This window comes from Triticum urartu, chromosome 3, assembly GCF_003073215.2.
Source record: "Triticum urartu cultivar G1812 chromosome 3, Tu2.1, whole genome shotgun sequence".
In the NCBI taxonomy this organism is placed as follows: domain Eukaryota; kingdom Viridiplantae; phylum Streptophyta; class Magnoliopsida; order Poales; family Poaceae; genus Triticum; species Triticum urartu.
This window is the reverse complement of record NC_053024.1, coordinates 254,064,775-254,136,863: the sequence shown is the minus strand read 5'-3', so window position 1 is coordinate 254,136,863 and position 72,089 is coordinate 254,064,775.

Here is a 72,089-nt window from a genome sequence, read left to right as displayed (position 1 = left end):
CGGAGGAGGCGGGACATCATCCCACATGATGCGCGTGGTGATGGCGCATTGCCGAAGCGTGTGCGTGGACGGCCTTGCGCCATTGTGGTGCTTCCAGGGAGCATCGAGCATCTCCTCGAAACTCATGGCGGGTTGTCGTTGTTTTGCCGGTATGCCGACGCTTGGCGGCCGGGTCGGTCGCGGGCGCCTGCTCAGCGGCCGTGACGAGCCGGTTGTCGTAGCGTTCCAGTTGGTCGGCCTTGCGCTTGTTGTTCTGATGGTTGTGCTGCTGCCGGCTTCCTTCGCCAGCCGACTTCGGAGGGGGAACCGGCCTCGCTTTGCCAGCTTCATCCAGTGCCACTTGGATCTTCATGGAGGAGTCTGCATTGGCGTACTTGTCTGCCGTCACCATGAGCACGGCCATGGTGACCGGCTCAGAGCGTAAGAGCTCCTGCTTGAGGAGGGTGCCATCCCGGCACACGTTGACGAAGTACTGGATTGCTTGGACTTTGTGCACGCTCTCACAACTGCTTCGGAGCTTGGTCCAGCGTGCACGTACTCGTGGCCGGTTTCCGTCGGTCCCTGCACGCACATGGCGAGCTGGCTGGGACGACCAGGTCGTTTGTAGGTACCGGTGAAGTTGCGCACGAAAGCTTGCTTGAAGTCGCCCCACGCATTGATCTGCCCACCGGCAGGCTGTTCAACCACATGCGGGCCGATCCCTGGAGCATGAGCGGCGCGTAGCGCACGGCAAGGCAGTGATTCCCACGGGCGATGCCTATGGCGGTGGCGTAGTCAGTGAGCCAGTCTTCCGGATTCACGGTGCCATTGTACTTGGGGGTGTTGCAGAGGAGCATGAACCCTTTGGTAAAGGTATCGTCCCGGATGCGTTTACCGAAACACGCCGGGACGATAGGACCGCTCTCCTCCAGCTCCTAGGAGAGGGCGAGCCGGTCGAGGCGGTGGCGGGCGTCGGTGTCGTCGATGGCGCGGGGGCCCACCTGGCCGGCGACCGTGCCGCGGGCGGCCGGGTCGACTGTAGTTAGACGCCGGCCGAGTTGGAGAGGGGGATCAAGCCGGCGTCGTTCTTCCAAGGCCGGCTCGTCACCCAAGGCGCCGGCAGTCGTTGGGGCGGGGTTGCGCCGGGTCCGGGTGCGACCGGAGTGTGCCTCGCCGGGTGGCGAAGACGCCGTGTTCTGATGATCGCTGGGTTCATGTCGCGGAGGGAGTCAGATCCCGCCGGCTTGGAGAGTTGGTTGAGGCAGTCCTGCTGTGCGTTGGCCGCGTCGAGGAGGTCGTTCACCCGCTTGAGGCGATCCTTCAGCTCCTCGCCTGCGAGCTGATCCAGGCCGACCGCAGCCGCCTGGGCAGCGCGCATGTTCTTCACGGGATTCTTGTAGACGGGCGGGAAGGCGCCGAAGGAGCATCCTGTCACGCCGCCCTGGGCCCGCAGGTCGGTAACCCAGCTTGGCTCAGGCGCGTCCGGCGTGAAGCCGTAGGCAGCGTTGCGCTCCAGCTGAGCGGAGTCCAGGCGACGCTGCATTGCGGCAAGCATCTCGGTGAGGTCCAGCAGGCGCTGGCGGTCCTCCTCGAGCCGGGTCCGGGCCTCGGCAATGTTGGAGGCGTCGATGTCGGTGCCAATGGGGACGTGAAGTCTCTGCGTCGTGGCGTGCAGCGGGTTGGGTGAGTCGGACCGCTCCGCTGCGGCCTTGGCTTCAGCGGCCTTCCTCGCCGCGCTGGACGAGGAAGAGGCACCGGCACCGATGTCGGTGACGAAGACCTCCACGCAGAGGTCCATTGCCCCGGCAGGAACGTTGCCGCCGAGGGAAAGGGGAGTCAGAAAAGTCAAGTACCTCCCTGGGGTACTCGTCGGCCACAGGCACATCGGAGATGAGCAGCGTGACAAAGGAGGCGGCGAGTGCGTCGATGAGGTCGTCCGCCAGCGTGCCAGGCTCGTCGGAGTCGGAGAGGAGCCCTGTCTGAAGCATGGTCCCGGCCAGGACCTCGAGCTTCCTCATAGTGGGTGCGAACTGTCGTGGTGGGTCCACGGTAGATGCCAAGAGATGTATAAAGAGAGGAGGAGGCTCGAGGGCACTGGTGGGCTCCAGAGGCGAGGTCCACATGAGCGAGCGTGGGACGCAAGACATACCCAGGTTGGGGGCTCTCCGGAGAGATAATACCCCTAGTCCTGCCGAGTGTGGTTTATGTGTGATAGTACAGAGTTGCTCCTTGAGCTGTATCGGGGAGGAAGGAAGGCAGGCCAAGGCCTAGGCTGCTCCCTCTCCGTGTGTGAGTGTTCTAGTGATCGGATCTCTTCACCCCCGTGCATGGAGGCTTCCTGGGGGGTTTTATAGGTCAACCACCAAGGGTACAATGGTAATGTTACAAGGTCATGGGGCTGGGTTGTCATTGTCCGGGAAGCCGATGCTGGGACTGGCCGGGTGACAGGGCTCGCCGGGTTCTCTGGGCGTGGGACCCATCGGGTGTAGGGGCACGGTTTGACGTCTTGTCGATCATCAGGGAGTGACCGGGTCGAGTCTGCTACAGTGGCGCTCCCTCAGGTTGCCGCTTGCTGGCGTCAGCAGTGACGACGGGCGCACTGTAGCCACGCCGGCCCTGGTCAGCGGGTAGGTGAGGCACTATTGCCACGCCTCGACTGACCAGAGGAATGGGAGGGGCACTGTTGCCTTGCTCATCTCTTGATTGAAGACTCGTCCCATCGTATGGCCAGGATGGGATGGGAGCTGACCCGTGGCCGGGTTGGAGAACACGCTAAGGGGAAGCTGGCTTGTTGAAGACATCTTGGTGCGTCGGGTTCGACTGCCTTGCACCGGCCGTCGGGGCCGGGTTGAGGAATTTGGCCGGGACGAGCGACCCGGCCAGGAATGAGACGGCTTGAGGGGCATTGCTGGCCCCGTTGTTTTTGAAAAGGATCTGGGTTCCGTTGCCTGCCCGGGGTTCATCCTCCCGACAACTGGGCATCCCTAATACATTTGCCTTACTCTCGTGCAATGACAAGTGAATAAACACTCATCTTGAGAATAACACATCTAGCATGGAAAATATTAGCCAACCCTCATCGGTCCATGAGCGAAACGAACACACAAAAGAGAAGTTTATTTTGAAAATTAGAGATGGCACATACAAATTTTCCAAGAACGGCAAAAGAATACTACATATAGGTAGATATAGTTGTTGGGGAACGCAGTATTTCAAAAAATTTCCTACGATCACGCAAGATCTATCTAGGACATGCATAGCAACAAGAGGGGAGAGTGTGTCCACATACCGCCGTAGACCGAAAGCGGAAGCGTTTAGTAACGCGGTTGATGTAGTCGAACGTCTTCGTGATCCAACCGATCCAAGCACCGAACATACGGCACCTCCGTGTTCAGCACACGTTCAGCTCGATGATGTCCCTCGATCTCTTGATCCAGTTGAGGATGAGGGAGAGTTCCTTCAGCACGTAGCGTGATGACAGTGATGATGAAGTTACTGGCGCAGGGCTTCGCCTAAGCACTACGGCGATATGACCGAGGTGTGTAACTATGGAGGGGGCACCACACACGGCTAAGAGAAGACTTGGTGTGCCTTTGGGGTCCCCCCTCCCACGTATATAAAGGGGGAGGAGAGGTGGCCGGCCCTAGGGGTGCGCCATGGGGGGAGTCCTACTTGGACTCCCGGTCCAAGTAGGATTCGGTCCCCCCTTTCCTATTCCAAGTAGGAGAAGTAGGGAAGGAGGAAGAGGAGAGAAGGAAGGAGGGGGGTGCCGCCCCCTCCCCTTGTCCAATTCGGACTGAGCAAGGGGGGCGCGCGGCACCTCCTGGCTAACCCTCTCTCTTCTCCACTAAGGCCCATGGTGGCCCATTAACCTCCAGGGGGGTTCCGGTAACCCCCGGTACTCCGAAACTTATCCGAAACGACCAGAACCATTCTAGTGTCCGAATGTAGCCTTCCAATATATGAATCTTTATGTCTCGACCATTTCAACACCCCTCGTCATGTCCGCGATATCATCCAAGACTCCGAACAAACTTTGGTTCATCAAAACACGAAACTCATAATACAAATCATCATCGAACGTTAAGCGTGCGGACCCTATGAGTTCAAGACCTATGTAGACATGACCGAGACATATCTCCGGTCAATAACCAATAGCGGAACCTGAATGCTCATATTGGCTCCTACATATTCTACGAAGATCTTTATCGGTCAAACCGCATAACAACATACGTTGTTCCTTTTGTCATCGATATGTTACTTTCCCGAGATTCGGTCGTAGGTATCATCATACCTAGTTCAATCTAGTCACCGGTAAGTCTCTTTACTCGTTATGTAATGCATCATCCTGTTACTAACTCATTAGTCACATTGCTTGCAAGGCTCATAGTGATGTGCATTAATGAGAGGGCCCAGAGATACCTCTCCGATACACGGAGTAACAAATCCTAATCTCGATCTATGCCAACTCAACAAACACCATCGGAGACACCTGTAGAGCATCTTTATAATCACCCAGTTATGTTGTGACGTTTGATAGCACACAAGGTGTTCCTCCGGTATTCAGGAGTTGCATAATCTCATAGTCTAAGGAACATGTATAAGTCATGAAGAAAGCAATAGCAGAAAAACTAAACAATCATTATGCTAAGCTAACGGGTGGGTCTTGTCCATCACATCATTCTCTAATGATGTGATCCCGTTCATCAAATGACAACACATGTCTATGGTCAGGAAACTTAACCATCTTTGATTAACGAGCTAGTCAAGTAGAGGCATACTAGGGACACTCTGTTTGTCTATGTATTCACACATGTACTCAGTTTCCGGTTAATACAATTCTAGCATGAATAATAAACATTTATCATGATATAAGGAAATATAAATAACAACTTTATTATTATCTCTAGGGTATATTTCCTCCAGTCTCCCACTTGCAATAGAGTCAATAATCTAGATTACGTAGTAATGATTCTAACACCCATGGAGTCTTGGTGCTGATCATGTGTTGCTCGTGAGAGTGACTTAGTCAACGGGTCTACAACATTCAGATCCGTATGTATCTTGCAAATCACTATGTCTCCCTCCTTGACTTGATCGCGGATGAAATTGAAGCATCTCTTGATGTGCTTGGTTCTCTTGTGAAATCTGGATTCCTTTGCCAAGGCAATTGCACCAGTATTATCAAAAAATATTTTCATTGGACCCGATGCACTAGGTATTACAGCTAGATCGGATATGAACTCCTTCATCCAGACTCCTTCATTTGCTGCTTCCGAGGCAGCTATGTACTTTGCTTCACACGTAGATCCCGCCACGATGCTCTACTTGGAACTGAACCAACTGAGAGCTCCACCATTCAATATAAATACGTATCTGGTTTGCGACTTAGAGTCATCTGGATCAGTGTCAAAGCTTGCATTGACGAAACCGTTTACGACGTGCTCTTTGTCACCTCCATAAACGAGAAACGTATCCTTAGTCCTTTTCAGGTATTTCAGGATGTTCTTGACCGCTGTCCAGTGATCCACTTCTGGGTTACTTTGGTACCTCCCTGCTAAACTAATAGCAAGGCACACATCAGGTCTGGTACACAACATTGCATACAAGATAGAACCTATGGTTGAGCCATAGGGAATGACTTTAATTTTTCTCTCTATCTTCTACAGTGGTCGGGCATTGAGTCTGACTCAACTTCACACCTTGCAACACAGGCAAGAACCCTTTCTTTGACTGATCCATTTTGAACTTCTTCAAAACTTTATCAAGGTATGTGCTTTCTGAAAGTCCAATTAAGCATCTTGATCTATCTCCATAGATCTTGATGCTCAATATATAAGCAGCTTCACTGAGGTTTTTCATTGAACAAAATCTTATTCAAGTATCCTTTTATGCCATTCAAAAATTCAGTATCATTTACGATCAAAAATATGTTGTCCACATATAATATCAGAAATGCTATAGGGCTCCCACTCACTTTCTGGTAAATACAGGCTTCTCCAAAAGTCTGTATAAAACCATATGCTTTGATCACACTATCAAAGCGTATATTCCAACTCTGAGAGGCTTGCACCAGTCCATAAATGGATCGCTGGAGCTTGCACACTTTGTTAGCACCTTTTGGATCGGCAAAACCTTCTGGTTGCATCATATAAAGCTCTTCTTTAAGATATCCATTAAGGAATGCAGTTTTGACATCCATTTGCCAAATTTCATAATCATAAAATGCGGCAATTGCTAACATGATTTGGACAGACCTAAGCATCGCTACGGGTGAGAAGGTCTCATCGTAGCTGTCAGGACCCCGATTCTAAGTCACACCGATCTAGCCTTTAACACCTCATATCACTTTGTGGCCTCACACACGGTATCCCCATGGGTGTCGCCTTACCATGGCCCGGGACCGTTTGCGCCTTTTGTCTCACGTATATGACAGTGTCGCTAGCATCCATATGACAGAGAACCCGGGTCGACATGACTAGTCGTGAACCCAAAGTGACACTAACTTAAGGGGACAGGCATACATGAATCAACATCGAGCATGTCGGTAAGTAGCGTGTGAATCCGGGCTGTAGCAACTGGGCTAACAGGACTACGGGAACCCATGCTGTAGTAGGCTAGCATGACTGCGGATGTCACCGCGTGACATTTCCCCGAAGGGACAGACACAGGAATGAAGTAAATCACATGCCAGCTAGTCTAAGTGTTCCGGAGCAGTAGTGCTGGGCTAGCAGGACTCCGGTGAACTGGGCTGTAGCGGACTACTATGGCTCATGGAAGCACAAGACTACATTTCCCCATAAGAGAGGCTACCAAGGATGAACAACTAGGTTGTCGGATCCCACACATACCAAGCATTTCAATCATACACACAATATGCTCGATATGTGTAAATACAACATGGCATCACAACATAACTCTACGACTCAAGTATTTATTCATTAGGCTCCGAAGAGCCAGATAATACAAACATGGGTCTCATGACCCAACATTCAGAGCATACAAGTCAAAGCACATGCGGAAGCTTAACATGTCTGAGTACAGACTTCTACAAATGAAAAAGGCTGAGAAGCCTGACTATCTACCAGATCCTGCCGAGGGCACAAGATCGTAGCTGAGGTATCAAGCTAAACGTCGAAGTCCACGTGGAACTACTAGCGAGACTGAAGTCTCTTTGCAAAACATAAAGCAAACGTGAGTACAAATGTACCCAGCAAGACTTACATCAGAACTAACTACACATGCATTGGTAGCAACAAAGGGGGTGGTGGAGTTTAACTGCAGCAAGCCAGCTTTGACTCAGTGGCTAACCTGAACTACTACTGCAAATAACTCTTTGAGGTGGCGCACACGAGTCCACATATTCACCATATCAATACACCACTATGGATCCGCTCCCATCTCCCTGCGAGAACGCCATCCATGGCACTCACGCTTATCTTGCGCATTTTAGAGTATCCACTTTCACTTTTCTATGAACGATGCAAGGGGTCCAAGTTTCCATATCCGAGGAATCCGGCTATTCGAATAGATAATGATAACCCTGCAGGGGTGTACTTCTTCACACACGCTCTCGCCACTTACCACCATGTACACATCGTGTATCTCGGCAACCTTCAAGCGGAAGCCGGGCGAGGGAGTCGGCCACGACCTGACTAACCAACAAGTCTTTAGTCTAGGTTTATCGCCTATTCGGATTCCATCCGCAAGGAGATCCGGCTGGGGTGTCGCTCACGGCCCCAAACGATGTGTGCAAGGTTCCCAAGCCCACCATCCGGAGGCCACTTGGTACACCGTGCCACTTTGGCTAGTCTGTCCCAAGCCCACTTGTACCGGGTGCCACTTGGTAGACTACTAACACTACCTACAAACACCAGAAACTAGTTGCAACTCCTGGACAGAGAACAGGTAGATTAATAAGTCGAGAGGGGCACTTAAGAATTCCAATGCGTGGTAGTAAATGTTCATGGATCACAAACACAGAACTCGGTTCCTGAGGACGGCTGCAATGAGACAACCCACCATGTACTCCTACATGGCCTCTCACCACTACCTTTACCAAATTGTGTTCACACACTTAGCTCTCAACAGTAGGACATGTTCACCACATTCCAATTCATCCCCGATGAATCGGACCTGACTCAACTCTAAGAAGTAGCAGGCATGACAAACAAGCATGAATGAGTAGGCACATCAGGGCTCAAACAACTCCTACTCATGCTAGTGGGTTTCATCTATTTACTGTGGCAATGACAGGTCATGCAGAGGAAAGGGGTTCAACTACTGTAGCATGTAACAGTTGAATCGGTGTTGTCCTAATGCAGTAAAAGAGAGCATGAGCGAGAGAGTGGGATTGTATCGGAATGAACAAGGCAGTTTTGCTTGCCTGACACTTCTGAAGAGGAACACAATTCATCGGTGTCATCGTTCTCGTCGTTGGTACACGTCTATCGAGAGGGGACAAACACCGGCAACTAAGAAAGAACACAATCAATGCAATGCCACAATATGATGCATGATCATTACATGGCAATATGATGTGATTTGGACTAATGCAACAGGAAGTCATTTTGGTTCAAGTGGAATTGAAAGCTAGATCAAATTCCAACTCCAAATCTATTATCAAATTTGTCCTAATCATGTTTCATCCTAAATAGTGAGGTTAACTTGCTCAAACATGCATGAAAACAGTACAGATGGATAGATTGGATTTTTCTGATCATTTTTCATATATAATTTATTTCATTTGGAGCTACGGTTGAATTACTATGAATTTTAGAAGTTTTAACTATTTTCTGGCATTTCCTGGATTATTTTTAATCCAGCAAATGATTAACTGCGTCAGCATGACCTCAGTGTGACGTAAGCAAGTCAACAGGGGTCGGTCCAGGTCAAACCTGACACCGTGGCCCACATGTCAGTGAGATAGAGAGTTAACAGGGGGTTATTTAACTTAACCCGTGTTTTAAACAGCAGTGGTCCCACATGTCATACAGTAGGGGTTAATTAACCGAGTGATTAGCACCTAACCTAATGCTCCACGTCAGCTCTAATCAGTGTTTAGCCGCCGGCGTAAATAGGGCACGGCGAGGTCGCTCGTCCGGCCAACTCCGGCGATGGGAGGTCGCGCGGCTGGGTGCGTTGAAACACCCGCAGCAGGGCGCGTACGATGGTGGTGGTGGCTGGAGCTGATGCCAGGCTGTAGCGGCACCGGCGATGAGCTTTTAGGTGGAGATGCTCGGGCTTGGCCGGGGCACGGGGCTGCAGCTTGCTAGCGAGCAGGTTGAGCGGCGCAGGAGCACCAGGGAGCTCCTGGAGCACTACCACGTGCTCGGACGTGAGCAGATCGAGCTTAGGCCACGACGGCGATGAGACACGACAGCGGAAGCTCTCGCGATGGCGGGAATCGAGCTAGCGGACCAAATCCACCACGGGGTATGAGGGGAAAGGGAGATGGGCTCACAGGGAGTCGTATGGAGGTCTCGTCAGGCTCAGGGATGACTACAGACGAGCAATCGGGCGGTGGCATCTCGGCGGAGCAGAGCTCGGAGACGGTGATGGTGGCGTTGATGCGGGGCCTTCGGGCTCGCGTCCTTCGATGGAGAGGTTAATCGGGGCTTGGCGAAGCTTTTGGAAAGCTGGTGGAGGCAAGATGACGATGGTGGCCAGCGCTGATATTTGGAGGGAGGCGACGGGCGCGTTCGGTTCGGGCGAGAGAGAGGGAGCAGAGGAGAGGAGGGCCATGGGGGAGAGTGAGAGGTGTCGGAGGGGTGTGCGTGGTGACGTTACAGGAGGCCAGGGGAAGCGGGCAACCAGGAGGTGGCGCGGCGCGTACGCGCGGTTGGTGGGCACATGCCCTCGTGCCCTCTGGCACGAGGTTGAGGACGACTGGCATATCCAGGTAGGCTGGGCCGGCTAGAGGAGTTGGGCCAGGTAAGTGGGCTGCCATGTAAACTCTCTCTCTCTCTCTCTCTCTTCTATTCTGTTTGTTTCTGTTTTCTATTTTGTTTGATGTTTGGTTTGAGTTTGGTTTTCAAACCAAACCAATTTTTATGCTTCTGAAAATTATTATGTGGACTTAGGAAACTAGTTCAGAGCGACATGCAAACTTTCAAAATTATTGGGCTTATATCTATTTTATAGTAAATATAAACCCAATTCAAATAACTAGTGAATTAATTCAAAGGCCCAAGAATAATTATTTCTGTGATTCCAAAAATATTGGTTTGAGTTTTAGCTCTTGCCAATATTTTCATGGATTAGCAGGAACATTTTGTTGGGCTCATTTGAAAATATTTTAATGTTGATCATTTTTAAAAGATTTCTGAGGCTTGAGAATTTCCCCAATTCAATTTCCTTGAATTTAAGATGATGCATGGATGCATATGCAAATACAAGCAAAGGCCAAAGCTAGGGCTGACTCACCCCCACTAAATAAGAATCTCGTCCCGAGATTCAAGACGTGAGGTAAGATGACAAGAGGGGACACAAAGCTAATAACACGATCTTCATGATCCAACTGCCCTTCTTCGGAGATGTTGATCCGCTACATCATATTGATTATGACATCCTTTCCTTCGAGAACTTCATCCAACATGGCGACAAGAGAGCAAGACAACTCACAAGAATGGATCATCTATCTTAATGAACACAAGATCAACTCACGGAATGAGACGTAGAAACATCCCTCTAGCTGAGACGCAAAACACACATCAGAGAAGATGGATGTGAAACATATGACAAAGGTTCAAATTGGTAGGCAACAATTCGACGCTTAAATAGATGGTGAGGGGGTTTCAAAGTAGCGAGGAGTTAAGTTGCCCATGATACCATAACGGGACACCTGGGGAAGGTGACTCGTAGAATTATTCCCTTAAGTGGAAAAAAGAATTACTTTTGATACAGAGATCATTGAAACTCTCTATACCAGCCTAAGGAAAATCACAATTGATCATTTGAATGAATTCGAAAAATGGCATACTCAGTTTGGAGAGGAAACTAGAGTTATAGGACAACTCGGCAACGGAAGGCATATTCCAATTGATACCGAGGATATAACCCAATGACTGAGCATGCTCTCAAGAACTTGAGCATTTCCGTATTCATCAAGGTTTTACCAACATCCATGCAAGGATCCTGGCAACACATCGTACTACCATGATAAACGGTGATGGAGGATGCAGATGCAAAGGAGGACATCACTTTCTCAGATTTTTCCTTAGCAATGCCAAAGAAGCAAATCTGGATGATCGATCGAGAGACATTTAGCACTCCGCTTATAATGTTCTCCTTGATGTACTAGGTACCATGGTCAATGCTTAAAAGCATCAACATGGCCATCAAGTAAAGGTCGGACTTTGGGAGCACAAAAATCCATAAGGAACACCTTGTGGAATAAGTCATACCAAATCCTCATGGATAAGATGGTCGAATTGCTCGTTCAAGATACTACAATAATAGATCTTCCGGCTAGGTGTGTCGGCCAGAACATCAACCTCGTCAGAACCTACATCATAGATCTTGGAAATGTTCCAGCCATCATATCTGCCTGAGATTCTGATCTGGTTAGAAACAGGATACTTCAGACTCAACATGTGTGAAAAGAAGAGTTGCAACACAAATTGACGAGATGATGTTGCGAGATTCTCGGGAGATGAACTACGATAGCAAGCTCCAAAACATGAGCTGGTTCTGCTACATACCTGTGAACACGCTGTCCAAGACAAGCATGACCACATAGTAGTCTTACAACAAGCACTACCGAGTTCTGGTTGGGAACCATCAGCTTGGTAACCAAGTCTTGTGCATGTCCTAGGATTAGCACAACAACTCCTTTTCCTTGAACAAGTCAATCAGTGGCTTGGTGTGCTAGGGAAATATATGGAGTGGAGGTAATTAATCTACCAAACCATAGAATACTTAGCACATATGCATGACTGATTTGAGATGATTCCAAAGGAAACAAAACAAACATTTCTCAAATTCATGGTGGCAACTTACAACTAATGCACGTGAACTTGGACAAAGTCACTTCTTTCACCAAAACATATACCTCATGAGCGGAACACGAAGGCAATGCTTACAAAGTTTCCAACACTAGCTGGATGTTCAACAAGAATCATGGAGGAGGCAAAATGCTGCTGATGGGCTCAACAACAAGTCATCGAGATTTCCATATAGATGGAATTCCACAATTATGTGAACAAAGTGATACCATTGGTCAGAACAAAAGATATAACGGTGTATGCTCGAGGAAAAATCACGAGTAATACAACATTACAAACATCATTGATTCTGATTTGATTTGAGGATAGCCCACACTCAAATCAAAGTTTTGGCAAGACAATAGATCCAACAACTAATCAGAGGACCAATCGATGAAGATATCACCTTTCCTCCACACACACACACAAACGCAAAGATATCCCTTCAAAATGAACTAAATTCGGCAAAGCTTTTATCTTCCAACTCTCCAAGTTGTTGTTTAGCTTAACCAACTAGTTCAGGGGTATCCAACACGGATTCTTGGAGAAAGAGTGGTTTATTGGTAAACCAACTTGATCATGAACTCACCATATCGGTCAGGGGATGACCTGGTGATACTTCCGTGAAGATATCCGGAAAATCACGAACCACCGATATGACTCTAAGCTCGAGAACAATCTTGCTTTTCAGGGCAAGACGATATGATCGAAAGAGTGAGGAATTGACACAATCCCATCTCATGGATCGAAGAGTGCACCAGAAATAAGGACTAGGTAGCACGATCAATCTTAGGATGATGATTTAATAAACAACACTCTAAGAATGAGAATATTGTCCATTTACTACAAAGCAATGAGTTGCTCAGAGTATTGATTTCACACATCACAATTCACTTGTCGGCATTTCGGTTACAACAACACGGGACCGAGGAATGAATAATGATGGTGAGAAGTATCACTGCGTCAAGAATTCATAAGAGGTGGTGCAATTCCCATGACATTCTTGATATAAAGATGGTAATACCCCAAGGTAGAACAGAACAAAAACTGGATTGGCATTTTGATCTGTGGAATACAACCACTTTGACCCAATCCTGGATATGGATGAGGTACTGGAGTTTGTTTCTCCTAGTCATTCTGGACCAGAACGGCTTGACAGACCACAAGAATAATAGCCATCGATGAACATGATTACACACCTACTCTTGACTATCAATTGATAGATGATGGTCGGAATACAGCTAAAAATGGACAACTCAAGGAGCATATAACATTATGAGTTGTGGATGCATAGATTAGTATGTCGAACTAAGTTCAACAGGTTTCTTCCGGATAACCCATGCGGAGAGATAGAATTGGCAGAGTCACAATATAGAATGAAGAACTCATCAAGAGCACTCTGGTTGTGATCTTTTGGTTCAAAAAGAACTTCTGCCATATTGGCTCATGGTATTGGAAGAACGATATACCACGGACCTCGAGGACTATCACAAGATTACTTATATCTTAAGGGAACTAGCAAATACTAACAACATGAAGTAGGGTCTCGGGTTCAAAACCCAGGAGTAGAGTACCTACTAACTAAATAACATCATGAGATGCTTTCGAGAATGGTGGCCAGAATCATCACACTAGGAACACCAAACATGGCTAGATTACTAACTCTAAGATACCCTAGTGTCATAATAACAACTCCAACATATATGTCGAGGCAATAGAGTACCTCAACTCACCGTTTAGTGTGCTTAATCTGGCCTAAAAGGACATCAGGAACGGGAGGAAGGGATTTGCAGATGCATCAGACTGTTTAGAAACCTGGGATGACTTGGACAACATAACAGCTGTAAATGCTCAAATGATTTGAGACATCCTGAAAAATGGTGGCATAACCACTCAACATCACAATATCAAGGTTCTGAGGCCAGCTATGAACATATGGAAGTAGTAGGAACTGAACTGAGGCTTGAACTCAACAATCCTAGGCAACTACGGTTTAGTAACACGTCATCCTGAGAGATAGAAGAGAAGCCTAGTTCTTAACCCCGTAGAAAAGATAAGATGACTCAGATCAGAAGGTCATGAGGATAAGGAGTAAAAAGAGACTTACGTTCCCATCCACAACCAATTCCCTTATATAACTAAAGCATTTCTAGACACGACTTCGACCAGCTTGGCTTGGTAATCCTATAGGCAGTTAGGCTCTGATACCAAAGCTGTCAGGACCCCGATTCTAAGTCACACCGATCTAGCCTTTAACACCTCATATCACTTTGCGGCCTCACGCACGGTATCCCCACGGGTGTCGCCTTACCATGGCCCGGGACCATTTGCGCCTTTTGGCTCACGTATATGATAGTGTCGCTAGCATCCATATGACAGAGAACCCAGGCCGACATGACTAGTCGTGAACCCAAAGGGCACTAACTTAAGGGGACAAACATACATGAATCAACATCGAGCATGTCGGTCAGCAGCGTGTGAATCCGGGCTGTAGCAACTGGGCTAACAGGACTCCGGGAACCCGGGCTGTAGCAGGCTAGCAGGACTCCGGATGCCACCGCGTGACATTTCCCCGAAGGGACAGACACAGGAACGAAGTGAATCACATGCCGGCCAGTCTAAATGTTCCGGAGCAGCAGTGCTGGGCTAGCAGGACTCCGGTGAACCGGGCTGTAGCGGACTACTATGGCTCATGGAAGCACAAGACTACATTTCCCCATAAGAGAGGCTACCAAGGATGAACAACTAGGTTGTCGGATCCCACACATACCAAGCATTTCAATCATACACACAATATGCTCGATATGTGTAATTACAACATAGCATCACAACATAACTCTATGACTCAAGTATTTATTCATTAGGCTCCGAAGAGCCAGATAATACAAACATGGGTCTCATGACCCAACATTTAGAGCATACAAGTCAAAGCACATGTGGAAGCTTAACATGTCTGAGTATAGACTCTACAAATGAAAAAGGCTGAGAAGCCTGACTATCTACCAGATCTTGCCGAGGGCACAAGATCGTAGCTGAGGTATCAAGCTAAACGTCGAAGTCCACGTGGAACTAATAGCGAGACTGAAGTCTCTCTGCAAAACATAAATTAATCAAACGTGAGTACAAATGTACCCAGCAAGACTTACATCAGAACTAACTACACATGCATTGGTAGCAACAAAGGGGGTGGTGGAGTTTAACTGCAGCAAGCCAGCTTTGACTCAGTGGCTAACTTGAACTACTACTGCAAATAACTCTTTGAGGTGGCGCACACGAGTCCACATATTCACATATCAATACACCACTATGGATCCGCTCCCATCTCCCTACGAGAACGCCATCCATAGCACTCACGCTTATCTTGCGCATTTTAGAGTATCCACTTTCACTTGTCTATGAACGATGTAAGGGGTCCAAGTTTCCATATCCGAGGAATCCGGCTATTCGAATAGATAATGATAACCCTGCAGGGGTGTACTTCTTCACACAAGCTCTCGCCACTTACCACCATGTACACATCGTGTATCTCGGCAACCTTCCAGCGGAAGCCTGGCGAGGGAGTCGTCCACGACCTGACTAACCAACAAGTCTCTAGTCCAGGTTTATCGCCTATTCAGGTTCCATCCACAAGGAGATCCGGCCGGGGTGTCGCTCATGGCCCCAAACGATGTGCACAGGGTTCCCAAGCCCACCATCCGGGTGCCACTTGGTACACCGTGCCACTGTGCCTAGTCTGTCCCAAGCCCACTTGTACCGAGTGCCACTTGGTAGACTACTAACACTACCTACAAACACCAGAAACTAGTTGCAACTCCTGGACAGAGATCAGGTAGATTAATAAGTCAAGAGGGGCACTTAAGCATTCCAATGCGTGGTAGTAACTGTTCATGGATCACAAACACAGAACTCAGTCCCTGAGGTCGGCTGCAATGAGACAACCCACCATGTACTCCTACATGGCCTCTCACCACTACCTTTACCAAATTCTGTTCACACACTTAGCTCTCAACAGTAGGACATGTTCACCACATTCCAATTCATCCCCGATGAATCAGCCTTGACTCAACTCTAAGCAGTAGCAGGCATGACAAACAAGCATGAATGAGTAGGCACATCAGGGCTCAAACAACTCCTACTCATGCTAGTGGGTTTCATCTATTTACTGTGGCAATGACAGGTCATGCAGAGGAAAGGGGTTCAACTACCGTAGCATGTAACAGTTGAATCGGTGTTGTCCTAATGCAGTAAAAGAGAGAAGGAGCGAGAGAGTGGGATTGTATAGGAATGAAGAAGGGGGTTTTGCTTGCCTGACACTTCTGAAGAGGAACACAATTCATCGGTGTCATCGTTCTCGTTGTCGGTACACATCTACTGAGAGGAGACAAACACCGGCAACTGAGAAAGAACACAATCAATGCAATGCCACAATATGATGCATGATCATTACATGGCAATATGCTATGATTTGGACTAATGCCGTTGTATGTGAACATAGAGCTTATCACACCCGATCATCACGTGGTGTCTCAGCACGATGAACTGTAGCAACGGTGCATACTCTGGGAGACACTACTACAAGATGCTACTAATGCAACACTATGATCAGAGAAGCTTCGACGAAATTTTGCACGATGCAATAATCACAAACGATGGTGTAAAAGAACAATAAAATGGTGCAAAACGTTTGCGATGGCGGAGCCATCAAACACGGTTCAGATTTTAGTTGCGTGTGCGATGTAGGGCATACGATTCAGTTCGATGAACTGTTTGCGATTAGATGGAACAAAAGAAAATGGCAGCCAGATGAAGGCGTGTGCGATATACAACATACAGTTCACTCGGATGAACTATTTGTGATGAGGAGGAACAATAGAAACGCCCAGCTAGATAAAGGTGTGTGCGGTTGCGGGCATATGCTTCAGAAGGATTAACTGTTTCCGATTAGGCAACACAACAGAAATGGGTCAGCCAGATCAAAGTGTCTGCGATTGATGGTATACACTTCACACGGATGAACTATTTGCGATTAGCCACACAAAACTGAAACAGTTAGATAGATCAACGTGTGTGCGCTAGATGGGCACACACATTCTAATTAAAAGAAGCATGTGCGATGGTAATAACGAGCGTGAACGGTTGTTGGAACAAGATGTGTGCTGACATTGCCTATTGCAGTGCACCCGATGGTGCAAACGCCACGTACGCGGCCGAGAATGCATACTTGCCCACGTTACGCCTTCCGAGAATAGTGCCGCACTTATAACCGTCAATAAATTTTGAGCCTGCGTCCCGTCACATTCCAAATTGCAAACCAGTTCACATCGATCATAACCTAAATGGTTTCCCACTTAGGAGCGTATTAGTACTCAGTTATAAATACTACTACTCCAAGATGACTACACATTCCTCCTCAACTCCTCATCCACAAAAATAAACAAGTCATTCATCATTGTTCCCTTTCGTCTGCCATGACCAGCGTGAGTTCTGGGTCAGAGATTGCCACCAGGGAGATGCGAGCATGGAAGCAGAAGCACGAGAGATGTACCGCCTCGCCGCGAACGCAGCCGGCATGTCCTGCCACGCGGCCGTAGCAGCACAGTGGTCCTTCCGCAGCGACGAAGCAGCACGAAGGTCTCGCTGCACCGTCGATGTTGTAGACTGGTGTCGGTGTCAGAACCGGCGGATATCAGGTAGGGGGTCCCGAACTGTACGTCTAAGGCGGATGGTAACAGGAGGCGGGGGACACAATGTTTACCCAGGTTTGGGCCCTCTCGATGGAGGTAATACCCTACTTCCTGCTTGATTGATCTTGATGATATGAATATTACAAGAGTTGATCTACCACGAGATCAGAGAGGCTAAACTCTAGAAGCTAGCCCATGATATGATTGTTGTTGTCCTATGGACTAAAACCCTCCGGTTTATATAGACACCTGAGGGGCTAGGGTTACACAGAGTCGGTTACAAGGGAGGAGATCTACATATCCGAATCGCCAAGCTGGCCTTCCACGCAAAGGAGAGTCCCATCCGGACATGGGACGAAGTCTTCAATCTTGTATCTTCATAGTCCAACAGTCCAGCCAAAGTATATAGTCTGGCTGTCCGAGGACCCCCTAATCCAAGACTCCGTCAGTAGCCCCTGAACAAGGCTTCAATGACGACGAGTCCGGCGCGCAGATTGTCTTCGGCATTGCAAGGCGGGTTCTCCTCCAAGTCATGAGTACCTGTCATAGCGAGTTGTGTCCGGCCTCCCATGAATGTTGCACTCCTCGGCTCCTGTGCCTTAATAATGGCTATCTTCCACGTGTCGAGCGAATGCGAGAGGTTGGGGTATTTTTACATTTACCACCCTAACCAGGTATATGAATTGTTTATTTAAACGACCGGGGATCTTCAGATCCAGATCCCACCACCTTCCCACAGTCAGTATCCATCGGAGCGTGCCCGGAAAAATCCATCCCATCATGGCCGGCCACCGTAGCTCCTCCTCTCGCCCCCGTAGCCCTAAGCCAGGTAGTTGGGAGAAGTGTTCTCTTCCCCATAGCCTACTAGTGGAGTTGCAGACCCAGGGGTTTCTCCCTCCTACGTACATGGTCCCCGTCCGAGCCGGATTAGCCACTTATAATGGCGGGGAGCAAGCGGAAAGCTTCCCCAACCCATCCACGGGGGAGCGGGTATGTGAAAGTGCGTTATATCGACTAGAGGGGGGGTGAATAGGCGATTTTTATGAAAGTCTTCAAACGTGAGAGTTGAAGACAAACAGTGAAGATTATGCCTATTACTATGCAGTGAAGTTAGATTACACTAGGCCAGCCATGGTCATGTATTCAATAGAGTGAAAACACAATGACAAACAACTGCAGTGTAATAAGGATCGGGTAGGAAGAAGTTATGAAGCCAAACAGTTCATACATTCACATTATGAAGACAAAAGATAAAGCAAGCATGCAATGGCTTCACAATGAGTAACAGTAAGAAAAGGAAGTGAAGATGAAACCAGTGACTCGTTGAAGACAATGATATGTTGGACCAGTTCCAGTTGCTGTGACAACTGTACGTCTGGTTGGAGCGGCTAGGTATTTAAACCTTAGGACACACAGTCCCGGACACCCAGTCCTGAACACACAGTTCAGGACACCAAGTCCTCACCGTATTCTCCTTGAGCTAAGGTCACTTAGTCCTCGCCCAATCACTCTGGTAAGTCTTCAAGGTAGACTCCCAAACCTTCACAGACTTCGTTCACTGGCAATCCACAATGTCTCTTGGATGCTCTGAACGCGACGCCTAACCGTCTGGAGGATTCACAGTCCTCAAGTGTAATAAGTCTTCAGATCACACAGACACGAAGACTTAAGTGATGCCCAATTTACTCTGGCTTTGGGTGGTTAGGGCTTTTCTCCTCACTAGGAATTTTTCTCTCAAAGGCTTCGAGGTGGGTTGCTCTCAAACGACAAAAGCCGTGCACTGATGTTCCAACGGTCAGATTTCAAACTCTCGTGGAGCAACTTTACTTGGGCTACAAGCAAAGCTGACTTGTCCGGCTCTGGACAAGATTCGCTCTCATTGTCTTCACTCGAAGACATAGGTTTTTTAGGCATCACTTCAGTCATTCTGACTGGTTCTCCTGGACCCCACTTAACAGTACGGTGGTTCCTATGACTCAACACAAAATAAAAAGAACTACGAAAGATCTAAGTCTTCGAGCTCCATAGGCACTTCAATGTGAATATCTTCATATACCACCTTTGTCTTCAATGTCTTCATACATTTTTAGGGGTCATCTCTGGTAGTAAACCGAATCAATGAGGGACTTCTACCTGTGTTTCCTGCAATTCTCACAAACACATTAGTCCCTCAACTAGGTTTGTCGTCAATACTCCAAAACCAACTAGGGGTGGCACTAGATGCACTTACAATCTCCCCCTTTTTGGTGATTGATGACAAACTAGTTGAAGTTTTCAACGGGGAATATAAAGTGTGAAGTTTGTAAAGGATAGGGAATTGTCTTCATAATTTGCAAGGGATCCCCCTGAAGATGTGCATATAAGTTAATTTGCTTTTGGAATGCAAATGCACATGGCAGGTTGTACTTGTGGAGATCCACTTCAGCTTATGATGACAATCCACTATGCATGTGACAGTATATGAAGATAATGACATGCATAATGGAAAATGGACGTCTGCAGAATGAGACAAGTGCGGAATTTATCGTCGCACATGCGGAATTTATCTTCGCAAACAGAGTGGCAAACAAGTAGCAGACGACCATCGAGTTTTAGTGTTTACAACTCAAAGAACCAAATGAAGCAAAATCAAGAGTTGTAAACACGAAGCAAAATATAACAAAGCATAAGGCACCCGCCCATATTGACCCGCTTGAAGACTATAAACATCATATGCTTCTCCCCCTTTTGTCAGTAATGACCAAAAAGGTTTGAAGACATAGAGTTTTCTACGCGTTCCCAGGCGCAGCAGGGTCGGTGGAGTTGTTTGGTGGTGCAGAACTTGGATGTGCTGAAGCAGGTGGTGGTGATGTAGCATCGTCGTCTTCATCAATGATCCTTGTAGTAACCGTGGCAGCAGATGAAGAAAACTCAGAGTCTTCAAGTGATGGTGTGTTGCGCATCACAGCCCTTCTAGGAGGTGTGGTGTCAAACTTGAAACGCTCTGTGAAGCCATCCTCTTCAAGTTCAGCTTCAGTACATATCATTGAGAGCCCTTTCCATGTACGACGGCAGGTTTCGTGTGTAACGAAGGCATTCTTGGTGGCAAGGTTTCGAAGACGATTGACATCCACCAAGAGGCTCCTCATCTGACGTTTTAGCCAGTCGTGATGGCTGTCCTGCTTTTGGTGAAGGGCCACAAGAAGCTCTCGGTCAGTGAGGACACGAGCACGCTTCTTGGGTTTTGGAGCATTTGTGCTGTCTGTGGCTTCAGTAGATGCTGGTGCACGTGTAGTGCCAGCCAACGGATATACCCTGGAGATGGCTTCAACACCTTCAACATTCTGCGTGAAGCTCTGGTGTTCTGCATTCTGAAGACTTATGGGTTGCTTGTCAGGCTCAGGATATATTGCTTCAGCAGAGGTATCCACATCTGGCAGGAAGATCTGATGGTTTCGGGCTGAGGGCTGATACGAGATCGTAGAGTGCAGTTTGATCAGCCTCATCACCCAAGGGGCATAGAACTTCAAGCCAAATAATTCCGAGCCTGACGCTGCAAGTTGGCGTATGAAGAGATCCTGTGCGTTGAAGCATTTGCCATGCAGGATATAGAATATGAGAGTCTTCATTGCACCTTCAACCTTTGCATTTGGAGAGTGCCCCTTAATGGGCCAGAGAGTCCGCCGGATGATGTGATATATGGTCCTGGGCAGGTACTCTAGGTCTTCAACGAAGAACTCAGTATGATAAGGTGCATCATGAGGCAATGGCTTCATCATTGAGAGCATCTGACTCATATTGGGTTCAGGCCTCTGGAATATGCTCTCAATAGCTTCAGAATGTAGTTGACAACCTTCCTCGAAGAATTCGCCTGGAGTGGGAAGGCCGGTGAGCTCAATGATATCAAATGCATTGGCTTCATGATGGACATTGCCAGTCATCCACTCCAGGATCCAAGTCTTCGGATCTCTGTTGTATCCTTTTATATGAAGGATGGCATAGAACTGAAGTAGAAGCTCTTCATTCCAGTGCTCTTCATCAGTCACAAACGGCAGCAGACCCACTTGCCGGAAGCAATCCAAAGCTTCCTCAAGACATGGAAGACCAGCAATGGCTTCAACCTCAAGGCGCTTGTGCGGGAAGATGCGACCTTGGTTGTATAAGATGCATGAATAGTAGCTGCGCTGAGAATAGCTCCAGAACCTATCTGATACAATCCTTTCCCTTGAATAGGGGTTCTTGGAGCTATTGAAAAATGTATTGTCTGCCTTGAAGCTGTTAATATCAAAGGAGCCAGGTGCTGATGCAGGACCTGGGAACCTTGGAAGCCTTGGGACTGGCTTCTGGACATGAGGCCTATGCTCAATGTGATAATCAAACTATGGACCTGCAGCAGACTCAGGAACAGAAGCGTCTGGCTCAGTAGCTTCGCTGTCCGCTGAAGCATTTGGTGGGGCGGGCTCCACATTGGCTTCAGTGTTTGTGGTGGCAGCCGCAACATTTTCTTCCTCCGCTTGTGTAGTTGGAGGGACAACCTCAGGCACGTTCCCCTGGAAAACTGCATCTTGATGGAGCGAGGGAGTGGGTTCTGGTGGTGCTTCTACATTGTCTTCAGATGATGCAGCCGGAATTTCTGCAGTATGGACTTGAGGCCTTGGACCTTTGCGAAGCCTACGGAACGCAGACGACGCTTGTGGGGTTGGAGTGGGCTGGGCCTCAATGTCTTCTTCCTCCTGAGGGCGATCCGCCCATGACTCATCTTGTGCCATTGGCGTCAGAGGACGACCAATACTGATGAGTTCGCCTATTTCAAGCGGAGGAAGGGCTGCATCATCTTGTACATTGTCTTGGTGACCAATGTCTTCAGCAGCTGTGGGGTCGGCTGCTGAAGTATCTTCAGCTTCAGGAGCCTCTGTGGGAGCAGGCTCATGAACTGTCAGTCGTCTTTCTGCATTGGGGTGAATGACAGAAAGGGGTTCAACCATCAAGGGCTCTGTGGGAGCAGCCCTAGATTTCTTGGTCTTGCGCTTCTTTTTGCTGGGGGCAGTAGGAGAGGCTTCAGAGCTCTTCCTTTTTCTGGCTTCAGCCTCTGCAGTTCTTGTCTTCTTTAGCTCTGAAGCTGTTGACCAGCTCTTTGGCTTCGAGCCAGTCGTTGCAGTGGGGAAGACAATTTGAACCGCTTCTTGCCGAGGTGCCTCTGGTTCATTCACAGCAGGCTCCTTCTTCTTCTTTGCGGCCATCTTGGGGTCGATGCCAGGACGCCCAAGTGCCTTGCGCTTTTCAGCCTCGTTGTAGGCTTGAACACATTTTTCTGCCAAATACTTCATCCTTTCACGCGAGCCCTGAGCTTCAGCACGCTTCTTCAGAAAGTTTTCTTTGAGATCATGCAGCATGATTTTGAAGCTCCTCACTTCCTGCACGCTGAGGCTGGCCATGTGCTTCTTGAACTGAGTCTCTTCATGATCAATTTTCTGCTTCAGCTCAACAATGCGCTGAGCAATGGCCAGTTCTGAAGCAATTGCGCCTTGGAAGGCGACACTGAGGCCAACTCGCAGCTGTAGATCATTGAAGCTTATGTCTGGTGAGTCAAACCATTCATCGATGAAGCTGTGGATGATGGCGACATCAAAGAGAGGCAGATTGTTGAAGATTTCAGCTTCTTCCTTGCTTTTGATAAGCTGCTCTAGAGCGTCATCTCCCAGATCTTCATCGCTTGATAGATCAATGGCTTCGCTGCGCAGAATGGTAGCAACAGTGAGCTCTTTGCCTGTTTGTAGCTGGGGCTCCTTTTCCTTCTGGGGCTTGGAGACACAGGATACGTCTTCAGATTGCACACTGACTTCAGGAGGTGCAATTTTCAATGGCTTTGCCCTTGAGATTTTTGAGGCAGGGCCGGCTTTGAAGCTTTTGGTTTCTTTGTCTTCTTTGGCTTCAGCACAGCAGGAGCTTCATCAGACTCAGAGTCAGCTGGAGGGTCATTCACGGCAGTCCCTTGGACTAAGATGTGGGTGATCAGGCCCTCAAGATTGGCAAACGGATCGATGATATTGGGTTCCGCGTCGCGTGTGCCATCTGCCCTTGGTGCGGAGGGACCAGGGTTGAAGTCTAACCCAAATTTCTTCTTGTTTAGCTTCGCTGACTGTTGGGCAAACTGAAAGTTGCGCTTGAAGAGATTGTCGTCACGACACCAGAGAAGTGACGACGAATGTGCATCATCAGGTTGTGGTCCTCGGACCATGCATGGGTAGAAGCCTTGAGCAATGGCTTCATCTCTGGTCCTGGGTACAAGGTTCTTGTATAAGATATCCCCCCATGGCCTCTTGATAGCACTCTTTTCAGCATACTCCTGGGTGACGAAGCGGTATTTGAACCACTGTTCTGCCCAATAGCGTCGAATCCATTGGATTCGGGTCTTGCGCTGCCCATAGCTCTCTTCTGGATCTGTTTTGGACATTTCAGCCAAGTCTTCAGGCAGATCTTTGGAAGTTCTTTCACGTCTCTGTCTGCCCCCCTTCCTTGCTGCTGCTTCTGAAGCCATAAACTTTAACTTGAAAGGCTTCAAAACTTTCAAAGGCTTTCTTTTTCTAGACCAACAGGAACTGGCTTCAGGAGAGTTTATGTGATGCTGTAGGAATTCTGCAAATGAATGCAGACTATGAGAACCGAAAGATTCTCCCACGGACATGTACCTGTGACAGCATTAAGGTGCGAGGGAAGGGTAAGAGGTCATATGCATTCTCAGAAGGTTTTGAAGATTAATCAGTTTAGAAGACATTGACCTCATCGTGCGAAGACATTCACTCATAGATAAGAAGTTGGTTCCAGATTTGTACGAACCCACAGATCAGTAAAAGTGAGGAATCTAACTACTTTATGAAGCACAAGTGAATATACTAGGCATGTCATGAGATGTAGCGAGAGATCTAACTAGTGTGAAGAGAAACTTCTTATGGTAGAAAGTGACAGGACCATGAGATCAAAGGGGCTGTAAAAAGAAGTTTTATTTACCACACTGGAACTACTAGACGGAAGGGAGTTGATGCCGAGCAGTTCAGTCCTCCGTGCCCTAACTTGGCGACGGAAAACACCTACGGCGACGGCGGAGAGGACGATGTCCACGGTCGGCGTGAGGACGGCGTTGGAGAGGTTACGGCAGCGAAGCGCTTCGTCTCCGGCGTTGTCGAGTGCTAGCGGTGGCGCTAGGGTTTGTGCGAGGGTGGAAGAAGGAGATAATGACTGCGGTAAGTGTGAATTTATAAGCTCAGGGGCGGCACTGTGCTATTACACAGGTGCCCCTGGCGGTTCGCATTTGAGGAATGCGTGGCCAGTTAGCGGAAGTTTGGGGTTTGTTCCACGTCCCACGCACGCCTAAATTGTCGGGCGGTCGTTCCTGCTTCTCCGGATTTTATGTGGAGGAATGAGCATTAAAAATGGACTTTATAGTTGTCTCTATATCTTCAGCTGACAAGGACACAGTGAAGACATTCGACAGTTTCAATAGAATGCATATGACTTGGAGAGATAGAATTTGAGATAGAAAGCTTAGAGAGATTATGGTCCGATCACATTCACTTAGTTCAAAAGATTCAACCAAGAAGACATAGCTATAAGTGAATGCTGTAGAGGACAGAACACTAGTATGTATATATCTATATAATCAATCATGAAGACATGTTGAGTTTGAAGCCAAACCAAATGTGAAGATATTGCAAGGTAATGCCATGAGTGAAATACTTCAAAATGGAACGTTTGGTGGTGGTGTTACCCACCGTATAGGAAGTATTAGACCCAGACACGGCGCACAATTATCGTGGCGCTCCGAAGTCAAATTCCACATTAATGTATTCACACTTAGAATGTATGTCTTCATTGATTGAAGATATACTTTACTTTGTGTGTTGCACATCTAAGTCATCAATATGCATAAGTGTTAGGATGTGTGCCTGATCACAGGACATTTGAGGATTCAAGATATTTAGCTCACACCGTAACTTGCAAAACCTCTTCTCATCCAAGGGCTTGGTGAAGATATCTGCCAATTGCTCTTCAGTGTTGACGTGTATGATATCAATGTCTTCCTTCACAACATGATCTCTGAGAAAGTGATGACGAATTTCAATGTGCTTTGTCTTCGAGTGCTGAACTGGGTTGTTGGCAATCTTGATGGCGCTTTCGTTGTCGCAGTATAGTGGCACCTGCTTCAGATGAATGCCATAGTCCTTGAGTGTTTGCTTCATCCACAGAAGCTGAGCGCAGCAAGATCCAGCAGCAATGTATTCAGATTCAGCAGTGGAGAGAGATACACAGTTCTGCTTCTTTGAAGACCAACATACAAGTGATCGTCCCAGAAAGTGACATGTGCCTGATGTAGACTTGCGATCAACCTTGTCACCAGCATAATCAGCATCCGAAAATCCAACCAAATCAAACTCTGAGCCCTTTGGATACCATAATCCTAGAGTTGGGGTGTGAGCCAAATATCGAAGAATTCGCTTCACTGATAAGTGATGCGACTCCTTTGGTGCCGCTTGAAATCGAGCACACATGCAAACACTAAGCATGATATCTGGCCTAGATGCACATAAATAAAGCAAAGACCCAATCATGGAGCGGTATACCTTTTGATCGAACTCTTTACCATTGTCGTCAGGACCTATATGATGTTTGGCTGGCATTGGTGTTGTGAAGCCTTTGCAGTCTTGCATACCAAACTTCTTCAGGCAATCTTTGAGATACTTCTCTTGAGATATGAAGATGCCATTGCGCTGTTGTCGTATTTGAAGACCAAGGAAGAACTTTAGCTCCCCCATCATGGACATCTGATATTGCTCTTGCATCATATATCCAAACTCTTCACTGTACTTCTGATTGGTGCAGCCGAAGATAATGTCATCCACATATATTTGGCACACAAACAGTTCGCCATCATATGTCTTCGTGAAAAGAGGGGGATCCAGGGAACCATGTATGAAGCCTTTGCTCTTCAGGAAGTACTTGAGTGTGTCATACCAGGCCCTAGGGGCTTGTTTGAGGCCATACAGTGCCTTGTTGAGCTTGTATACGATGTCAGGATGTTTTGGATTTTCAAAGCCAAGCGGTTGTGCAACATACACTTCTTCTTCAATCTTGCCATTGAGAAAGGCACTTTTCACATCCATTTGATATAGAAGTATGTTATGATGATTTGCATAGGCCAGCAGTATGCGTATGGCTTCAAGCCTAGCCACAGGAGCAAATGTTTCATCGAAGTCAATGCCCTCCACTTGAGTATATCCTTGAGCAACGAGACGAGCTTTGTTTCTGACAACTTGACCATGCTCATCTTGTTTGTTGCGATATATCCATTTAGTGCCTATAATGTTGTGCTTCCGTGGATCAGGACGCTTAACCAGTTCCCATACATTATTCAGCTCAAACTGTTGAAGCTCTTCTTGCATAGCTTGAATCCATTCAGGTTCCATGAAGGCTTCTTCAACTTTCTTGGGTTCTGACATTGATACGAATGCAAAGTGCCCACAGAAATTTGCTAGCTGAGTTGCCCTTGAACAAGTGAGTGGACCAGGTGCATTGATGCTGTCAATTATTCTGTCAATCTGCACTTCATTGGCAACACGAGGATGTACAGGGCGAAGACTTTGCTCTTGCTGATCTGTGTTGTTGTTGGGAGGAATGTCTTCAGGCTGAGCATTTTCTTCATGTTGATCAGGTGCTGAGATGATAAGTTCTTCTTCAGGATGAGCTTCAGAAGGTATAATCTCTCCAGTTCCCATAAGCTTGATTGATTCACTAGCTGGGACTTCATCTAGCACATTTGGCAGTTGCTCTCTTTGTGAACCATTTGTCTCATCAAACCGCACATCCACTGTTTCAACCACTTTGTAATGGAAGAGATTGAAGACTCTGTAGGAGTGTGAATCCTTTCCATATCCAAGCATAAAGCCCTCATGTGCTTTTGGTGCAAACTTTGAGGTGTGGTGTGGGTCCTTGATCCAGCACCTTGCTCCAAATACTCTGAAGTAACTGACATTTGGCTTCTTTCCAGTTAGGAGTTCATAGGATGTCTTGTTCAGAAGCTTGTGAAGATAAACACGATTGATTGTACGGCATGCAGTATCAATGGCTTCAGTCCAGAATTTTCTTGGAGTCTTGTATTCATCTAGCATTGTTCTGGCCATCTCAATGAGTGTTCTGTTCTTGCGTTCGACGCCGCCATTCTGCTGTGGCGTGTACGGAGCTGAGAATTCATGTGTGATGCCCAAGGTATCAAGATATGTATCAAGGCCAGTGTTCTTGAATTCAGTGCCATTGTCACTTCTGATGTGCTTTATCTTGGCGCCAAAATTGTTCATAGCTCGATTGGCGAGGCGTCTGAAGACATCCTGCACTTCAGTCTTGTAAAGTATTATGTGCACCCAAGTATATCTAGAATAATCATCAACAATGACGAAGCCATAGAGGCAAGCAGAAGTAGTAAAGGTTGAGTAGTGAGTGGGACCGAAAAGATCCATGTGGAGGAGTTCGAAGGGTTGTGTAGTAGTCATGATTGTCTTCGAAGGATGTTTTGCCCTTGTCATCTTCCCTGCTTCACAGGCACCGCATAAGTGATCTTTCTTGAACTTGACGCCCTCGATGCCTATGACATGCTTCTTCTTCACAAGAGTGTGGAGGTTCCTCATGCCAGCATGCCCAAGCCTCCGATGCCAAAGCCAGCATTCTGAAGCTTTTGCAAGAAGACATACTGCAAGTTGTGGTCCTGCGGAGAAATCTACCACGTACAAATCACCTTTCCGATACCCTTCAAACACTAGAGACTTGTCAGATTCCATTAGTACCAGGCAACGATATTTTCCAAACATTACGATCATATTCAAATCGCAAAGCATTGAGACAGACATTAATTTGAATCCAAGGGATTCAACAAGCATGACTTTATCCATGTGTTGATCCTTTGAGATTGCAACTCTACCTAGACCCAATACCTTACTTTTACCAGTGTTAGCAAATGTGATGTGGCTCTTGTCGGATGGACGTAAGCTTGAGTCCATAAGAAGGCTTCTTTTGCCAGTCATGTGATTTGTACACCCACTGTCAATAATCCATTCTGAAGACTTTGAAGTCGCTGGTGTCGTACCCTACAGTGCAGTTAGGGGGATAGGCTTCACGAAGAGAATTGTGAAGCAAAAACATTTGACGAACCAGTGGGTTATGAAAACTTAGATCCAGATTAGGACTAATAGGGAGAGTAGCATGCGATTCTGGAACGAGGTACATAATGATGCCATTCGGGCATTTTATCTTGCGCCCTACAAGATTTTTAAGGTCCCCAGCAATAGCGTCAGAAGATTTTGTTTTTCTGCTGGAGACCTTTCCCTGCAAAAGAGAGTTAAGCTTTCTTAACCACCCACATCTTCAAGGGTGGCTTAGAAGCAATAAGTCTAAGTGCAGCATCTGAGAATTTTGGCTTTGAAGCCTTAGCAAACAGTCTAGCATGTGGACAATAATACTCATAGGAATAAGCAGAATAATTTTTGGTCATATGAACATGACGGTTCGATGAACCGCTCTCATATTCATATGCCTGAGTATGGTTTCCCTGCAAAACATTTGCGTTAGTGTGACTCAGGTGAGTCCTCTGTTTGTATGAAGCCATTGGACCGTATGAAGCCTTTGGTCTGAGGTTTGTCTTCTTCAAGTGAGGTGTCATGAAGACATTCACAGGAAGATTTTCCAGACACTTTTTCGGAACCCAGATCTTCTTCATAGGCGGTCCATTCCTACAGTTAGTACCAATGTACCTGGAAAACACTTCACCATTCTGATTCTTAAACAGTTTATAGTTTGCATCAAAGGATTCATCAATGATAATGGGGTTAGCACAAGTGAAGCCAGATAAATTGGATGGATCTGCTGAAAGTTCCTTTGCAGCAACCCATGTGGTTTTGGGGTACTGCTCAGGTTTCCAGTAAGAGCCATCTGCATTTATTTTCCTCACGAACCCAACACCCTCTTTCCTAGGGTTTCGGTTCAGAATCTGCTTCTTGAGGACATCACATAATGTCTGATGTCCTTTAAGACTTTTGTACATCCCTGTTTCAAGCAATGTCTTCAACCTAGCATTCTCATCAGCAATAGCAGTGGTATCCTCAGCAGAGGGGTTAGTTACCACATCAACAGTTGAAGATATTGGAACAGCAGTAGCAGTGGAACATTTAGCAACTGAAGTAGCATTATTATGCTCAATGCATTTAAGACATGGTGGTTCAAATCCTTCCTGAGCGGGACTGGTCTGTTCGGCGCGAAGTGACTCATTTTCCTTTTGAAGATCTTCATGAGCCGCTCTCAATTTCTCAAGTTCTTGCTTCCTTTGAAGATAATCATAGGAAAGCTTTTCATGAGTTGTTGAGAGAGTATCAAGACGATCTTCAAGTTCCTGATACTTAACGTGAAGGTTTTTTATGTCTTCAATTAAGGATTCAGATCGAGTCATTTCAGCACCCAACAGATCATCGCTTCTGTCTAACAGTTTTTGAATATGTTCCATAGCTTTCTGTTGTTCAGTTGCAATTTTAGCAAGTGTTTTGTAGCTGGGTTTTGAATCACAGTCAGAGTCATCGTCACTAGATGTTTGATAGCGAGTAGTGCATGTGTTTACCTTGGCACCGCGTGCCATGAAGTAGTAGGTAGGAGTGGAGTCGTTCTTATCATTTGCGTCGGTGTCGGTGATGTAGTCATTGTCTTCAGTGTTGAAGATGGACTTGGCGACGTATGCTGTAGCCAGACTCGCAATGCCAGAATCAGACTCCTCCTCAGACTCCACCTCTGCCTCCTCAGATGCGGACTCCTCCTCTGAATCCATCTCCTTGCCAACAAACGCACGTGCCTTGCCAGATGAGCTCTTCTTGTGTGTTGAAGACTTTGAAGAAGACTTGGAAGAAGACTTTGAGTATTTCTTCTTCTTCTTGTCGTCAGAATCATATTCCTTGCTCTTCTTCTTCCTTCTGTTCTCATTGTCCCATTGTGGAAACTCAGAGATGAAGTGTCCAGTTTTCTTGCACTTGTGACATGTTTTCTTCTTGTAGTCATGAGCAGAAGCTTCATCATTCCTTGAGCTTGATCGTGAAGATTTTCTGAAGCCTTTCTTCTTGGTGAATTTTTGGAACTTCTTCACTAGCATTGCAAGTTCTCTTCCAATGTCTTCAGGATCATCAGAACTACAGTCAGATTCTTCTTCAGATGAGGAAACAGCTTTTGCCTTCAAGGCACGAGTTCGCCCATAGTTTGGACCGTAGATATCTCTTTTCTCAGAAAAGCTGAAACTCATGTGTGTTGAGCCTCTCAAGTATGTCAGACGGATCGAGTGTCTTGAAATCAGGACGTTCTTGAATCATCAGGGCCAGGATGTCAAACAAACTATCAAGTGATCTCAGCAGCGTCTTGATGGTTTCATGTTTGGTGATCTCAGTGGCGCCGAGGGCTTGAAGCTCATTTGTGATGTCAGTGAGCCGGTCAAATGTGTGCTGGACATTCTCATTGTCATTTCGCTTGAAGTTGTTGAAGAGGTTGCGAAGAACACTGATTCTTTGATCTCTCTGGGTTGAGACGCCTTCATTGACCTTGGAGAGCCAGTCCCAGACCAGCTTGGATGTCTTCAAAGCACTCACACGGCCATACTGTCCTTTTGTCAGATGACCACAGATGATATTTTTGGCAGTAGAGTCCAGTTGAGTGAACTTCTTGACATCAGCGGCAGTGACACCTTCTCCAGCCTTGGGAACGCCGTTCTTGACGACATACCATAAGTCGACGTCAATGGCTTCAAGATGCATGCGCATCTTATTCTTCCAGTAGGGATATTCAGTTCCATCGAAGACGGGGCACGCAGCGGAGACTTTGATTATCCCTGCAGTCGACATAGCTAAAACTCCAGGTGGTTAAACCGAATCACACAGAACAAGGGAGCACCTCGCTCTGATAACAATTGAAAGTGCGTTATATCGACTAGAGGGGGGTGAATAGGCGATTTTTATGAAAGTCTTCAAAACGTGAGAGTTATGAAGACAAACAGTGAAGATTATGCCTATTACTATGCAGCGGAAGTTAGATTACACTAGGCCAGCCATGGTCATGTATTCAATAGAGTGAAAGCACAATGACAAACAGCTTTAGTGTAATAAGGATCAGGTAGGAAGAAGTTATGAAGCCAAACAGATCATACATTCTCACGTTGTGAAGACAAAAGATAAAGCAAGCATGCAATGGCTTCACAATGAGTAACAGTAAGAAAAGGAAGTGAAGATAAAACCAGTGACTCGTTGAAGACAATGATATGTTGGACCAGTTCCAGTTGTTGTGACAACTGTACGTCTGGTTGGAGCGGCTAGGTATTTAAACCTTAGGACACACAGTCCCGGACACCCAGTCCTGAACACACAGTTCGGACACCAAGTCCTCACCGTATTCTCCTTGAGCTAAGGTCACTTAGTCCTCGCCAAATCACTCTGGTAAGTCTTCAAGGTAGACTCCCAAACCTTCACAGACTTCGTTCACTGGCAATCCACAATGTCTCTTGGATGCTCTGAACGCGACTCCTAACCGTCTGGAGGATTCACAGTCCTCAAGTGTAATAAATCTTCAGATCACACAGACACGAAGACTTAAGTGATGCCCAATTTACTCTGGCTTTGGGTGGTTAGGGATTTTCTCCTCACTAGGAATTTCTCTCTCAAAGGCTTCGAGGTGGGTTGCTCTCAAACGACAAAAGCCGTGCACTGAAATCTGAGCAGCCAACCGTTTATGGTTGTGGGGGTGGGCTATTTATAGCCACTTGGCAACCCGACCTAATTTGTCTGAAATGACCTTGGGTCACTAAGGAACTGACACGTGTCTCAACGGTCAGATTTCGAACTCTCATGGCAACTTTACTTGGGCTACAAGCAAAGCTGACTTGTCCGGCTCTGGACAAGATTCGCTCTCATTGTCTTCACTCGAAGACATAGGTTTTTGATTTAGGCATCACTTCAGTCATTCTGACTGGTTCTCCTGGACCCCACTTAACAGTACGGTGGTTCCTATGACTCAACACAAAATAAAAAGAACTACGAAAGATCTAAGTCTTCGAGCTCCATACGCTTCATAACGTGTCTTCTTTTGTCATAGTCTTCAATGTGAATATATTCATATACCACCTTTGTCTTCAATGTCTTCATACATTTTTAGGGGTCATCTCTGGTAGTAAAGCCGAATCAATGAGGGACTTCTACCTGTGTTTTCCTGCAATTCTCACAAACACATTAGTCCCTCAACTAGGTTTGTCGTCAATACTGCAAAACCAACTAGGGGTGGCACTAGATGCACTTACAGGAAAATGCTGCTTGAGGTAGACCCCGAGCCGTCCGAGGCCTCCATGTCGCCCGACTCGGTAGCGAGCAGATCTGGTGTATCTAAGTCCACTCCGACATCACCATCCGATGATGATGATGCCTCGGTTGTGGCCTCTTGGGAGGCAGATGACTCGGTCCTACCACTCGGGACTCTCTGGTACTTACTACATTGCTCCCATCAGAATTTCAAAAACAAAATATATGTGGTTACTATCAGTTCCAAAGCAAAATCTTCCTAATCTAAGTGTCATATCATATATGGCAAAAAATAACACAACTCTCAATCAAGCAGATATATAGTTCCATTTACTAATGCCATAACACTGACAAGGAAGTAAGCACAAGTATATAGTTTCGTTGATCTACTCTAGTATTTATCTAAAAAAGCACAAGCATAGAGGTGCTGATCCTTCGGCAAAAACAAAGCATCCACAACCTTTTCCCCACGCCAAACCACTTACCTATGACAAGCATTAGTTTAGAGACAAGAAGTTCCTAGAACTAGTTTCAACTGAAACTAAATACTTTGAGCACTCATTTAGAGACAAGAAGTTCCTAGAACTAGTTTCAACTGAAACTAAATACTTTGAGCACTCATTCGGTTTAACTAAAACTAAACCAGTCAAACATAGGAGTCAAACCCAAAGCATCCACAGCCTTATTCTCCATGGCAAATCACTTACCGACGGCAAGCATACGCAGTGCTGAATCTGTTCTATATATATTGGCCGTAGCACATTACTAGTATTTACAATGATCATCAGTCGTAAAATTAAACCAGAATAGTAGCAACTAAACTCTTATTACTCGTTTAGTTAAACTAATAGTCAAACAAACACTCTAGGCATTACTCCAAACTTCCATACTACTCTAGGCATTACTAAACGAGACCATCTTCCTCTACTACTTTTAATCGCATTTGTGCATAGTTCCTACCTTTGTGCAAAATATCCTACTCTAGGCATAGAATCTGATACTAACCTGAGGGCATCTCCACTGCCGCGCTACCGGAGAAGCTTGCTGCGGCGGCCGTCCTTGGGCCGCATCGAAGAACCGCCGCGCCGGCTGCTGGCCATGAAGCTTGGGGCGGTGGCCGTAGTTGGGAGCGGTGCAGGAGGGGGTGGGGGTGGCCGCAGTTGGGAGCGGTGGAGGAGGGGTGGCGGCCGCAGTTGGTGGTGGTGGAGGGCGGTGGAGGAGGGGGTGGCGATGGACGCAGTTGGGCGGTGGAGGAGGGGTGGCGGGCGGGCCGCAGTTGGGGCGGTGGAGGACGGGGTGGCGGTGGCGCAGTTGGGAGTGGTGGAGGAGGGGTGGCGGCGACGACGGTGGCGATTTCGACGTCAGCGGCGCCGGTGGCGCAGGGAAGAGAGGAGGGGAATGAAGATACAAACAAGAAGTGAAAGGTAGATCTAGGTTAGATGCTTTACCAAACGCACTCGGAAAAGGTGGCCATTACCGAGAGCCGAGAATCGACCCTCGGTAACCACTGCTCTAATTTTTTCCCCTTCTCTTTTTGTTTGTTTTGCACTATCTTTTTTGTATCTCATATTTCATATGCTTTTACGACCAAAGTTTGTAAATTCCATGACTTTTGATGAATTATTTCAAAACTCAACTTTAAAGAGTGTAAAGTAAAAACATGAGAAGAAGCAGTTGTTGACCGTGGCCTACCCCCTCTCTCGTGCCGGTCAACTTTCTAGACCGGCACCGAGAGAGAACTTTAAAGAGTGTAAAGTAATAAACATGAGAAGAAGTAGTTATTGACCATGGCCTACCCCCTCTCTCGGTGCCGGTCAACTTCCTAGACCGCCGGGACACCGGATAGCCCATGCATATACATGCGATGGACTCCTTTGAGAGCACAAGAAGTTTCGAGGCCAACGGAGCAACATGACCCGCACTTCCTGCACAAACAGGACACATTCCCTCTCGATACCCATAGACTATCTCAAAGAACGGGCCTAGACTTGGTATGTCATCTCGGATGACATGCACTAACACAGAGAAGCAGTTATTCACCATGGACTACACCCTCTCGGTGCCGAATAATGCCCTAGACCGCCGGGGCCACCGGATGGGTGCTCGATATAGAGACCGCCCGAGGGGGAGGGCACCCCTACATGCGTGTGGCCCATGCATATGCATGCAGGGGTGGTGTGCTATTTCATAGCAACGCACGTCCTTGACGTGACACGTGCCTCACAAACCACACACACGGGCGGGAACGTCGAGGACCGGCTGCGTCCGTCCCCGAGACAGAATCTTCGGTGGGTGATCCCGTGACAGAACGAGCCTAGACTTGGTCTGTCATCTTGCGATGACATGCACTAACACGAAGAAGCAGTTATTCACCATGGACTACACCCTCTCGGTGCCGAATAACACCCTAGACCGCCGGGGCCACCGTATGGGTGCTCGATATGAGACCGCCCGAGGGGGGGAGGGCACCCCGACATGCGCGTGGACCATGCATATGCATGCAGGGGTGGTGTGCTATTTGAATAAGCAACGCACGTCCTTGACGTGGCACGTGCCTCACAAACCACACACACGGGCGGGAACGTCGAGGACGGGCTGCGTTCATCCCCGAGACAGAGTCTTCAGTGGGCGATCCCATGACCACTACTAGGAAAAGGCCTGCTAGTGGCGCATCTGTTTTGGCTACTAATGGCGCACTACAGGTACTAATGGTGCACTAACATCTGTTTTTTACTAATGACGCACCAGAGGTGCGCCATTAGTATCTGGTATACTAATGGCGCACCATGCAGTGCGCCATTAGTATATCCCATGGTGCATCATTAGTATGCCTACTAGGGGGGCATATTTACCCATGTGCTCTGGCTTACTAATGGCATACTAGTTGATGATGCGTCACTAGTGTGCTTTTTGCAGTGCGCTACTAAAGTGCTGAGTGGTGCGCCACTAGTATGAATATTAGGGATTATTTTTTCTTTCTGATATTTGCACAGGTTACAAAACATATTACTGCATAGAATATAGAGAGCACAACATATAAAACAATGATTTATCGAATACAATAGAAGATTAGTCTCCGAATACAATTTATTATTAGTCTTCGAATTTAAAATACCGAACAAAGTTAGAACATTACAGTCTCGAGACCGCGAGTAGCGAGTTTGTCTTCACATTACAAGTTGATATCGATCATCTAAACTACCATCACATAGAAGAGAGCTACGGTCATCACGATGAGCATCATCGCGATGAAACTGGTCTTCATCCGGTTCCTCCAACGCTCCCTCCTCTCTCCCGCTAGATAGCGGGCGTATCTAGCTTCCGCCTCCGCCCTAGTGGTGTACCCTTTGTAACTGTTACCGCTGAAACGGTGAACCTGTCTCCGACACCCCTCCCAATCGTCGTAGACTCCAGGAACCTTACCCTTGTACACGACATACGACAACATATCTGAGGTAGAACTGCCCTGAGGTACGAAGAACATCTTGATGGATGATTTCCGCAAACTCTGATTGGATGCGAAAGAATTCTTGTCTGATGTCCATGTCCTGGATTGGCGACAAGTTGCGGCCCAATCTTTGAGATTATTTGGTAGCAGAAGGTGATTATGGTCCCGTACGATCGCCCGCATGTGATGGAGGGCGTAGTAGGCATCCTTCTGACCAGGCGGCTGCTTGACGCAGGGGAACATCGTATTGTGGGCGAACACGTGCTTGCCGTACCTACGAATTAGCCTGGTGAAGGTGCCTCCAGATCTGGCGTAGCCGGGGAGAACATCATCAAGAACTTTCTTGATATTTGTGTAGTCTTTCTTCGACTGACGGTCCGAGTCGAAATACGTGGCCATGGAATATTTCGGGCTTAAGAGGATGAGTGTGCAATGTGTGTCACTGCACAAAACACGGAATGTTAGAAAAAAAGAACGATCGAAATCTAAGAAATCATATGTTACGGGGCGGTGAGGGGATGACTTACTCGGGAAAGTAAGGCACGAGGAAGTTATCCTTATCTGGGTTTGCCAGAATGACGCCTTCGAGGTATGAACTCGCGACTTGCCGGTCCCCAGCGCTGCCCAAGATCTTGGCACGCATGTAGAAGGGGTCGACTATCACGATGTCCGGGGTCTTGTCTCTAATGATCCGCATCTCCATACTCAGCGAAAATAGCCGAACGAAGGTGTAGTGCAGCGGATGAAGGTTAAACATAGCGAAGATGTCATCAAACCGCAGGACGATCATACCCCCGATGGCGCTATCGACAAAGCCCTTGCCCTCTGGCACCTTGGCCACGAAAACCGGGTATGCCACATCATTCTCGAGAGACGCCGCTTCTCCAAAGAAAGAACACTGTCATGCAGACTCCGCATAGCACCGGTTGCAGCATTGAGCAGATTAGTCGGTAGCATCGGCCTACCCGCCACATGCACCCTCCTCGAGATATCCTTAGGTGAAGGTGGCCCGTCCTGAGCATGGATCGTACTCGGTGCCGGCTGGCTCGCACCCTTGTTATCTTTCTTTTCCGTCCCTTCTTCTTCTGCTGTAATGGGATCGAGTTCTGCTCAGCAGACCGCTTCTTGAGTGTGTTGGGGCTGATAATATTTGGCACCTCGGCTATCTGAGGCTCGGTGAAGGCGGCAGCTGGAGGCGTCTCCTGAGAACTGAACACGCAGACGACGCCTGTTGCAATTGGGTTTCTCCGCGGTACCAGCTAGATCGCGTCGTCTTTTCAGGGTTGGGTTCTTGAGAAGGAGGCCCGAAGAATTCGTCACCGTACCCATGTTCGGCAAAGTACTTATCGACGTTGGTAAATGTACTGTCGTCGTTGTCATGTCGTCCGGATCTGTGCCATATGCATGTTCGGATCCTGTGCCATAGGGATGTCCGGCATGTCCGGTAGCGTTGCGGCGGTCTTGCCATGGCTTGGCGCCGGCACGACTGGCGGTGTTGTCTGTGGGGTGGTGTCCCCCGCCCCCAAACGAATCTGGCTCTTCGGCCAAAGCAGGGGCCAGCTTACGCAGCGCTGAGGGTCATCACATCATCTTCGTCGGCCCCAGCGGGTCGAATCGGAGGTAACAACTCGTCGCAGCCTGGCAGCACCCGAACCAGTTCAACCCTATACACGGTGGGTGGCATCGGATTACCGTGGAACACGGGTGTGCCCGGTTGAACGATTCTGCCCTTGGCGACATCGATCAACTCGCCGCCCACGAAGTGCAGGAGAGTGCATGGAACGTCGGCGGCTCCCCTGCGAAAATATGTAGGGCATCAGGGATGCCCAGTCAAAGGCAAGGAGATGAAGTCATCGGCCAAGAGGCTTAGTTACCGTGATGGCGTCGAGCTCGGCTAATGTCGAGGCACCGCCAACGGCGGGCGTGCAACTGACGGAGGGGGCTGCTTGCTGCCGAGGTGCCGGCCGGCGTACACCCGGGTGCATTAAGCTCCAATGCCCGTGCCGGCGTCGAGACACCAATACGCCTTCGCTGGAGAGCACCAATGGATGTCGGTGATAACCCACAAGTATAGGGGATCGCAACAGTTTTCGAGGGTAGAGTATTCAACCCAAATTTATTGATTCGACACAAGGGGAGCCAAAGAATATTCTCAAGTATTAGCAGCTGAGTTGTCAATTCAACCACACCTGGAAACTTAATATCTGCAGCAAAGTGTTTAGTAGCAAAGTAATATGATAGTAGTGATAACGGTAGCAAAAGGTAACAGTAGTAAAAGTAATGTTTTTGGTATTTTGTAGTGATGATAGCAATAGCAACGGAAAAGTAAATAAGCGAAGAACAATATATGGAAAGCTTAGGCAATGGATCGGTGATGGAGAATTATGCCGGATGCGGTTCATCATGTAACAGTCATAACCTAGGGTGACACAGAACTAGCTCCAGTTCATTGATATATATATATATCCCAAGTGACCCAAAGAATAGAGCTATGCTCCCCGGCAACGGCGCCAGAAAATAGTCTTGATAACGCAACAGTTTTCGAGGGTAGAGTATTCAACCCAAATTTAATGATTCGACACAAGGGGAGCCAAAGAATACTCTCAAGTATTAGCAGCTGAGTTGTCAATTCAACCACACCTGGAAACTTAATATCTGCAGCAAAGTATTTAGTAGCAAAGTAATATGATAGTAGTGATAACGGTAACAAAAGGTAACAGTAGTAAAAGTAATGTTTTTGGTATTTTGTAGTGATGATAGCAATAGCAACGGGAGAGTAAATAAGCGAAGAACAATATATGGAAAGCTCGTAGGCAATGGATCAGTGATGGAGAATTATGCCGGATGCGGTTCATCATGTAACGGTCATAACCTAGGGTGACACAGAACTAGCTCCAGTTCATTGATATAATGTAGGCATGTATTTCGAACATAGTCATATGTGTTTATGGAAAAGAACTTGCATGACATCTTTTGTCCTACCCTCCCATGGCAGCGGGGTCCTTACGAAAACTAAGGGATATTAAGGCCTCCTTTTAATAGAGAACCGGAACAAAGCATTAACACATAGTGAATACATGAACTCCTCAAACTATGGTCATCACCGGTAAGTATCCCGATTATTGTCACTTCGGGGTTAACGGATCATTACACATAATAGGTGACTATGGACTTGCAAGATAGGATCAAGAACACTCATATATTGATGAAAACATAATAGGTTCAGATCTGAAATCATGGCACTCGGGCCCTAGTGACAAGCATTAAGCATAGCAAAGTCGTAGCAACATCAATCTCAGAACATAGTGGACACTAGGGATCAAACCCTAACAAAACTAACTCGATTACATGATAGATCCCATCGAACCCATCACCGTCCAGCAGGCCTACGATGGAATTACTCACGCACGGCGGTGAGCATCATGAAATTGGTGATGGATGATGGTTGATGATGACGATGGCGACGGATTCCCCTCTCCGGAGCCCCAAACGGACTCCAGATCAGCCCTCCCGAGAGGTTTTAGGGCTTGGCGGCGGCTCCGTATCGTAAAACGTTATCATTTCTTCTCTCTGATTTTTCTCTCCCCGAAACTCAATATATGGAGTTGGAGTTGGAGTCAGAGAGGCAACAGGGGGCCCACGAGGTAGGGGGGCGCGCCCTAGGGGGGCAGGTGCGCCCCCCACCCTCGTGGAGAGGTGGTGGGCCCCCTGGCCTTCATTTTTTGCAGGTATTTTTCTTATTTTCTGAAAAGTGGCTCCGTGAAGTTTCAGGTCATTCCGAGAACGTTTGCTCCTGCACATAAATAACACCATGGTAATTCTGCTGAAAACAGCGTCAGTCCGGGTTAGTTCCATTCAAATCATGCAAGTTAGAGTCCTAACAAGGGCAAAAGTGTTTGGAAAAGTAGATATGTTGGAGACGTATCAAATTGCTAACACTCACGTGATATTTATGGGTTCAAAGTTTTAATCGGACACAGAGAAAGATAGGGGCTTATAGATTCACCTCCCAACCTTTTACCTCAAGGGTAATGTCAACAATAATAGTTCATGATTACTTACATCCAATTGGGTATATATATATATCAGGATCTTTCCAACACAATGTGCTTGCCAAAGGATAAAATGTAAAACGGAAAGGCGAAGATCACAATGACTCTTGCATAAGGTAGAAGATAAAAGTAAAAGATAGGCCCTTCGCAGAGGGAAGCAGAAGTTGTCATGCGCTCTTATGGTTGGATGCACAAAATCTTAATGCAAAAGAACATCACTTTATATTGCCACTTGTGATATGGACCTTTATTTCTTCCACAACACAAGATCGTATAAAGCTTATTTTCTCCACATTAATAGATCATACATATTTAGAGGGCAGTTTTTATTGCATGCACCGATGACAACTTACTTGAAGGATCTTACTCAACCCATAGGTAGGTATGGTGGACTCTCATGGCAATACTGGTTCAAGGAATGTTTGGAAGCACAAGTAGTATCTCTACTTGGTGCAAAGAATTTGGCTAGCATGAGGGGAAAAGCAAGCTCAACATGTTGGATGATCCAAGACAATATACTTTATTTCGAATATAAGAAAACATAACCCATTACGTTGTCTTCCTTGTCCGACATCAACCTTTTAGCATGTCATATTTTAATGAGTGCTCACAATTACAAAAGATGTCCAAGATAGTATATTTATATGTGAAATCTCTCTTCCTTCAATATTCTTTCATGAATTGTTCAAGTGACCAATTCTACGTTTGCTAACTTTCAATAAGTTTACTAACTATACTTATTCTATGTGAAGTCATTACTCCCCATGGTATAAGGATATGAAACATATATAAATTGAGATTTATGATATTCAATTCATTCAACCATTTACTCATAGGATATATGTGAAGCACGTGAGTAATGACAAACTACCCCAAAAAGATATGAGTGAAGGACACTGAGTAGTCAAATAATTAACTAGCCATGGGAGGATTCTTTTTCATTTAAGATTTCAGATCCAATGATTTTATTCAAACAACAAGTAAAATTTAAAATACGCTCCAAGCAAAACACATATCATGTGACGAATAAAAATACAGCTCTGAGTAAGGTATACCGATAGTTTTGAAGACGAAAGAGGGGATGCCTTCCGGGGCATCCCCAAGCTTAGGCGCTTGAGTCTTCCTTGAATATTACCTTGGGGTGCCTTGGGCATCCCCAAGATTAGGGATTTTCCACTCCTTATTCTCCTCATATCGTTATCTCACCCAAAGCTTGAAAACTTCAATCACACAAAACTTAATGGAACTTCGTGAGATAGGTTAGTATGGTAAATGTTGGGGAACGTAGTAATTTCAAAAAATTCCTACGCACAAGCAAGATCATGGTGATGCATAGCAACGAGAGGGGAGAGAGTTGTCTACGTACCCTTGTAGATCGTAAGCGGAAGCATTATATAAACGCGGTTGATGTAGTCATACGTCTTCACGATCCGACCGATCCAAGCACCGAAAGCACGACACCTCCGAGTTCTGCACATGTTCGGCTCGGTGATGTCCTCGCCTTCTCGATCCAGCAAGAGGGGCAAAGTAGTAGATGAGTTCCGGCAGCACGACGGCGTGGTGACGGTGTTGGTGAAGAACAATCTTCGCAGGGATTCGCCTAAGCACTATGAAAACTATGACAGAGGATAAACTAGAGGAGACGGGGTTGCCGGCACACGGCTTGGTGTTTCTCGATGTGTCTTGGGTGCTAGCTCTACCCCTCTATTTATATGTTGAGCCTTGGGGTCGAAACTTGGAGTAAAAGCCTCCACAAAGTCGGTTTCACCCGAAAGGAAAGAGTCCTTCTCGGACTCTAGGGCCAGACGCCAGGGTTCCCGACGTCTGGACCCAGATGCCCCTGGACTCCGCAAAACTTCCTTTTGCGCTTTCCAAAAACCTTGTGGGCTTTCCCCTTTGGCCCAAATAAAGTGTTCTCGTACCCAAACATTTCGTGAAACATCCGGAACCCCTTCCGGTGAATTCCGGAACCCTTCCATTGACCAAACACTATTAACCCATATATCAAACTTTATCTCCGGACCATTGCAGAGTTCCTCGTCATGTCCTTGATCTCATCCCGGACTCCGAACAACATTTGGTCACCAACATACATAACTAATATAGTACTATATCATCAATGAACGTTAAGCGTGCGGACCCTACGGGGTCGAGAACTATGTAGACATGACCGAGACACCTCTCTTGTTAATAACCAATAGCGGGACCTGGATGCCCATATTGGCTCCTACATATTCTACGAAGATCTTTATCGGTCAGACGGCATAACAACATACATTGTTCCCTTTGTCATCGGTATGTTACTTGCCCGAGATTCGATCATCGGTATCTCAATACCTAGTTCAATCTCGTTACCGGCAAGTCTCTTTAGTCGTTCTGTAATACATCGTCTCGCAACTAACTCATTAGTTCCAATGCTTGCAAGGCTTAAGTGATGTGCATTACCGAGAGGGCCCAGAGATACCTCTCCGATAATCGGAGTGACAAATCCTAATCTCAAAATACGCCAACCCAACAAGTACCTTCAGAGACACCTGTAGAGCACCTTTATAATCACCCAGTTACGTTGTGACGTTTGGTAGCACACAAAGTGTTCCTCCGGTAAACGGGAGTTGCATAATCTCATAGTCATAGGAACATGTATAAGTCATGAAGAAAGCAATAGCAACATACTAAACGATCGAGTGCTAAGCTAACGTGGGTCAAGTCAATCACATCATTCTCCTAATGATGTGATCCCGTTAATCAAATGACAACCCATGTCAATGGCTAGGAAACTTAACCATCTTTGATCAACGAACTAGTCAAGTAGAGGCATACTAGTGACACTCTGTTTGTCTATGTATTCACACATGTATTATGTTTCCGGTTAATACAATTCTAGCATGAATAATAAACATTTATCATGATATAAGGAAATTAATAATAACTTTATTATTGCCTCTAGGGCATATTTCCTTCAGTCTCCCACTTGCACTAGAGTCAATAATCTAGATTGCATAGTAATGATTCTAACACCCATGGAGCCTTGGTGCTGATAATGTTTTGCTCGTGGAAGAGGCTTAGTCAACGGGTCTGCAACATTCAGATCCGTATGTATCTTGCAAATTTCTATGTCTCCCACCTGGACTAGATCCCGGATGGAATTGAAGCGTCTCTTGATGTGCTTGGTTCTCTTGTGAAATCTGGATTCCTTCGCTAAGGCAATTGCTCCAGTATTGTCACAAAAGATTTTCATTGGACCCGATGCACTAGGTATGACACCTAGATCGGATATGAACTCCTTCATCCAGACTCCTTCATTTGCTGCTTCCGAAGCAGCTATGTACTCCGCTTCACACGTAGATCCCGCCACGACGCTTTGTTTAGAACTGCACCAACTGATAGCTCCACCATTCAATGTAAACACGTATCCGGTTTGCGATTTAGAATCGTCCAGATCAGTGTCAAAGCTTGCATTAACGTAACCATTTACGATGAGCTCTTTGTCACCTCCATAAACGAGAAACATATCCTTAGTCTTTTTCAGGTACTTCAGGATGTTCTTGACCGCTGTCCAGTGATCCACTCCTGGATTACTTTGGTACCTCCCTGCTAGACTTATAGCAAGGCACACATCAGGTCTGGTACACAGCATTGCATACATGATAGAGCCTATGGCTGAAGCATAGGGAACATCTTTCATTTTCTCTCTATCTTCTGCAGTGGTTGGGCATTGAGTCTTACTCAACTTCACACCTTGTAACACAGACAAGAACCCTTTCTTTGCTTGATCCATTTTGAACTTCTTCAAAACTTTGTCAAGGTATGTGCTTTGTGAAAGTCCAATTAAGCATCTTGATCTATCTCTATAGATCTTAATGCCCAATATGTAAGCAGCTTCACCGAGGTCTTTCATTGAAAAACACTTATTCAAGTATCCCTTTATGCTATCTGTCGTGGAATTGTCACGGCAGATGTCCTAGGTGTCAGGACTTAGTCGTGAGGCCAACGCATCTATGTGGTAGCTTGAGAGGGGTTGAGCGGGACGAGAGACGCGATGTTTTACCCAGGTTCGGCCCCTCACGGTGGAGGTAAAAGCCTACATCCTGCTTCATTGAAATTGATGATGATGATCACGGTTACAAGAGTGCTCTATCTCGAGAGCTATTGTCTAAACCTAAATTGTCCAACATGTGGAACTTGTGAATCTTGTCCCTTTTGGGGGAGCCCTGCCCCTCCTTATATATGTTGAAGGGGCGGGTTACATGTGGAGTCCTATTAAGATTAGGACTAGTCTACCTTCTAATACAAACCAGATACAAGTCCAGGTCTTAACTCCTTGTAAGATAAATGTTCCTCACGCCTTTCCTCTTAAACCGGCCCACCACTAACATAAACCGGTGTCGGTGTACTAGAGTAGGGGTACACTAGTATCCCGAACTTGTGCACGGGCAGTCGCAGCATCCCGCGGCAAGGCTTGCCGGGTGACCGCCAAGGTCCTCCGTGGTTCCTTTGGAGCCATTCAAGAACAAAGTGTCCAAGCCAAGAAGACAAGACCCCGGCAAGAGGAGCTTGCCGGGAAGGCTAACAAAAGCATCCCAAGACCCCGGCAAGAGGAGCTTGCCGGGAAGGCCACCCAAGGCATTTCAAGGAACTTGCTGCGGCGCACCACGCGTCCCGGCAAGGCCCGGTGAGCGAAAAGCTCCCAGACGCGACAAGACAACGACAGCGGCAAGGCGCTTGCCGCGGCAAACCACCTCTTTGGGCCCGCGCTCCAGCACATCCACCAACGTGTCGCTCTGGGGCCCTTCCAGGCGTATGTGGCGGGAGGCCGTGCAGCCAGCGGCGTGCGGTGGCAAGCGGTGGCGTCCCTGGCGGTCCCTTTTCGCACTGTTTAGGCGACACAGACGGGCATTTAAGGCCCTTGTCCCCTGCCGTCAGGGTTAGGTATGATACACTGTAGCAGGTAGCTGTGCCTACCACAGCACCTTTCCATTTTTGCCCTTTACCTCCGTTGCCACCTGTTGGTAACCCCTTGAGCATATAAAAGGAGGCCGTGTGCAACATAGGGGGGGTTAGCCATTTCAGAGAACACTCACGCTCGGTCTCGTTAGCTGCTGAAGTGTACTGTAGCACTCCGCGCTCCCGAGCTAGAAATCAATACAAACCACAAAGCAGGAGTAGGGTTTTATGCATCCGTGCGGCCCAAACCTGGGTAAATCGCTCGCGTGCATCGCCTCGATTTGCTCTTTGCACGATTCCCCGCCCCCGCCGAACCGAAAGGGACCCGGTCCGCCGGTCCCATAGGTGCCCGTGGATCAGTACCCCGGCATCTTTGGCGCGCCAGGTAGGGGGCGTCGAGGTTGTGTGAACCAGATCCGGCGTTCTCGCGAGCTAGATCTTCATCATCTTCATCGACATGCCGCCGAAGAAGAAGGTTTCGGAGGCGGCTGCTCCGTCCGCGCCGAACCCACCATCGCCGGAGCAAACGGCTGATGGGGCAGGCACCGGCGGAAGAACGCGCGTCGACGAGGGAGCTCGCGGTGCTGCCAGGTCCAAGGACAGGGCTGCGCCGCCCATCGGCGGCGTAGCCGGCTCCCACAACGACCGGGCGCACTCCAAGACCTCGACGTCCGTACACGCACCGCGCCCATCTCAGGAGGCGCGGGACCGGCAGCGTCATGGTACTCACGGTACCATGCGTTTGCTAGACCAAGATCAAGCTGGTGGATCTCGGAGCGCTCAAGACCACCATGCACGTCAACATGCTGGCACGAGCGAGGCACGGTCGCCTGGACGGGATACTGCTCCTTCTAACGTAGTTAGAAGTCCGAGCATATCCCGCTCCTCGCATCGTTCGCCACCACCACCCGCCACTGCAGCAGAAGCTTTGGCGCGAGCTCAGCTGCTCCTAGACTACCCTCCAACGGCGGACAAGATCGACGACTGGAGGGCCACCATCCAGAGTCTCATCGGCTTCGCCAACGGCGACACTCCATGGCAGCCGAGCACGTCGCAGCTGCAGCGAGTTAGCCAGGCACGAGCCGGTGGCGACAAGACCGGTGGGGGTGCAACCTCTATGCACTCTCCACCCCGAAGGCCAAGATCGCCGACTCGTCGGATCCACCTCGACAGCGACTCCACCGCGTCATCAGATCCGCGAGCTCTCCGCGATCAGCGCCAAGTTCTTCACGAACGACAGCAAGAGGACGCTCGTGCTCGCATCGAGCGCCGAAGAGAAGCGCGACGTCAATCAGATCAGCGCGCTGGGCCCTCTATTGACATGCATGCGCCAGGGGAACTAGGCGACTTGCCGTACGCGGTAGGTTGTCCTGCGTTCACCCGTGAGCTGTGGCAAGTCCATTGGCCCAGTATGAAGAATTTCAAGCCAGATGTGCCAGAGAAGTACGACGGCAAGTCGCATCCGTCGGAGTTCCTCAGCATCTACACCATCGCGGTGCAGGCTGCTGGGGGGCGGGACGACAAGATCCTTGCCAACTACTTCCCGTTGGTGCTCAAGCCCAACGTCAGGTCCTGGCTCATGCACTTGCCGGACAACTCCATATCCTCCTGGGCAGACCTATGCCATCAGTTTGTCGGCGCCTTTACAGGCGGCCACAAACCTCATGGCCAAGAGAGTGACCTTCATCTGCTCGCCCAGAAGGAAGGAGAGCCTCTGCGCAAGTACATTCAGAGATTCAGCCGTGTGCAGCACAACATCCCAGATGTCCACCCTGCCGCGGTTATCAGCGCGTTCCATCAGAACGTGCGTAACCGCAGGATGCGGGAGGAGATGGCGATGTGCAAGATCAGAGACGTCAGCGAGCTGTATGCCCTGGCCGACAAGTGTGCACGTGCTGAGGAAGGGAGGAAACTCCCCGGAGAGAATATAGGAGCAGGAGGATCTGACAGTGAGGATGCTGCCCCGGCAAAGAAGAACCGGCGGTGGAACAGGAAGAAGAAAGGCAAAGAGGTGCTAGTCGTTGAGCAGTCCGGCAACGAAGGTGGCGCCAAGAAGCCTAAAGTTGGTAGCTCCGGCAAGGATGTTGCCGCGTGCACCAACTGTCATGGTGTGGCAGTCGCCGACAAGCAGGACGGCATCGACAAGCAGTACTGCAAGATTCACCGCACCAAGGGCCATGACCTCCAGAGCTGCAAGAAGGTCGAGCAGCTTGTCCAGCAGCAAAAGGCTGAGTACGAGCGGCGAGACAAGGAGAGGGCCCAAAGTGGCGCTGGAGAATCTGGCAAGAAGCGCGCCGGCCGGGGAGGACGCCGCGGCAAGGCCAAGAAGTGGCAAGGAGACAGACCTCCCCGCGGCCGCGACAACGATGAAGACGACGATGATGACGAAGACATGGATGATGTTGAGACCAGTGAGAAGGAGTTTCAGAAAGCCACAGAGGTCTTGTGCGTTGACGGCGGTGCCTCTCTGCATACTTCACACCGCCAACTCAAGCAGTGGGTACGGGAAGTCAATGCAGCGGAACCACCTGTCGAATCACGCAAACTTCTGAAATGGTCCAGCACGCCTATCATCTTTGACATTGAGGACCACCCTGATCGCACAACTGCGGTCGGGTGTTTGCCGATGTTGGTTTCACCAACTATCCGCAACCTCAAGGTCACCAAGATGCTAGTTGACGGCGGGGCCGGCTTGAACCTGATCTCCTCCGCTGTACTCCAAAAACTCCAGATCCCCGACAGCGAGCTTGAAGAGACCGGCACATTCCAAGGAATCAACCCGGGAAGGAGCAAGCCGAAGGGGAAGGTCACGCTGCCAGTAACATTTGGCAGCGAGCTGAACTTTAGGACTGAGAGGGTCACATTTGACGTTGCCGATATTCCATTGCCTTACAATGGGATACTTGGCCGTCCAGCACTCGCCAAGTTCATGGCAGCCTCTCATCACGCATATAACATGCTGAAGATGCCAGGCCAGATAAGCGTCATCTCTGTCCCCGGCGACAAGAAGGATGCTCTTATCTGTGCCGACAAGATCTACCGGGAAGCGGCAGCCGCGGCAGATCGCAAACCACTTGCCGCTGAAGCTCCCGGGGGAAAGAAGACCAAGTCCGGCAAGAGTTCTGATGCCCACTCCGGCAAGCGCACCTCTTCGGAGTGCTGCGCTGCCGTCGAGGACGCACCATCGAGCTCCACCGGCAAGTGTAAGAAGACGATGGCAGCTCCGCCAGAGACGAAAAAGGTGTCCGCCAAGGAGGACGGCACTGGTGGTACCTTCACCATCAGTGCCACTCTCGACCCCAAATAGGAAAGCGCGCTTGTTGCTTTCCTGCGGGCGAACGTGTTTGCGTGGCAGCCGTCTGACATCCCCGGTGTTCCCAGGAAAGTGATTGAGCACCACCTTGCCGTTTGTCCTCATGCGCGGCCCGTCAAGCAGAAGGTCAGGAAGCAGGCAGTGGAGCGCCAAGAGTTCATTGCAGAAGAGATCAAGAAGCTGGAAGCAGCAGGCCTTGTCAGAGGAGTGCTCCATCCTACGTGGTTGGCCAATCCTGTAGTCGTGCGCAAGGCAAATGGGAAATGGAGACTTTGTAACGATTTTACTGATGTTAACAAAGCTTGTCCCAAAGACCCATTTCCTTTGCCGCGCATTGACCAGATTGTTGACTCCACAGCCGGATGTGATTTGCTTTCATTTCTTGACGCATACTCAGGATATCATCAGATCTTCATGGCAGAAGAGGATGAGGAGAAGACCGCATTTATTACTCCATGTGGCACGTACTGTTTCGTACGGATGCCTTTCGGATTAAAAAATGCTGGTTCAACATTTGCAAGAGTAGTCCATGTTGCTCTTGAGCCACAAATACACAGAAATGTGGAAGCTTACATGGATGACATAGTGGTCAAGAGCAAGGACAGTGCAACTTTGGTTCAAGATTTAGACGAGACCTTCGCAAATCTGCGCAAGATCAGCCTCAAGCTCAACCCAGAGAAGTGTGTGTTTGGAGTTCCCTCCGGCAAGCTTCTCGGGTTCTTTGTGTCTCAGCGGGGAATTGAAGCCAATCCTGACAAGATCAAGGCCATTGAGCAGATTGAAGCACCAAAGCGCGTCAAGGATGTGCAAAGACTTGCCGGTTGCGTGGCTGCTCTCAGCAGGTTTATCTCTAGGTCTGCTGAGCGCGCCCTGCCATTTTTCAAATTATTGAAAAAGGCAGGTCCAATGAGATGGACTCCGGAAGCGGAGGCTGCGCTGCAAGGCTTGAAGAGATACCTGTCCTCCCCTCCAATACTTGTCGCACCTAAGCCACAAGAGAAGTTGCTGTTGTATATAGCGGCAACCAATCAAGTGGTTAGTGTTGCGTTAGTAGCAGAGAGGGAGGCAGATGACGAGCCGGCAACCACGGCAAACGCATCCAGCGACAAGCAAGGGGCTTCCCCGGCAAGCTCTGGTCCCGACAAAGATAGATCTGCACAGATGCACGAGGAGACACAGAAGAAGATGGTGCAGCGCCCAGTTTACTTTGTTAGTTCCCTTCTGCAGGGGGCTAGGTCAAGGTACTCTGGCATGCAGAAGTTGCTTTTCGGCCTTCTCATGGCCTCGAGAAAGCTGCGCCATTACTTCCAAGCACATGAGATCACAGTTGTCACTCGCTTTCCGCTGAAGAGGATACTGCAGAATCCAGAAGCGACAGGAAGGATTGTTGAGTGGGCACTGGAACTGTCAAGCTTTGGCCTCAAGTTTGAAAGTACTTCAACTATACAGAGCAGAGCATTGGCAGAATTTATAGCAGAATGGATGCCAACACCAGATGAAGAAATCCCAGAAACGAGCATCCCCGACAAGGAAGTAAGCAAAGAGTGGCTGATGTACTTTGATGGTGCCTTTTCGCTGCAAGACGCCGGCGCTGGCGTGCTGCTTGTCGCACCCGCCGGAGAGCACCTCAAGTACGTAGTCCAGATGCACTTTCCCAAGGAGCAAGCAACAAACAATACTGCAGAGTATGAAGGCTTGCTTGCCGGTCTCAGGATCGCAGCAGACCTTGGGATCAAGAAGCTCATTGTCAGGGGTGACTCACAGCTTGTCGTCCGCCAAGTAAACAAGAGTTATCAAAGTCCGTTGATGGAAGCTTACGTCGACGAAGTGAGAAAGCTAGAAGAGCACTTTGAAGGCCTACAAATGGAACATGTTCCAAGAGCTCAGAACGCCATTGCCGATGGCCTGTCAAAATGCGCCGCACTTAAGTTACCTGTGGAACCAGGGATCTTTGTGCTCAAGCTGACTCAGCCGTCCGTAACGCCATCAACTGGACAGAGCAAGAAGAGGAAGTTGGTTTCTGGTGACTATTTGCCGGCAGAGCTTCCCGAAGCCGCCGCCAAGAAAGTCCCTAAAATCAACGCCAAGAGCGCTGAGGAGCAGTCTGCTCCGGCAAGCCCTAGGGTTTGTCCCGTTGAAGCAGAAGCTCCGACAAGTTTTGCTCCGGCAAGCTTGCCGGGGAACGTCAAGCTCCGGCAGACCCGCAGGTTCTTGCCGTAGAAGCGGACGTTCTCGCAGCCGCAGATTTGCCTTTAGTCCTTGTTGTCGAGCCACAAGCTCCAGCATGGGCACAGCAGATTGTCCGTTTCCTTCAGACAGGAGAACTTCCCGAAGAGCAAGAAGAAGCGGAAAGAGTAGCCTGGCAGTCAAGTATGTACCAGTTTGTCGACAAGACACTGTACAGAAGAAGACTCAACGGTGTGAAATTGAAGTGTATTCACCGGGAAGACGGACAAAAGCTGTTGGCAGAGATACATGGAGGCATATGTGGACACCACATTGGCGCAAGAGCACTTGTCGGCAAAGCATTCCGGCAAGGTTTCTTCTGGCCAACAGCCCTCCAGGATGCAACTGCACAAGTAACCAAGTGTGAAGCGTGCTAGTTTCATTCCAAGTAGATACACCAACCAGCTCAAGCTCTCTAGACGATCCCTTTATCCTGGCCATTTTCGTTATGGGGGCTCGACATCCTCGGCCCCTTTCCCCGAGCTGTCGGGGGCTTTGAGTACTTGTACGTTGCAATCGACAAGTTCACAAAGTGGCCGGAAGTGGAACCAGTGAGGAAGGTGACAGCACAGTCAGCAGTCAAGTTCTTCAGGTCGATTGTTTGCCGCTTCGGGATCCCTAACAGGATAATCACCGACAATGGTACACAATTCACGAGCCGCACCTTCATGCAGTACGTCCAAGATCTTGGCGCCAAGGTCTGCTTCGCTTCTGTTGCTCACCCGAGAAGCAACGGTCAAGCAGAGAGGGCAAATGCTGAAGTGCTGCACGGGCTCAAGACCAGAACTTTCGACAGGCTGCACAAGTGCGGAAGAAACTGGATCGAGGAGCTGCCGGTGGTTCTTTGGTCGATCAGGACGACGCCAAATCGAGCCACTGGCCAGACACCTTTCACTCTAGTCTATGGAGCAGACGCAGTTATCCCCACGGAACTCGTATATGGGTCACCTCGAGTGCTCGCTTATGATGAGCTTGAGCAAGAGCAGCTGCGACAAGATGACGCGCTGCTCCTTGAGGAAGACCGTCTTCAGGCTGCTGTGCGAGCTACTCGCTAGCAGCAAGCTTTGCGCCGCTACCATAGCCGCAAAGTTAATGCCAGAAGTCTCGAGGAAGGCAACCTTGTTCTTCAGCGTGGTCAGTCCGCCAAGAATTCCAACAAGTTGACGCCGAAGTGGGAAGGCCCTTACCGGGTGAAAGGAGTCACTAGGCCTGGCACTGTTCGCCTTGAGACCGAAGATGGAATTCCGGTGAGCAACTCCTAGAACATTGAACATCTTCGTAAGTTTTACCCGTAAGGCGCGGTTGTCGGAACCTGTTCCGGCAACCACCTTTTGTACAATTCTTGCTGCTGTTGCATGTAATCCTTTGTACAAAGCCGGGCGCAGATCCCGTGCATAAATAAAGCTCATGTGCTCCGCACATTTTGTCAATTTTATGCTTTCTATTTTTTGGCATATATGATCTGACACTTTGTGCAGCACCTACTCCACGGTAAGCAATAACGAGCTGTAAAGCTCCATATCTGTATTGTCTCTTCTTTCTTTTGAAAGGAAGGTTCCCCTCGCCCACAAGTTTGCCGGGGGAAAGGAGAAGACGATGGTATGGACCAGGCGTCGTTCAAGAAAGTTTCGCCTTGCCGGGAAGCAAACAACAGAAAAGCTAAGTTGCCAAAGTTTGAGCAATCAAATTTTTTAAGTTATCTCCCTTGAACGACCGCACTTTGTATGGAAAACCTGTGTGTGGAGGAACCAACTCGTAGCTAGTTGCGCCCTTATTTTGTTTCGAGTCCGCTCAACAACTTAAGTGAGCTGCAACTAGTTGCGACAAGGTTTCTTGCCGGTAACGGCACCGCCAGCAGGCTGCTGACGTTCCGCACTCAGCGCTCGCGTCTCAGGTGCCTGCACCGGCAAGTTCCCTAAAAGCGTAGGGCAAAAACATACAAAGGGAGGAATCAAGTAAAGGGAATAACGTTGCGATCATTGCCCAGAATAGAGTTATATTACAAAAATAGCTTGTCGCAGCTCTAACAGATTGTTTTCATGACATGATAAATAGCGGCAAGGAAAGAAGAAATAGACGGCCTAATCTACGCGATCGCCTTCGACCCTCTTGATCCCGCTCACCTTGTCCACAATGGGTGCGACAAGGGCCTTGAGCTCCTCCAGATCAGCATCCGGTGGCAAGGTCCTGAGGACGTTGGTGAGGCGGAGGCCCGGATTGCGGAAGGCCACCTTCATTAACACTTTCTGAAGAGCTCCTGCACAGATCTTGCGTGACTCGTTAGCCAGTTGCTTGGGGATCCTCTCCCGGAGTCGCTGGAGGGCCGTCGCCACGCCCTTGAAGAACAGGACGAGCTTGGCGCTGGGTTGGAGGTTGTCGTCGGAGGGATACCCGAGATCCTCCATCCCCAGCTGCACCAGCTCTTTGTCGATGTCTGTGGCGGAGTTCACAAGACTCTCCGTCCAGTGCGTCACAGTCTCCCTGAAGGCGTTCTGGGCGGTGGCAGCACTCTCCAGCAGCGCCTTGTCGGCCTTGATTTCCTCCTTCAAGGCCGCCTCCCGCTTCTTGGCGCTGTCCAGAGTCTTGGTCAAAGTGGTTAGTTTCAACTCAAGATCCACGTTGGAGACCTTGGCGGCGCTGAGCTCCTTGCCCTTCTCGGAGAGATCGGCCTCTAGCCGCGCCACCTTCGTCTTCAACTCCTCCTTGGCGGCCTCGGCGGCGGCGGCGGCATCTTCCGCTTGTTTGAGGGCTCCACTGAGCTTTTCCTCGCGCGCGGCAAGCTCCTCCTCGTGGGAGTCGAGATTGACCTTCCGCTGCACCAGCTCACCCTCCTCCGCGGCTAGCTTCACAGCGGCAAGTCGCTGCCGCTCTTCGACTTCGGCCTTCTGCGCTTCGCCGAGCTACTCCCGCTCCTCCGCCAGGGACCAGAGGGCTTCCCGGTGGAAACCCCCAAGCTCTTCCGCGCGCTTTTCGATGTCAGCTCCCGCCTTCGCGACAAGTGCCTCGCGGGATTCCAGCTTGGCTTGCCGCGCGCGATAGAGCGACATCAACTTCCGCAGCAGCCGCTCTTCTTCAGGCTCGTTGCTGCTGCCGCTTGGCGCGTCGACCAGCGTCAGCCCCGCGGAGGCAAGCACTTCTCCGTCAAAGATCTCCCCCTCGACCGGCGCTCTGGAGCTTGATGCCCACGGAAGATTGATGAAGACATCGTCGCCGGCCTTCAAATAGACGCCCGGCTAGGGCTCCTCGGAGCTTGGCGCTGTGGCTTCAGCGGACGGGTCGGCGGTCGGCGTAGCGCCTGGCGCTCCTGCGGCCTCTGGGCCGTCAGTACGATCGCCAGACCCCTCGCCAGTTGCTGTGGCGTCAGCCTTGGCGGCCTCTGCGCCGGCGGCATCTCCAGCACCGGCTGCTTCGTCGGCGGCGACCTCGGTCTCCATCTGCTCCGCAGCGGATGGATCTGACGGCCGGAAAAGGGGGAAGAGTCAAGCAAAAATCCAACAAAAAGAAGATCAAAAGAAGAAGAACCCAAGGGAAGTTTTGAAGCAAGAGGAGTACCTGCACCAGGTTCTGCAGTCGTGGTCTCTACCGTTGGGGGGCCGCTGGTGCTGTCCCTCGCCGGAGAACCCTCCCTTGCCGGGGAGTTCTCCCTTGTCGGGGGATTCTCCCTTGGCTCTTGGTGGGGCTGCTCGGCTCCTGCACAAGTCAACAAGCAAATATCAGCAAAGACAAGTACCCATGCGCGCCTCACAGCGGAAAGTAAATCATACACTTACGCTGGGGGCTGCTCTGGAGAGAAGTCGCCGGGTCCGGCAAGGTTGTCTCGGGCGCACCACCTGCTGTCGCAGTGGGCTCGTCCTCGATGACGATCACCGGGACCTTGGCTCTCTTTGCCGCTCTCTGGGCCAGAGTCCTAAAGAGGAACAAGTTCAGAGAAAAGCAAGTGAGAAACAAGACAAACAGCAAGAATTGAAGAATTACAAGTACAGCAAGAGAAGCTTACTCTTCTTCTTCTTCCTCGTCGGAGCTGAACGCGGAGAAGTCGAAGTCCGGCGTGCGCCCGGCGCGAGGAGGCGGAGGGGTAGCTTCCCTTGGCCACTTGGCGGGGGCAGTGGCGGTGGTCTGAGACGACCCCGCTCCGGCTGTCGGCGCGATGTGAGCAGCGGCAGGAACTGAAGCGGTGGTCCGGCTAGACTCCGCTCCAGTTGCCGTCGCAGCATGAGGCGCTCCCGTGGCAACGGTGTTTGCCGCGGTGGAGCGTGTCACGCGGTGCGGCGACTGTTGACCCGCTTGCCGCTCCGCCACGTCACCGGCCTTGCGGAGACGCCTTCTTGGTGGGGATGGAGGCTCTGCTTGCGGTGAGCTGCCCAAAGATGAGGAGGAAGAAGAGTTGATTTCCAACGAGCCGCTCGTGTCCTTGGCGGGCTCGCTCGGCTCGGCGTCACGCCCGGCAAGCTCCTTCTTGCCGGCGGGCTCCCCTCGCTCGGCACGGCTTGCCGCTTCCGCTGCATCTGCTTCCTCCACAGTGAACCCAAACTCGCCCGCGGCCGCGGCTGCCGCTGCCTCCTCCAGCCTAGTAGCAATGAGCACCATCTCTGCATCGGTGGTGTCGCGGGTGAGGCCGTCCTTCTCGTCGGGGCGGATTGGCACTTCCACCAAGTCGTCGAAGAACTGCTGCACGACGTCGTCTACAGGCTCCTGCCAAGTTGGCACAATTCCATGCGAGTCGCACTCCGGCATCATTGCGTGGATGCGGTCGAGCGAGGAATTGTTGCACAACGGAACGACGCCCCCCGGCAACCTGAAAACCTCGGGATGTTGGGGTCATACTTGAAGAGTTCCTGCAGCATCGCGTTGAGCTCCAGGACTGTGAAGTTGTAGTTGAGGCCCGGCCGCAGCCTCATGATATCTGCCGCATTCTTGAACTCCCAAGTGGGCCTCCCCCATTCCTGCAGGGGGGCGATGCGGCGGCGAAGGAAGTCTGCGCCAACAGCGCCAACAGTAAGCCCGGCAAGCCTGAGGCATAGGATCCTGGTGACGGCAATCTTCAGCCTGTCATCTTCCGGGGCCACGTCACTCCAATCGCTGCCGTGTGCTACTGGGGTTCGGCGCCGGGTGGTGAATGGCTGCGGGCTCTCCTCGTCAATCCAGCACCAATCAGCTCTCCACTCCTCCCACTTGCCGCGGAATTCTCCCTCCAGATACGTTTCCTTCTTGCCGGCCCTTGAGATCCAGGCGATTCCGCCGGATAGAGGCTCTCCTCTCTCTACTCGGGGTATGAAGAAGTGGCGGAAGAGGGCTACGTTGGGAAGGACTCCGACAAAGTTTTCACAGAGATGTGCGAAAACTGCCATGGTCAGGACAGCATTGGGGGTGAAGTCAAGGAGGTGGAATCCGTAGGTATTCATAATGTCGCAGAAGAATTCAGAAAAAGGCGGGCAGAGCCCGCAGTAGAAGAACAGAGCAAAAAAGGGGTATCCATTTGGAGCCTTCTTCCAAGCAGCGGCGGGGAGTACCTTTGTGCGCGGATGCGCGCGCGTCTCCGCCGACCAGAAAAGGTAGTAGTTCTCCCTCAGCTCCTTCACGCCAAGCTAGGGGGGGAAGACGGACCGCTCCTTCCGCAGCGCCGCGAGCCGCTGCGCCTCGGTCGACTTCACGGCCTTCCCCTTGTCGGCTTTTGGAGCCATGGCGGAAGCAGTGGAGGAGGCCGACGGCGTTGGTGAGACTGGTGGCGATGGGGGGCGGAGCGCTGCTCTCTCTCTCTCAGCTTTGGGACGGCGAGGGAGCGGCGGAGATTTCTGAGATTGGAAGCAGCAACGGGCGAATGGGCCAATTGCCCCTGTTTCCCCTTCTTATAAAGGGGGAAGAGGCGGATGTTCCGCATTTCCGAATAAAGTAATCACCCACGATCTCTCCCACGACGCCGCATTCGACGCGTGCCGTTCGGGGAGGGCGCGGTGGATACGGAGTGAGATACGGCGTAACCTAGGCCGCGCGTGCCCGTGCCCTGTTTTGGGCCTGGCCCAACAGCGCTCGGCACCGTGTATGGCCCAAGCCCGGGGGCTCCTGTCGGTGTACTAGAGTAGGGGTACATTAGTATCCCGAACTTGTGCACGGGCAGTCGCAGCATCCCGCGGCAAGGCTTGCCGGGCGACCGCCAAGGTCCTCCGTGGTTCCTTTGGAGCCATTCAAGAACAAAGTGTCCAAGCCAAGAAGACAAGACCCCGGCAAGAGGAGCTTGCCGGGAAGGCTAACAAAAGCATCCCAAGACCCCGGCAAGAGGAGCTTGCCGGGAAGGCCACCCAAGGCATTTCAAGGAACTTGCCGCGGCGCACCACGCGTCCCGGCAAGGCCCGGTGAGCGACAAGCTCCCGGACGTGACAAGACAACGACAGCGGCAAGGCGCTTGCCGCGGCAAACCACCTCTTTGGGCCCGCGCTCCAGCACATCCACCAACGTGTCGCTCTGGGGCCCTTCCAGGCGTACGTGGCGGGAGGCTGTGCAGCCAGCGGCGTGCGGTGGCAAGCGGCGCTGACAAGATCGCCATCGTGGCGAACGGTGGCGTCCCTGGCGGTCCCTTTTCGCACTATTTAGGCGACACAGATGGGCATTTAAGGCCCTTGTCCCCTGCCGTCAGGGTTAGGTATGATACACTGTAGCAGGTAGCTGTGCCTACCATAGCACCTTTCCATTTTTGCCCTTTACCTCCATTGCCACCTGTCGGTAACCCCTTGAGCATATAAAAGGAGGCCCGTGTGCAACATAGGGGGGGTTAGCCATTTCAGAGAACACTCACGCTCGGTCTCGTTAGCTGCTGAAGTGTACTGTAGCACTCCGCGCTCCCGAGCTAGAAATCAATACAAACCACAAAGCAGGAGTAGGGTTTTACGCATCCGTGCGGCCCGAACCTGGGTAAATCGCTCGCGTGCATCGCCTCGATTTGCTCTTTGCATGATCTCCGCCCCCGCCGAACCGAAAGGGACCTGGTCCGCCGGTCCCATAGGTGCCCGTGGATCAGTACCCCGGCAACCGGCCTGCTGGGCCTTGGGCCTTGTCATCCATCTGGAACACGCGCCGGGTCACCAATGAGTCTTCAGGCTCATGAATCGTCATACCAGTGAACCGCCAGACACGTAAGTCGCCAATCCTCTAGCGGGTTACCAATGAAACGCCTAGTCCGGCCGGGTTATACTTCCGGCCGGTTTACGCCATGGGGTATATCCCCGACATTAGCCCCCAAGTTTAGCTTGGATTTATCCATGGTAAACTTATACTGCAAAATAAACACAAGAACAAAATTGACAGGTTGTGCTCCGGGTTAAGAATTCTTGTAAACCGGCACCTGAACATCCTTAAGTCCTTGTCATTTCCTTCTTCTAGAAAATCCGGGTCATTAGACCAGCTTCATAATTATTTTTCTTCAAGAAGAAATATTGTAAATAAAGAATCCATTTGAATCGGCCTTCAATGCTCTAACTTGACAAAAATATCGGTCTTTAAATATTCAACTGATACTCAACCGGCTTGAAAAACTTGCCGATTTATCCAAAATTGCCGAGTTATGAAAACTTTTGATTCCAGGTCATGACTGTTATATACTCCGGGTCATGATTGTTGCCAACGTCGGGTCAAAGCTGAAAATTTTGAAGATTTCTCTCCCTCGTATCCATATTACCTGTAGCCCCCAAGTCTTAAGAGGAGAACATAGTGACAGCTTAAGACTTGTCTCAATATAAATGCTGCAACCTTGAAGAAATCTAGATTGTTCACCTCAATCATTAGTCAAAACTGAATATCCCACATATGTAGCCCCCAAGTGCCGGGTTGTCATGCTTGCAGCAACCTAGGACTTGTAATTGCCTTATGCTCATAAAAAACTTGAACCAGTGTAGCCCCCAAGGGCCGGGTCATTATGCAATAATGAGCAGGGACTTTGTAAATATAATCATGTAGATTTTAGCAGTGATGTGTAGCCCCCAAGGGCCTAGTAAGATAATACTGAACCGGAACTTGATATATACTTCAATGGAAATAACATATTATAATGTAGCTTCCATCGTAGGGCTTGAACCCACGTCCACAAGGTTAAGAGCTTTGTGCTTTACCAACTGAGCAATGAACCCTTTAATATAATGGATTAAGGCTTGTATACCTTGAATGTTTGATAGGAGCAATTGGTAGCCCCCAAGGGCCGGCTCATTATGATATGATGAGTCGGGTCTTCAATAAGATGAGCAAAAAATGACTTTGCATTAGCCCCCAAGTATCATGGTGCATGCCTGCAGCGACATGAGACTTGCATATTTGATATAATCTCAACTTTGAATAATGTAGCCCCCAAGTGTCAGGTCATAAGCCTGCAGCGACTCGGGACTATTCCTTCCATTGTAGAATAAATTATATCCATTGATAAAATAATAGCCATTGCGCTAAAGCGACTTTGAAAATCTCAATCATAGTACTGGTTATTGATAACCATAATAAAAATCCAGCCATGTTGACTATTAAAGATTTGAAGAATATACCCAACGATTTATAAGCGCATGATTCCAATGGCGCAATCCAAATATATACTGGTGACTTATAGTCCAAAGCCAGGCCGGGTTAACAAACACCGGATAATTTCTCATCATACACTGGCGACTTATCGTCTTAAAGCCGGGCCGAGTTAATAAACACTGGTGATTTATAATTATGCTTTATTCAACCTGTTTCTACATACAGCAAGTTTAAAGTGTCCTGGTGGTTTATCGTCGGACAGGTCATAATGCCCAACATATAACATGGGTTGATAACCAAGGCTGCACTTAAGAATAATCAAATATGAAATATATCATACCTGTGACATTAAATCACATCATTGGTTGGCCAACTTTATTGTAGTAAAGGTGATAACCCCAATCTTGAGTACTGATAACTCCTTCCATATTGTGCCGGTTTATGATAAAACCGTACCGGGTTGTAATAAACACCGGATTATTCATATATAATACTGGCGACTTGTAGTCAAAACCAGACCGGGTCAATAAGCACCGGATTATAACTGATCATGTACTGACAACTTGCAGTTAAAAGCCAAGCCGGGTCAATAAACGCCGGTTTATCAGAAAATATTCATAAATCCCTGATCAAAATAGGTTAAAACCGCAAAATAAAAAAGAAATATGAAAGGCTTTTCATGGGCTGCCAGGCCCTAAATCAAGGCTTTTCATGGGCTGCCAGGCCGCCGAGTTAAACCATTTTGCAAAGCCTTTTTAAGATGGACCTCAATCTTTAACCAATCACCGATTTAACTTTAACAAGTTCAGGGTCCATGGGATTGACTTGTGCAACGTTCGATGGGTCATACCAGGTTTACCTAGATGGAGTGACTTACTTAAAGAGGCAGGATAACCCGGGGTTTTAGGTGTATACACCAGGCTTCCAAGCCATGGCTTGATAGCCCATTACAAGTGTAGATTCTAAGTTCATTTCGATAGCAAAGAATCCCCAAGTAACGTTTTGAGCTGTGCTCAGTGGGTGCCTATGTTTGAGTTGTTGTTTTACAACACCCTCTTTGGCCCCGGATTGATTTGGCTTTGAGCCGATCAAGAGGTGTGACTATGGTTCGGATACGACCAAGCCCCCAAGTGATGTTGTGGCATTACGCCAATCAAGAGGTGTAGCTATGGTTCGGATACGACCAAGCCCCCAAGTGATGCTGTGGCATTGCACCGATCAATAGGTGTAGCTATGGTTCGGATACGACCAAGCCCCCAAGTGATGTTGTGGCATTGCGCCGATCAAGAGGTGTAGCTATGGTTCGGATATGACCAAGCCCCCAAGTGATGTTGTGGCATTGTGCCGATCAAGAGGTGTAGCTATGGTTCGGATACGACCAAGCCCCCAAGTGATGCTATGGCATTGCTCCGATCAAGAGGTGTAGCTATGGTTCGGATACGACCAAGCCCCCAAGTGATCAATAATATGATAAGCCAATAAGGCAGGATACCCATGTTTGAACCGCACATCATGGCAGCAGGTCCTCTTCGGCCACCTTTAACTTTTTGCAAGAGATAAATTCTTCTTGAACCGGGATTTTGAACCGGGTATTGAGAGCTTCAAAGCTTTGTGGGAGATATCTTTCCCTTGAACCGGATTGTAAAACCGGAATCTTCATTTTCAGCCGGAAATTTTCTGACGGCCTTTCAACTCGAACTTGCGAGAAGTTAATTCCTTTTTGAACCGGAAATTCTTAAACCGGATTTGAGAGCTTTAGAGCTTCGTGGGAGAACAGATTTCCCTTGAACCGGATTTTAAACCGGCATTCTTCATTTTGAACCGGAAATTTTCTGACGGTCCTTAAATTTTCATCCATATGGTAGTAGCCTCCGGGACCAGGTTATCTTTCCCTCCAGCGTCCTGGGGTTCTTGACTTCACTGAAAAGCCGACAACCTTTGCTGAGTCATATCATTGTAGCCCCCGAGTCTCAAGGCGACTTGAGGAGCTGGCTTGAGATTCTTCATAATTAACCGTGATATAGACCGGTTTGAATCCTGCATGGGACAACTTGCAAACCGGAGTAATTGCTCTTTTAAAGAAAGCAATATATAATTTATAAAAATATGCTGGATGGATTTCACTTGATGCGTCAGGTCAGCAATTATCACCGTGGAGTTGATGATCACTGTGGCGAAACTGAAAACAATCGCGGCCGAGTCGGCCGCGGGTGCTGACAGATTTTTCGGCCACGGCGTTTTAAACCGGTGTGGACGGGGGAGTCAGCCGTGGCATTGTAAACCGGTGCGGTCGTGAGAGACGGCCACGATGCTGTAAGCCGGTGCGGTTGTTCGTTGAATAACGACGACCACCTGGGCCGAAAGATGCTGGCGTGCCTCCATCTCCGCGGTATAATATCACTTTTTGTCATAAATAATTGCCCTGATATGTTCGGATGATGAATGATCCGTATATAGCATCCATGGATAAACTGCTAACATTGTGGCTGATCCAGCGCAAACATGTAGCAACTCTCTTGGTCTATACCGAGCACTCAAGGTGCCGAAGAATTCTGTCTTGTCCATCAAGGGTGAATTGTACACCGTACATTTTGAACAATTTGACCTTATGTACCAGGCGAAAATCATCTTGCCCGTTTGTCAAGGAAGCATGTATTTTGAGAAATCCACTACTTCTTCCCATTAGCTTCACTTAGCTGATGCTATGAAATGTAGAATTTGCCTCCATATATGCAGAGTTGATAGCTCGTTGTGCTGCCTCCACTGTAGTGTCCACTCCAAATGTCTTATACATCAGTAGTATGTCATTATCAATTATTTTTGGGAGACCAGTAATTGACACTTTTCCTCCTCTGGTACTCGGCACGTATCGCATGAGCAGCAGTAGTAGTAACCACTTATCTCTGTCAATATGTCCGTCTAACAGCCCTTGGTTTTTGATAACATGATTAAGAGTATCCGTAGATTGGAAAACCCGTTTATTGAACCTCCTGCCCTCACCCTTGTGACCGAGCATACAACAGCCACGGTGGCAGAACGGAAAAAGAGTCGGATGGCTTGGCGGCCGGAGGAGCAGACGAAAACGGTAGACCGGCGATGCTTGAGGCGCGAGGCAACGGCGGCGGCCAAACGGCGCGGGGTGGAACCGCGACTGTGGGCCGAACAAAGTGCAGAGACCCGACGACTTAAGCGAAGACCGCGGCTCGGACAGGCAGGTTTGACACTGTTCTCAGCGTAGACAAAGCACGAGGGCGACGACGGCTCACCGCAACAGCGAGGCGGCAGGGCTACGCTCAAGGCGGAGACGCGAGGCCACAATTGAGGCGGCCGCGAGGCTGGGTGTCTTAAAGCTGGCCACGGCGGCTCGACGCGGCAGGGGAGGCCGCGGTGATGGCGACTTGAGGCATCGACTGGAAGCAGGGGAGGGGCCGGCTTGATGCGACTCGGATGGCTAGGCGAGGCGCGCTCGGACAGGTGGCGGCTCGGAGTCGAGGCCAGGGCGGCTTTGGCAGCAAGAACAATGTCGACTCGGGTGTGAGGTCGGCAAAGGCGGCTCACAGCGGAGGCGACTTGAGGCGGCGACTGGAGCTGAGGCCGGCTTGCAGTAAAGGAATCATACGACGAGGCGACTCAATGCAGAACAATCCGGAGCAGAGGGCACGCGCGGCTCGGGGAACCTGGTGGTTCAACGATGCGCGGCCGGGCGGAGCAACAGGCAAAGGGAGAGGCGACTCCAGCATCGAGGCCAGCAGCAAAGTGGCGTGGCGGGGCTGTAGCCACGGCAACAAGTTGGAGAGGCACCGGCACGGCAGGGTCGCGGTCGAGCAGCAGTCGGAAGCGTGTCCAGCGGTGGCGGCTCCAAGACGAAGACGGAGGCAGAGATTAAGTCCGTGGCCTCATCCACTTCTGTCGTGGCTCCTTTTTTTTGAACCCCGTGCCAATCCAGGTCGAGGGATGCTACTTTTGGTCTTTTTATCGCCATTACGAGCAATTTCAACATTTGATTGCTTTTACTCACGCAACCGCCCTCAATGCAACTTTTTTTATTCAGGCATAGTTTTCTTCCATAAGATAAGAACGAGGATACGACTTGAAGCGACTTGGCTGCCGTATATTAAGTATCATACCGGAAAACTTCTGTCCGTATTGGTGACGGTGAAAGTTGATCCGGTTTCGATGGATCGTTCGATCACAGCGGCGCACATCATGCAACCCTAATTTTTCTTCAACTCAAATCTTGTACTCCCAGATCAAAAGTAAATCCTGCGTGATCATCTCGTACCGGTTCTTCTTCATCCAGAAAATTGCGAGCTCCTCGATCCCTAAGAAAGATCCCTCCAAGAACTCAACACCAGCGTGCGCAAGCCCCACGGTGGGCGCCAACTGTCGTGGAATTGTCACGGCAGATGTCCTAGGTGTCAGGACTTAGTCGCGAGGCCAACGCATCTATGTGGTAGCTTGAGAGGGGTTGGGCGGGACAAGAGACGCGATGTTTTACCCAGGTTCGGCCCCTCACGGTGGAGGTAAAAGCCTACATCCTGCTTCATTGATATTGAGGATGATGATCACGGTTACAAGAGTGCTCTATCTCGAGAGCTATTGTCTAAACCTAACTTGTCCAACTTGTGGAACTTGTGAATCTTGTCCCTTTTGGGGGAGCCCTGCCCCTCCTTATATATGTTGAAGGGGCGGGTTACATGTGGAGTCCTATTAAGATTAGGACTAGTCTACCTTCTAATACAAACCGGATACAAGTCCAGGTCTTAACTCCTTGTAAGATAAATGTTCCTCACGCCTTTCCTCTTAAACCGGCCCACCACTAACATAAATCAGCCTGCTGGGCCTTGGGCCTTGTCATCCATCTGGAACACGCACCGGGTCACCAATGAGTCTTCAGGCTCGTGAATCATCATACCAGTGAACCGCCAGACACGTAAGTCGCCAATCCTCTAGCGGGTTACCAATGAAACGCCTAGTCCGGTCGGGTTATACTTCCGGCCGGTTTACGCTGCGGGGTATATCCCCGACACTATCCAGAAATTCTATATCATTTCCAATCAGTAATAATCCACATATAATATCAGAAATGCTACAGAGCTCCCACTCACTTTCTTGTAAATACAGGCTTCTCCAAAAGTCTGTACAAAACCAAATGCCTTGATCACACTATCAAAGCGTTCATTCCAACTCCGAGAGGCTTGCACCAGTCCATAAATGGATCGCTGAAGCTTGCACACTTTGTTAGCTCCCTTTGGGTCGACAAAACCTTCCGGTTTCATCATATACAACTCTTCTTCCAGAAATCCATTCAGGAATGCAGTTTTGACATCCATCTGCCAAATTTCATAATCATAAAATGTGGCAATCGCTAACATGATTCGGAGAGACTTAAGCATCGCTACGGTTGAGAAGGTCTCATCATAGTCAATCCCTTGAACTTGTCGAAAACCTTTCGCAACAAGTCGAGCTTTGTAGACAATAATATTACCGTCAGCGTCAGTCTTCTTCTTGAAGATCCATTTATTCTCAATTGCTTGCCGATCATCGGGCAAGTCAACCAAAGTCCACACTTTGTTCTCATACATGGATCCCATCTCAGATTTCATGGCTTCAAGCCATTTTGCGGAATCTGGGCTCACCATCACTTCTTCATAGTTCGTAGTTTCATCATGATCCAGTAGCATGACTTCCAGAACAGGATTACCATACCACTCTGGTGTGGATCTTACTCTGGTTGATCTACGAGGTTCAGTAACAACTTGATCTGAAGTTCCATGATCATCATCATTAACTTCCTCACTAATTGGTGCAGGTGTCACAGAAACCGGTTTCTGTAATGAACTACTTTCCAATAAGGGAGCAGGTACAGTTACCTCATCAAGTTCTACTTTCCTCCCACTCACTTCTTTCGAGAGAAACTCCTTCTCTAGAAAGGATCCATTCTTAGCAACAAATGTCTTGCCTTCGGATCTGTGATAGAAGGTGTACCCAACAGTCTCCTTTGGGTATCCTATGAAGACACATTTCGCCGATTTGGGTTCGAGCTGATCAGGTTGAAGCTTTTTCACATAAGCATCGCAACCCCAAACTTTCAGAAACGACAACTTTGGTTTCTTGCCAAACCACAGTTCATAAGGCGTCATCTCAACGGATTGCGATGGTGTCCTATTTAATGTGAATGCGGTCGTCTCTAAAGCATAACCCCAAAACGATAGCAGTAAATCAGTAAGAGTCATCATAGATCGCACCATATCTAGTAAAGTACGATTACGACGTTCGGACACACCATTATGCTGTGGTGTTCCGGGTGGCGTGAGTTGCGAAACTATTCCGCATTGTTTCAAATGTAGACCAAATTCGTAACTCAAATATTCTCCTCCATGATCAGATCGTAGAAACCTTATTTTCTTGTTACGATGATTTTCAACTTCACTCTGAAATTCTTTGAACTTTTCAAATGTTTCAGACTTATGCTTCATTAAGTAGATATACCCATATCTGCTTAAATCATCTGTGAAGGTGAGAAAATAACGATATTCGCCACGAGGCTCAACATTCATTGGACCACATACATCTATATGTATGATTTCCAATAAATCTCTTGCTCTCTCCATAGTACCGGAGAACGGGTTTTAGTCATCTTGCCCATGAGGCACGGTTCACAAGTACCAAGTGATTCATAATCAAGTGGTTCCAAAAGTCCATCAGTATGGAGTTTCTTCATGCACTTTACACCGATATGACCTAAACGGCAGTGCCACAAATAAGTTGCACTATCATTATCAACTCTGCATCTTTTGGCTTCAACATTATGAATATGTGTATCACTACTATCGAGATTCGTCAAAAATAGACCACTCTTCAAGGGTGCATGACCATAAAAGATATTACTCATATAAATAAAACAACCATTATTCCCTGATTTAAATGAATAACCGTCTTGCATCAAACAAGATCCAGATATAATGTTCATGCTCAACGCTAGCACCAAATAACAATTATTTAGGTCTAAAACTAATCCCGAAGGTAGAAACTAATCCCAAATACCCAGGTGCTACTGCAAGTTCTAGTAAGGTACACATCAATAACATGTATATCACATATACCTTTGTTCACCTTGCCATCCTTCTTATCCGCCAAATACTTGGGGCAGTTCTGCTTCCAGTGACCAGTCTGCTTGCAGTAGAAGCACTCAGTTTCAGGCTTAGGTCCAGACTTGGGTTTCTTCTCCTGAGCAGCAACTTGCTTGCTGTTCTTCTTGAAGTTCCCCTTCTTCTTCCCTTTGCCCTTTTTCTTGAAACTAGTGGTCTTGTTGATCATCAACACTTGATGCTCCTTCTTGATTTCTACCTCCGCAGCTTTTAGCATTGCGAAGAGCTCGTGAATCATCTTATCCATCCCTTGCATGTTATAGTTCATCACGAAGCTCTTGTAGCTTGGTGGCAGTGATTGGAGAATTCTGTCAATGACGCTATCATCCGGAAGATTAACTCCCAGTTGAATCAAGTGATTATTATACCCAGACATCTTGAGTATATGCTCACTGACAGAACTATTCTCCTCCATCTTGCAGCTATAGAACTTATTGGAGACTTCATATCTCTCAATCCGGGCATTTGCTTGAAATATTAACTTCAACTCCTGGAACATCTCATATGCTCCATGACGTTCAAAATGTCGTTGAAGTCCCGGTTCTAAGCCGTAAAGCATGGCACACTGAACTATTGAGTAGTCATCAGCTTTGCTCTGCCAGACGTTCATAACATCTGGTGTTGCTCCTGCAGCAGGCCTGGCACCCAGCGGTGCTTCCAGGATGTAATTCTTCTGTGCAGCAATGAGGATAATCCTCAAGTTACGGACCCAGTCCATGTAATTGCTACGATCATCTTTCAACTTTGCTTTCTCAAGGAACGCATTAAAATTCAACGGAACAACAACACGGGCCATCTATCTACAATCAAACATAGACAAGCAAGATACTATCAGGTACTAAGTTCATGATAAATTTAAGTTCAATTAATCATATTACTTAAGAACTCCCACTTAGAAAGACATCCCTCTAATTCTCTAAGTGATCACGTGATCCAAATCAACTAAACCATAATCGACCATCACGTGAAATGGAGTAGCTATCAATGGTGAACATCATTATGTTGATCATATCTACTATATGATTCATGCTCGACCTCTCGGTCGCAGTGTTCCGAAGCCATATCTGCATATGCTAGGCTCGTCAAGTTTAACCCGAGTATTCTGCGTGTGCAAAACTGGCTTGCACCCGTTGTAGATGGACGTAGAGCTTATCACACCCTATCATCACGTGGTGTCTGGGCACGACGAACTTTGGCAACGGTGCATACTCAGGGAGAACACTTTTTTCTTGAAATTTAGTGAGAGATCATCTTATAGTGCTACCGTCAATCAAAGCAAGATAAGATGTATAAAAGATAAACATCACATGCAATCAATATAAGTGATATGATATGGCCATCATCATCTTGTGCTTGTGATCTCCATCTCCAAAGCACCGTCATGATCACCATCGTCACCGGCGCGACACCTTGATCTCCATAGTAGCATCGTTGTCGTCTCGCCAATCTTATGCTTCTACGACTATCGCTACCACTTAGTGATAAAGTAAAGCATTACAGGGCGATTGCATTGCATACAATAAAGCGACAACCATATGGCTCCTGCCAGTTGCCGATAACTCGGTTACAAAACATGATCATCTCATATAATAAAATTTAGCATCATGTCTTGACCATACCACATCACAACATGCCCTGCAAAAACAAGTTAGATGTCCTCTACTTTGTTGTTTCAAGTTTTACGTGGCTGCTACAGGCTTAGCAAGAACCGTTCTTACCTACGCATCAAAACCACAAGAGAGAAGTGCATATTTCAACTCTGAACTCTTGCCCTAGTTTATTTTACAACCCTGAACTTTAATATCGTCTAAATTACAACCCCCAAGTCTCAAAACCAGTCAGGATTCAACCCTCCCCTCCCTGTTGACCGGTTTTGACCTGGGGTGACCAGTTTTGACTAGTCAACAGGTCCAATCAGCATGCCACGTCAGATTTTTTTTCAAAATTTCAAGAAAATGTAAATAAAAATCTATAAGATCGGGGAAAAAATATAAAAAGGCAAAATTCAGAAAAAAAAATTGTTCGCGAAAAAAGCTAGGGAAAATAAAAATGATTTTTTTTTCTGGAATTTGAGTTTTTGGGTTTTTTCTGGATTTTTTTTGGAAATTCATTTTTTTATTTTCCGTGTTTTTCGGAAATTGGATTTCTTATTTCTTTTCCTGGATTTTCTTCGATTTTACAGGTTGTTTCCTTGGAAATTTTGCATTTTTTTGCTGATGTGGCATGCTGACTGGACCTGTTGACTAGTCAAAACCGGTCAACCAGGTCAAAACCGGTCAACAGAGAGGGGAGGGTTGAATCCTGGCTGGTTTTGAGAGTTGGGGGTTGTAATTTAGATGGTATTGGAGTTCGGGGTTGTAAATTAGACTAGGGCAAAAACTGAGGGTTGAAATATGCACTTCTCTCAAACCACAACGATAGTTTGTCAAGTTGGTGCTGTTTTAACTTTCGCAAGGACCGGGCGTAGCCACACTCGGTTCAACTAAAGTTGGAGAAACTGACACCCGCCAGCCACCTGTGTGCAAGGCACGTCGGTAGAACCAGTCTCGCGTAAGCATACGCGTAATGTCGGTCCAGGCCGCTTCATCCAACAATACCGCCGAACCAAAGTATGACATGCTGGTAAGCAGTATGACTTATATCGCCCACAACTCACTTGTGTTCTACTCGTGCATATAACATCAACGCATAAAACCTGGCTCAGATGCCACTGTTGGGGAACGTAGTAATTTCAAAAAAAATTCCTACGCACACGCAAGATCATGGTGATGCATAGCAACGAGAGGGGAGAGAGTTGTCTACGTACCCTCGTAGACCATAAGCGGAAGCGTTATATCAACGCAGTTGATGTAGTCGTACGTCTTCAAGATCCGACCTATCCAAGCACTGAAAGCACGGCACCTCCGAGTTCTGCACACGTTCGGCTCGGTGACGTCCTCGCCTTCTCGATCCAGCAAGAGGGGCGAAGTAGTAGATGAGTTCCTGCAGCACGACGGTGTTGGTGAAGAACAATCTTCGCAGGGCTTCGCCTAAGCACTACGAAAACTATGACAGAGGATAAAGTAGAGGAGACGGGGTTGCCGGCACACGGCTTGGTGTTTCTCGATGTGTCTTGGGTGCTAGCCCTACCCCTCTATTTATATGTTGAGCCTTGGGGTCGAAACTTGGAGTACAAGCCTCCACAAAGTCGGTTTCACCCGAAAGGCAAGAGTCCTTCTCGGACTCCAGGGCCAGACGCCAGGGTTCCCGGCATCTGGACCCAGACGCCAGGGACCCGGGCGTCTGGCCCCTGGACTCCGCAAAACTTCCTTTTGCGCTTTCCAGAAACCTTGTGGGCTTTCCCCTTTGGCCCAAATAAAGTGTTCTCGTACCCAAACATTTCGGGAAACATCCGGAACCCCTTCCGGTGAATTCCGGAACCCTTCCAGTGACCAAACACTATTAACCCATATATTAAACTTTATCTCCGGACCATTGTGGAGTTCCTCGTCATGTCCTTGATCTCATCCCGGACTCCGAACAACATTCGGTCACCAACATACATAACTCATATAGTACTATATCATCAATGAACGTTAAGCGTGCGGACCCTACGGGGTCGAGAACTATGTAGACATGACCGAGACACCTCTCTGGTCAATAACCAATAGCGGGACCTGGATGCCCATATTGGCTCCTACATATTCTACGAAGATCTTTATCGGTCAGACCGCATAACAACATACATTGTTCCCTTTTTCATCGGTATGTTACTTGCCCGACATTCAATCGTCGGTATCTCAATACCTAGTTCAATCTCGTTACCGACAAGTCTCTTTACTCGTTCCGTAATACATCATCTCGCAACTAACTCATTAGTTCCAATGCTTGCAAGGCTTAAGTGATGTGCATTACCGAGAGGGCCCAGAGATACCTCTCCGACAATCGGAGTGACAAATCCTAATCTCGAAATACGCCAACCCAACAAGTACCTTCGGAGACACATGTAGAGCACCTTTATAATCACCCAGTTACGTTGTGACGTTTGGTAGCACACAAAGTGTTCCTCCGGTAAACGGGAGTTGCATAATCTCATAGTCATAGGAACATGTATAAGTCATGAAGAAAGAAATAGCATCATACTAAACGATCATGTGTTAAGCTAACGGAATGGGTCAAGTCAATCACATCATTCTCCTAATGATGTGATCCCGTTAATCAAATGACAACCCATGTCAATGGCTAGGAAACTTAACCATCTTTGATCAACGAACTAGTCAAGTAGAGGCATACTAGTGACACTCTGTTTGTCTATGTATTCACACATGTATTATGTTTCCGGTTAATACAATTCTAGCATGAATAATAAACATTTATCATGATATAAGGAAATAAATAATAACTTTATTATTGCCTCTAGGGCATATTTCCTTCAATAAAGAGTAAACCATTCACCTTGGTACTATCAAAGACAAAGATTGTAATTGTTCTCACACAATGCCTACTGTACCATATAATTTCTATAATTTATATTGAGGAATATAAGTCATAGAAACTAGAAAACAAGCAAACTGTGCAATGAAAACAGAATCTGTCAGAAACAGAACAGTCTGTATTGATCTGAACACTAACCATACTTCTGCTACTCAAAAAATTATGAAATAAATTGGTGGACGTGAGTAATTTGTCTATTAATCTTCTTCAAAAAGAATCAGCACCAAAGCACTCTTCTGTAAAAAATGGCAGCTAATCTCGTGAGCGCAAAGTTTCTGTTTTTTTACAGCAAGATCACATTAACTTTCACCCAAGTCTTTCCAAAGGTCTTACTTGGCACTTTATTGAAACAAAAGCTATAAAACATGATTAGTACAGTATCTTAATCATGTAAACACACAAAAACATTAAGGGTAAATATTGGGTTGTCTCCCAACAAGCGCTTTTCTTTAATGCCTTTTAGCTAGGCATGATGATTTCAATGATGCTCACATGAAAGATAAGACTTGAACATAAAGAGAGCATCATGAAGAATATGACTAGCACATTTAAACCTAACCCACTTCCTATGCCTAGGGATTTTGTGAGCACACAATTTATGAGAACAAGAATCAACTAGCATAGGAAGGAAAAACAAGTATAACTTCAAAACTTTAAGCACATAGAGAGAAAATTTGATATTATTGCACTCCTACAAGCATGTATTCCTCCCTCATAATAATTTTCAGTAGCATCATGAATGATTTAAACAATATAACCATCACATAAAGCATTATTGTCATGATCTACAAGCATAGAAATTTTTCTACTCTCCACATAAGCAAAATTCTTCTCATTCGGAATAGCGGGATCACTAGTTCCTAGAGTTGACACTTTTCCGAACCCGCTTTAGATGAAAGTATTATTCATACTCCAAAATATATAAGTGAAGTTCATGGAGCTTTCTACAATTAATATAAACTAACCAATGTCCAAGCTCAAAATGTATAAGTGAAGCACATGAAGCA